The 72,089-nt window shown below is 45.4% G+C and overlaps 1 protein-coding gene, 1 long non-coding RNA gene and 1 pseudogene across 3 annotated transcripts; all 3 read right to left on the reverse strand.

Annotated features, from left to right (window-relative positions):
• Positions 1–7,353: 7,353 nt before the first annotated feature.
• LOC124082468 (uncharacterized) lies at positions 7,354–31,625 on the reverse strand. Its single transcript, XR_006848409.2, has 3 exons — positions 31,396–31,625; positions 20,717–20,811; positions 7,354–7,820 (listed from the first exon to the last, which is right to left on the reverse strand). It is a non-coding gene; the product is annotated as an uncharacterized LOC124082468 (long non-coding RNA).
• Positions 31,626–33,675: 2,050 nt separating this feature from the next.
• On the reverse strand, positions 33,676–34,389 carry LOC124082474 (uracil-DNA glycosylase-like; annotated as a pseudogene).
• A 1,523-nt stretch (positions 34,390–35,912) lies between these two features.
• LOC124082596 (SLAM family member 9-like) lies at positions 35,913–50,116 on the reverse strand. 2 transcript variants are annotated; one of them, XM_046429062.2, is made up of 5 exons: positions 49,986–50,116; positions 43,417–43,800; positions 41,400–41,693; positions 40,043–40,175; positions 35,913–39,473 (listed from the first exon to the last, which is right to left on the reverse strand). In XM_046429062.2, the coding sequence occupies exons 1-5, from the start codon at positions 50,053–50,055 to the stop codon at positions 39,467–39,469; spliced, it is 888 nt and encodes a 295-aa protein (XP_046285018.1). In that variant the 5' UTR covers positions 50,056–50,116; the 3' UTR covers positions 35,913–39,466. The 2 variants fall into 2 exon arrangements, with proteins under 2 accessions (XP_046285018.1, XP_058430101.1); XM_058574118.1 differs by lacking the exon at positions 40,043–40,175.
• Between the last annotated feature and the right edge of the window lie 21,973 nt (positions 50,117–72,089).

A 72,089-nucleotide genomic window follows, 5' to 3' on the forward strand; every position in this document is an offset into this window, starting at 1 on the left:
AGTGGGAGAGCGGTTATCTAGCAAGTACACGGGCCTGGGTTCGATTCTCAGCACCACAAAAAATAAAGAAATAAAATAAAGGTATTGCAATCATCTACAACTAAAAAACAAATATTAAAAAATGCAACCCCATTGGGACTGAGGGTATGGGGAGGACAGTAGGGTGAGACAGACAGTATGACCCTATAGATACATGTATGATGATGTGACTCTATGTCATGTAGAGCCAGAGGAATGAGAAGTTGTGCTCCATTTGTGTGCAATGTGTCAACATGCATTCCACTGCCATCTATAACTAATTAGAACACATTTTAAAAAATAGAAAGGAGACCAGCAGAATAGAAGGGGATCAGGGGGAGGGGGGAGGGAAAGGGGAATAAAATTGATTCAATTATGCTGTTTTATTGTGTGCCCATATGAGTATATCAAAGCAAGTCTCACTGTCATAAAAATATAATATGCCATTTAAAAAGGAAAAAAAAATGCAACCCTAGTCTGGGGAGTCCAGGGTCATTCTCAGGAAAAGGGAAAGTTGAGAAGGACCTGAAATAATATGGATCCCTCTTCCCAGTCCACAGGATGATGGGTTTGCAGGAGTTTGAGGCGTAAGTCCAGGTTAGCACAGGAATCCAGGAAGGCCACTCTGGCCCTGGTGTGTAATGTGCACAAGAAACTCCCCCAACACACACACACACACACACACACACACACACACACACTTAGCTCCAGAGAAACCCTGCACAAGGAAAGGAAGGAAAACCTAGAAAGGAAGTTGGGCTCCCACTCGCCACGCTGCCTCCATCAGCCCCAATTCAGCGGCAGGACCCATCTTCACCCCCTCTGCTGGGGCAAGTCAGCACCTCTTCACGGTGCCCACATCTGGACCTGGGGTCTCAGAATGGCAAGAGTGACGCAGCAGAGGTGGCGAGGCTGTGCCAGCTGCAGAGTCGGGCAAGGTTCTCTTCGGGAAGGCTTCTGAAAGGGAGGGGTCAGAAGCCACAGCAGTGACAGAGGAAGAACCCTGGCTGGATGGCACGAGAGCCCTGAGTGTGAGGGCAGCTTGGAAGGTGGCAGGAGAAGTGACAGGGCCACATGAGCCCACAGAGGTAGAGATGACCACCAGGTCAGGCTCATGCAGACCAGTGGCATCTCGAGCTGGACTGAAGTCAGAGGAAGCAGGTATCCGCAGGTGTCAGGTGCAGAGTGCAGGTGTCTCCCTAGTGCTGGGTTCTCCTCCCTCCTCCTAATAAGTCATCTTCAAGGCCTGGCATGGCCTGGTCTCTGGGCCAGGCTGTAAACACTGGTGCAGGGCCCCTTTCCTTCCAGATGTTTGTCATCAATATCCTGAGAATACAAGAAAGAGGGTTCTCAGAGTAATTGAAGGACAGAGTGGCCCCAGAGAGACCAGAAGACAATCGACGCCCATTAACATGAATAGCTTAAGCCAGGGATGGGGGAGCACAAGTGTGGTCCCAAGACTTGGGAAGCTGAGGCAGGAGGATTGCAGGTTCTAGGCCATCCTTAGCAAATTAGTGAGACTATGTCTTGAAATTAAAATAAAATTTAAACCCCTGGGGGATGGGAGGTACTAGGGGTGAACCCAGAAGTGCTTTACCACTGAGTCACATCCCCAGCTTTTTATTTATTTTTTTGAGACAGGATCTCACTATGTTGTTTAGGGCCTCACTAAATTTCTAAGGCTAGCCTCCAACTTGTGATCATCCTGCCTCAGCCTCCCAAGTCACTGGGATTACAGGCTTGTGCCACCAACAAAGAAAATACAAATTATTTTATTTTTTTGCATACTGGGTATTGAACTCAGGGCCTTGTACATACTCAGCAAAAACTCAGCCACTGAGTTACACCCCAACTGTATTAGTCAGGGTTTTCTAGAGGAACACAATCAGCAGGAAGTATAATTATAAAAAGGGACCTATTAGGTGGTCTCTTACAACCAGGAGCTGGATAGTCCACAATGGCCGTGTGCAGGCTGGAGAGCTGGGAGAACCAGTAGCTGCAGTCTAAGAGGCTGAAGCCCCAGAACCAGAGGGATCCATGGTGCTACCCTGGTCTGAGATCTAAGCCTTCTGGAGAATCTCTGTCAGAGTCCACTTGGGAAGAATGAAGAAGCAAGAATCCGATATCCTACCGCAGTAGCCATCAAGAACCCATTCAAGAAGGAGTGAGCTTCATCTGCTGCTGCTGCTTTGTTCTTCCAACTTTTATTCCATCCAAGCCATCATCCTATTGGTTGCTGCTGCCCACACTTAGGGAGGGTCTTCATTTCAGTTGGCTATCCCACATGCCAATCACTCCTAGACACACCCTCATTGACACACTCATAATCCTCTTATTCGCATCTCTCTTTTTTTCCTAAATATTTATCTTTTAGTTGTAGTTGGACACAATACCTTTATTTATTTTATGTGGTGCTGAGGATGGAACTCAGTGCCTTGCACTTGCTAAGTGAGTGCCCTACCGCTGAGCCACAACCCCAGCCCTTCCTTGTCATCTCTTAATCCAATCAAGTCAACAATTCAAATTAACCATGACACCAACCCATAAATTTTCTTAATACTCTCAACACAAAAAGAGGTAAAAAGGAAAGGAAAAAATACAGTGGAGATAGCACAGCAGATACCTGGCTTTGTGCAGGCAGCCCAGGGCTGGGTGCCATGAGACCTGGCTGGTCACCACTCACAGCTCTCTCCTTCCGCTTGTCCTTCCTAGAATCCTGTTTTGTCAGCTGTGCATAGACTGCATCATCCTTGGCCCTGGGGTCCTCTGGCAATCCCGCACCTGAGTCATAACAGACTGGAGGTTGATTCTGTGCCAGGGAAACCTCCAACCCTACACACACACACACACACACACACACACACACACACTTCCACTCACACTCACACACTCCAATACACTCTAACACTCACACACTCTCACACACTCACACTCTAACACATACATGCATTCACACTCACACACACTCTTACACTCACACACTCACGTCCACACACGCACTTACACTCATACACAGTCTCACAGTCTCACACATGCACTTACACTCACACAACTTTTACAAACACACTGTCACACACTCACATTCTCACACTCACACTCAGACACTTACACTCACACTCACACACTAACACTCACACACAATCATACTTACACTCTCACACTCACACACACTGTCACACACTCACACGTACTCTCACACAGACTACAATCACACATAAACTCTCACACTCTCACACTTACACTCACACACGCACTTACATACACACTCACACTCAAATACGCACTTACACTCATAAACACACACACTCTCACACATGCACTTGCACTCACACAACTGTTACACACACACTGTCACATACTCACATTCTCACACTCACACTCAGACACTTACACTCACACTCACAATCATACTTACACTCACACACTCACACACACTCACACACTCACACATACTCTCACACTACAATCAAACAAAACTCTCACACTCTCACACAAACTCTCACTTACACTCACACACGCACTTACATACACACTCACACTCAAACATGCACTTACACTCATAAACACACACTCTCACACATGCACTTACAGTCACACACTCTTACATTCCCACTAACACACTAAAACACACTCACACACACTCATACTTGCACTCTCACACTCACACACACTCACAATCACACATTCACTCTCACACTCACACACTCACAACACTGTAATACAGAAACACTTACACACACTCATTCTAACATGCATCCACAATCTAACACACACACGCACTCACACAGTCACACTCATACATGTACTTATACTCAGACACACACTCTCACATGCACTTACACTCACACACTTTCACACACACACTAACAACACACATTGTCACACACACATTATCACACACTCACAAACACACACACTAACACACACTCACACACTAACACACACTGATACTTACACTCTCACACTCACACACTCACTCTCACACACACTCAATCACACACTCTCACACACACTCATACTTTAACACACATGCACTCACAGTCACACACATGCACTTAAACTCACACATGCACTTAAACTCACACACACCCTTACAAACACAGTCACTTTCTCACACACTCTAACACACTCACACACACTCAGAGTTACACTCTCACACACACTCACTCTCACACACTTACACTCAACAGACATGCAATCAAACGCACTTACACTCACACACACGTGCACTTACACTCATACACACTCACACACTCACACACACACTAACACATACACACACACACACTCACAGAGCCAGAAACCCAAGGCCATCGAGGCTACACCCCTCATCCCCTCTACAAGGCCACTTCCTGCCATTAAAATGCAGGAGGAAGGAAGTCCAGGATCCAAGGGGAGAGGGGGAGACATCTGGACCAGAAAGGTAAGTGCAACCTGCCTCTCTCCATCTCCATCTCCATCTTCTTCTTCTTCTTCTTCTTCTCTCGTAAGTGCCAAAGGAACAGGAAACCTCCAACTCCCAGGATGAAAAATCCAGCCAGGAAGGCCCCTATGACACCTCTCCAGTGGCCAGCTGTGGGTGCTCATTTACAGAGTTAAGAAAACAAGAGAGTTAAGACAGGATATGGTAATAAGAGGAGCTGACACATCCATTGCCAGGGGAGGTGGAGAAGGCGCAGGTGTCAGGGCTCCTGGTTCAGAAGCCGCAGAGGGAGGGCGTGGCAGGTCCACTCATTCAAGCAGTGGCCCAGGTCCTTTGTGGAGCAGGGGAGACGGGGATGAGCAAGGTGGGGTCTGTGAACAAGTCATCACTAGGAAGAGACAGAAGCTCTCAATCACCAGGTGAAGGATCTCACTGCCATAGAGGTTGACCCATGTCCAAGGTCTCCAGTGAGATCCCCAAGGACATGCGCAGTCACCTGTGTGTGGGGAGTGGCAGGAGTTTCACAGATACTCAGTGTGGCGGGGGCGTCCCACAGGGGAGGGACAGCACAGGAGGCAGGGCTAGGTGGGGAAGCCCAGGAGGCAGCTGTGAGGCCAGGAGGTTTGGTGGGCCATGTTAAACTTCCTCTGAGACTCCAGTGTGGAGATGGGGGGGGCACAGGACCAGGGGTGGTGACTGGCACTGACCAGTCAGGCTCCTCCAGCAGCCCCTGGAGGAAGACTGAGAGAGGATGGGTGCACACGGGTCCCAGGCATTCCGGTTCAGTGAGACACCTACTGGGCGCAAACTGCCCAGAACTGAGCTGGACACCTGGGCTAAGAGGAGAGAAGGATGTGTCCCCTGCCCTCATAGTGTCCCACTCAGGGTGGACTCAGACACAGAAAGGAATCTTTCCACTCAGGGGGGATGGCCGTGGCCAGCTCCTTAAAGAGACTGCGCCTTCAGAGCTGGCAGTGGCTTCACACATTAGGGAAGTCAGCAAGCAGCTGTGTCCCTGTGTGGATGAGGCCACCATCGGGGGCACAGGACCTTCTAAGCCCTACATCCTATGGGAACTAGGTGGAGGTCGACCCCAGAGATGACACAGACAAAGGCCACAATCCGATCTGTTTTTCCAAAGATGATTCTGGACACAGGGCAAGGGGACGGGGTGGGACAGGTCCTGGAAGGTGGCCCCTGGCCCAGGGGGAAGGGCATGGAGTTGAGGGATATTTAAAGACAGTCGTGAGCTGGATGCGACCCCACACTTCTGGATTGGAGTGACCAAGGGAAGGCAGTGCTGTTCATAAACACAGCAGCAAAAAAGCCAGGGACCTTCAGGCTCCAGAGCCACCTGAGCCCTTCCTGTACCCCTCCCTCCTGCAGGTGCACTCACCTGGGCTACAGAGGTCAAGGAGCTGTAAGGTGGCATTTTTCTGGTCCACTGGGTTGCTGAGGACACAGGTGAAGCTGACATTGGGCTGCCTCAGTGGCAGGCTCAGGGCCAGTGTCCAGGGGTTGGGGGGTCCTGTTGCCCCTCTCTGCTCCAGCTCACTGGGGGGACCCTGTACCACCCAGGTTACATTGAGGACGTCTACAGCCTCTCGGACCCCACACTCCAGAGTGACATTGCACCAGCTGGGTGTGATGGATGCTGATGTGATCTGGATCTGGGCAAGGGGCACAGGATCTGAGGAGGGAGGGGACAAAGGAGAGAGCCTCACACATGCCACACATTGTCCTCCAGTGTCTCACTGACCAGAGGCAGCAGCCCTAGGAGGAAGCTGGGAGCACGTTACAAATAAAGCACAATTTCCCCAGAGCTACATGTTGACAAGTGACAGCAGCCACTTTATTAAGCTCATGTGATCTCACTAGATGAAGCAAGTCTAAACTTTTTTTCCCATGAGAAAATGATGCTGAATCCCAGTTTTTAGGGCCAATTATTTCTAGAAGATAGGGGTCTTCTGGAAGGGAAGGAAGAGTGGGACAGAAGAGCTTGTCTGGGGCCAGGGTCCTGTGTCCTGGGTCTTCAGCTGAGACAGTGCCTGGGACTGCACAGCCTGACTGGGGCAGGACACCAGGCCAGCTCTGGGAGGACCCAGAAAGCTCAATGTCAAAACAGGAGACATTGAGGGAGATACCATGGCTGCAACAGAGAGCACAGCTCTGCAGGCAATTAGAATGTCCCCCTGACTGGGGGAGAAGGGTCTGATCTACAGGCCAGTCTGGAAATCACACAGGACCTGCACCTGCAGTCCACTCTCTGCAGAGGGACTGCCCTAGGCAGAGATGTACTATGGGGACCCTAGAGTTCGCAAAATAGATCTCCTGGGACATGCAGCAGCATCACTTCTCCTACCCTATCAAGGCTTGCAGAGCAGGATTTGTGGGGTCTGTGGAAGTGAAGCTGGCCTCTCACTGGCCACTCTCTTCAAGCACTGGGGACAGTGAACTAGATACATGTGGATTCCAAACATGGTAGAACAATTGTGTCCCCACTCATGTCCACATCTTTATCTTCTGAATCTGTGAATATGCTAAGTTATGAAAAAAAGAGCTGACCTTTAAATAGGATTATCTGGATAGTCCCAGAGTCATCACAGGGACCCTTTAAAGTGGAAGAAATTGTCGGGCATGGTGGTGCACACCCGCAATCCCAGCAGCTCAGGAGGCTGAGACAGGAAGATACGAAGATCAAAGCCAGCCTCAGCAACCTGGCATGGTCCTAAGCAACTTTGCAGGACCCTATCTCAAAAATATAGTTTAGTCTTACAAAGAGGAGGAAATGTTATTGCAAAAATGGCCAAATTTCCGTTTTTTTCTCCCAAAACACGATGTGATCTTTCTCCCTGGTATAAATCCTCAGCTCTACTGTTTGTGATGAATATCTGACATGTTGGTGCCTGAGGAGAATCCTGAAGCATGTGGTCTCAGAGATTCCTAGACTCAAAGAAGGAGGCTGGCCCTGGGACTAGGTGAGGCTGTCACTTACCATAAACAGTGAGGTGGAAAACTCGTTTAATTTCTCTTCCCGTCTGAAGTATGATCTGGGCCCAGTACTGCCCACTGTCCTGTGATATCAAATTGTTAATCCTCAGGGATGACATACTGGGCACCTGGACCCTCTGCTTGTACTTGTCCTGAAGACCAAACCACTTTGGATCTTCCGTCCCATTCTGGAGTCTCAGCATGTAAATGGCATTTGAATCAGAGGTGACACCCCAGGAGATCTCCTCTATCTTGGGATCTTCTGGCTCCTGGATCACTTGGAACAAGACCGAACCTCCCTGGATTGCTGTCAGATTAGTGTGGGTTCTAAAACCTTTAATCCCAGAACCATGAGCTCCAGAACTCTTGGCTAAAGTGCTGCAGACACCTAGGGCATTGGGAAAGAGAACATGGATATTTCCTCAAGGAGAACAAGTGAAACAGACATTTGCTCCTTAACCAGTTCACCCAGCACCTTCCTTGACCCAGGGAGGCAGCCTTGTCCAGTGAATTGGAACTAATTCTGGGATCAAGTCCTGGTTCTGCTGAAGTTATTTCTGGGTGGGTTACTTCACTGGACTAACCTTCATTTCCTTATCCGTCTTGACATGGTGACATGAACTAAATGAGACTGTGAATTGAAAGCATCTAGCTCAGTAAATGAATTCAGCAAAGTGGCAGGATATAAAATCAACATGCATAAATCAAAGGCATTCCTGTATCAGTGACAAATCCACTGAAATTGAAATGAGGACGACCATTCCATTCACAGTATCCTCAAAAAAATAAATAAATAAAATACTTGGGAATCAACCTAACAAAAGAGGTGAAGGACCTATACAATGAAAACTACAGAACCCTAAAGAGAGAAATAGAAGAAGACCTTAGAAGATGGAAAGATATACCTTGTTCATGGATAGGCAGAACTAACATCATTAAAATGGCCATATTACCAAAAGTACTCTGTAGGTTTCATGCAATGCCAATCAAAATCCCAATGCTATTTCTCACAGAAATATAAAAAGCAATCATGAAATTCATCTGGAAAAATAAAAGACCCAGAATAGCAAAAGTCATTCTAAGCAGGAAGAGTGAAACAGGCAGTATAGCGATACCAGACTTCAAACTATACTACAGAGCAATAGTAACAAAAACAGCACGGTACTGGTACCAAAACAGGTGGGTAGACCAATGGTACAGAATAGAGGACACAGAGACCAATCCACAAAATTACAACTACCTCATATTAGACAAAGGTGATTAAAAACATGCAATGGAGAAAGGATAGCATCTTCAACAAATGGTGCTGGGAAAACTGGAAAGCCATATGCAACAAAATGAAATTGAATCCCTGTCTCTCACCATGCACAAAACTTAACTCAAAATGGATCAAGGAGCTAGGAATCAAACCAGAAACTTTGCATCTAATAAAAGAAAAAGTTGGCCCTAATCTCCATCTCGTGGGGTCGGGCTCCAAATTCCTTATTAGGACACCTATAGCACAAGAGTTAAAATCAAGAGTACACTTGCACATTGCTGGTGGGACTGCAAATTGGTGCAACCAATTTGGAAATCAGTGTGGAGATTCCTCAGAAAGCTGGGAATGGAACCACCATTCAACCCAGCTATTCCCCTTCTAGGACTATTCCCAAAAGACCTAAAAAGAGCATACTACAAGGATACAGCTTCATCAATGTTCATAGCAGCACAATTCACAATAGCTAGACTGTGGAACAAAACTAGATGCCCTTCAATAGATGAATGGATAAAAAAATGTAGCATATATACACAATGGAATATTACTCAGCACTAAAAAAATAACAAAATCATGGCATTTGCAGGGAAATGGATGGCATTAGAGCAGATTATGCTAAGTGAAGTCAGCCAATCCCGAAAAAAAAAATGCCGAATGTCTTCTTTGATATAAGGGGGGCAACTCAAAACAGAGCAGGGAGGAAGAGCATGAGAAGAAGATTACCATCAAACTGGGATGAGAGGTGGGAGGGAATGGAAGAGAGAAGGGGAATTGCACAGAAGATGGAAGGAGACCCGCATTGTTATACAAAAATTCATATAAGAGGATGTGAAGTGAAGTGGAGAAAAAAAAGAGAGAGAGAGAAAGAGAAATGAGTTATGGTATGGGGTAGAGGGAAGGGAGGGGAGGGGAGGGGGATAGGAAAGACAGCAGAATACAACAGACACTGGTATGGCAGTATTATAAACGTGGCGGTATAACCAATGTGATCCTGCAATCTGTACACGTGGGAATAATAAGAATTCATAACCCATTTGAAACACATGTATGAAATATTATATGTCAAAATCAATGTAATGTTTTGAGCAACTAATACATTTCTGATGTTAAAAAAAAAAAAAAAGAAAGCGCCTAGCTCACTGTAGGGCACATGCTGAATGTATAAGTGTAGGAGGCAGCTCCTAAAATGTCACCCAAGGATCCCTCTCTGGTGTTCACACCTATGTATCATCCTCTCCCGCAAAGAGTGTGCACCTCGCAAAAATGATGGGCTGTCACTTAATACAACCATTTTCCACCAGAGCACGGGTTCCTCCTGGCTCACTCCTGCTCCCTGTCCTCGGCCTCTCTCCTGCTCACTCTGATGAGGCCAGCTGCCATACTGACAGCGGCCCCGTGGAGACGCCCACGTGGCAAGGTCCTGAGGGCAGCCCCTGGCCAATAGCTATTGAGGAACTGAGCTTCCAGGCAGCCGCCACAGGGAACTGCATCCTGTCCACAGTCCCACTGTGATGAACTCCAAGCAGAAGCTTCCCAGTGGAACCTCGAGATGATGGCACCCCAGAAAACACCTTGATCTGTTTCTGCAAGACCCTGGGCCAGAAGACCCCGCTGTAGAGCAGTGCTGACCCCAGACCCCATGAGGGAGAACTCATGTTGTTGCTTTTGGGCAACCAGTCATGGGGCAGCAGGTTGCTCAACAGATTAAAACATTCCTGAAGGTGCTTCCCCTTCCCCTTCTTCTAGAAAGTGAGTTACTCAAGATAGTATTGGTCATGCTGTGGAATCAGTTATAAATCTCTGGGACTTAGGACAGGGAAATTCACGTCTCATTCGTCTCATTCGTAGGACATTAAGAGACAATGAGGGCGGGGTTACGCATGAGTGTGGGTCCACCACCTTAAAGCTGAGCCTGAGGAGTCCACCGCATCCTCTCAGCCTCCTAAGGTCCCACACAGGGAAGGGGGTCAGAGAGTCACACCTGTTTTTTCCCTGCAGAAGTTCAAGGGTGACCAATGTATTTCATGTTTTGAGACCAGGTGATGATAGACTGAAAATGTGGAGGAGCAAGTGGAACAGTTGGTGAATACACGTTCGAGTCACCAAGAAAGAACTTTCTTGAACTGCCCCTGGAGTCCCCATCAGTATTCCTTAGTGGCTGTCCCCCTGCACAGCCCTGGACAGTAGGCCTCCTTGAGCCCTTTCTCTCCCATCAGGCATAGCCCCAGGGAACCTGGGGACCCTCTCTTCTTCCTGGAGACCAGGTAGGATTTAACCACCAGGGGAAATCGCAACCCAACCATCTTGTCCTTGAGGATGGACAATTCCTCCTTTCAGAAGCCCAGGCTCCACTGGGGTATGCCACACCCAGTACACAACCCAAATTTGCAGATTTCTCCTTGTGTCACGTCTCTCACTTGTGAGTATCTATAACATGCCCCAGTGTACAAACGCCACATTTCCTTTTTCCAAGGAAACATCCATTCACGGGCACTTGGGCTGCTTCTACATCTTAGCTGTTGGGAACAGCGTCTCAGTGAACACGCCAGCTTCAATGTTTGGCCCAGAAGTGGGGAGCTGGATAATATAAGAGTTTTGGTTTTAGTTTTGGAGGACCTTCCATTTCTTCAAAATAGCGACACTAATTTACATTCCCACCAACAGAGTCTGAGGGTTCATTTTCTGCCTATCTTTGCCAGTGCTTATTAACATCCATCATTGTAATAACAGCCAAGCTAAAGATGTGACTGATATCTCCCTGTTTAAAATTCTCATTTCCCTGATGATCAAAAATGTTGGCTATTCGTTTTTATAGATCCATTGGCTATTCATTTCTCTTCTTTGAGAAGTATCTGTTCAAAACTTTAAATCAAGTTACCTGTTTCCTTCTATCGAGTTACTTAGTTCTTTATACATTAGGGCCATTGGCCCCATATCAGATGTGTGCTTTGCAAATATTCTCTCCCAAGACATGGGCTGTCTCTTCACTCTGTGGTTTCCCTTGCTGTGCAGAAAGTTTTTAATTTGATGCAATTCGGTCAATTTTTGCTTTTGGTGTCTGTGCTTTGGGAATTCTATTCAAGACATTACCACCCAAGCTCATGGAAGTTTTCCTTTATGCTTTCTTCTAGAGGTGTTAGAGTTGAAAACCTTATGATTAAGTCTTTTATCCATTTTGAGTTGTTTTTTCTCTTTTTAAAATTTTTATTCTAATATGTTATGTATATGACAGCAGAATGCAATTCAATTTATATTACACATATAGAGCACAATTTTTCATGTCTCTGGTTGTACACAAAGTAGAGTCACACCATTCGCATCTTCATCCATGTTCTTAGGGTAATGATGTCCATCTCATTCCACCATCTTTCCTACCCCCAAGTCCCCTCCCTTCCCCTCCCTCCCCTTTGTCCTGTCTAAAGTTCCTCTATTCCTCCCATCTTCCCATATGCATTTACTGAAGACACTGTCCTTTCCCCATTGTATATTCTTAGCACATTTGTCAAACATCACATCAACTGACTGTAAACACTGGGTTTATTTATGGAATTTCTTCTTTTTCCATTGGTTAATGGGTCTTTTTGTGTGCCAGAACCCTGCTGTTTCGATTATAGTAATATTGTATTTTCAAATCAGGGAATGAGATTCAGTTTTATTCTTTTTGCTTTTGGTATTTGGGGTCTTTTCTGATTCCATACAAATTTTTTGGAGAATTTTTTTTTTCTGTGAAAAATCTCACTGGAATTTTGTAAGAATTCCATTAAATCTATTACAGTTTAATTTTACCCAGGGGCCAAAATGTTATTTCATGAAGTGAAAGGTATCAAAATATTTTTTTAGTATTTATTAGTTTCATATCTTGCTTAAAAGGATAGACCTCCCTTCAAAAGTATGTTTCTCATTTTTACTAGTTTTCTCCAAGTTCTTTTTGTGGTGTCAACATTTATGGTTAGGTTTCAATCAACCAAAATTAAGTTGGTTTCAGCTAGGTCCCACGGCTGGATGGTATAAAGAGTGGTTACAAGGTTGGACTTCACCTCAGTGAAGTCAGAGTTAATCTAGGTCCCCCATCTTCTGGCTGTGTGAACTTGAACAGTTACTTAACCTCTCTGTCTGCAGTTTTCTCATCTGTGAAATGGGAGTGATGGTGCTTACTTCATTGAATTCTTCTTTAGATTTAAGCAGAAAGAGCTTTGGGCACAGTATTCAATAACTGTGCTGTTCCCATTCGCTGCTGTTGTTATCATGATGAGCATTACTGGCCCAGCACCCTAGGGTCAGAAGCACACATTCCCAGTTCCAGGCTGGTGTCCCTTTCTCCCATCTAGCTGCCCCTCTTGGGGGTCTCCTCCTGAGTACAGGGATGGGATGCAGGAGTCAGACATCCTGTGGCTTCAATCTCCTTGGTGCCTGTAGGTGTCAAGGTCCAGCCAGGACGTTCCTGTTTATAAAAGTCGAGTTTAAAAGGAAATTCACTGTGATGCAGGCACCATCACCAAGCCCCACAGGACCCCTGTGCATCCAGGAGTCAGGTGGGAAGGTGGAGGGGAGGACTTGTTATACCAGGCTTGAATGAAGTTTTTAAATTTTATATTATTAATGCTGGTTGCCCATCTTCCCCTTCTTGAGTTATTCTATAATACAAAAGTATCATATGTTACATTGAAAACAATTATCCAAGTTGTGGAGTTTTCAAATGAAAGCAAATTGTGCCCCATCCCAAGGTAAGCACTGGAAATGACATGTGCCCAGAGACACTCCAGCCCTGTGAGCCTGGGCATCTATTCATAAATGCCTCTCAACCTTCCCACTTGCCTGAGGTGCCCTTCATTCTTCTTTTGAAGGGGTTGTAACATCCCATGGTCCCCTCTTTAATTAATGAGCAAAATAGAAATATTCTTTAGCACTGTGGTCATCCAGCCTAATCAGAGTTTAACATATTGAAATATGTAATTCTGGGTGTGAAAATGGGCCATACACCACAACCTCCTTGTTTCTAAAAACTGTTTGCAAGTTGCTTTTTCAGGATGCAGCTGCAGACCTAGAGAGCTGAGAGGAACCAAAAGTCTCCAAGGACAAGAAGCTGAGGAACCAGAACAGGGACTTGTGGACCTGGGTTAGAAGCCAGGGTGCACTTCTGTTCAACATAGTTCTCGAAACGCTGGCCAGAGCAATTAGACAGACGAAAGAAATTAAAGGCATAAAAATAGGAAAAGAAGAACTTAAATTATCACTATTTGCAGATGATATGATTCTATACCTAGCAGACCCAAAAGGCTCTACAAAGAAACTATTAGAGCTAATAAATGAATTCAGCAAAGTGGCAGGATATAAAATCAACATGCATAAATCAAAGGCATTCCTGTATATCAGTGACAAATCCTCTGAAATGGAAATGAAGACAACCACTCCATTCACAATATCTTCAAAAAAAATAAAATACTTGGGAATCAACCTAACAAAAGAGGTGAAAGACTTATACAATGAAAACTACAGAACCCTAAAGAGAGAAATAGAAGAAGATCTTAGAAGATGGAAAAATATACCCTGTTCATGGATAGGCAGAACTAATATCATCAAAATGGCGATATTACCAAAAGTTCTCTATAGGTTTAATGCAATGCCAATCAAAATCCCAACGGCATTTCTTGTAGAAATAGAGAAAGCAATCATGAAATTCATATGGAAAAATAAAAGATCCAGAATAGCAAAAACAATGCTAAGCAAGAAGTGTGAATCAGGCGGTATAGCGATACCAGACTTCAAACTATACTACAGAGCAATAGTAACAAAAACAGCATGGTACTGGTACCAAAACAGGAGGGTGGACCAATGGTACAGAATAGAGGACACAGAAACCAATCCACAAAACTACAACTATCTTATATTTGATAAAGGGGCTAAAAGCATGCAATGGAGGAAGGATAGCATCTTCAACAAATGGTGCTGGGAAAACTGGAAATCCATATGCAACAAAATGAAACTGAATCCCTTTCTCTCACCATGCACAAAAGTGAATTCAAAATGGATCAAGGAGCTTGATATCAAATCAGAGACACGCCGTCTGATAGAAGAAAAAGTTGGCTACGATCTACATTCGGTGGGGTCGGGCTCCAAATTCCTCAATAGGACACCCATAGCACAAAAGTTAATAACTAGAATCAACAAATGGGACTTACTCAAACTAAAAAGTTTTTTCTCAGCTAAAGAAACAATAAGAGAGGTAAATAGAGAGCCTACATCCTGGGAACAAATCTTTACTCCTCACACTTCAGATAGAGCCCTAATATCCAGAGTATACAAAGAACTCCAAAATTAGACAATAAGATAACAAACAACCCAGTCAACAAATGGGCCAAGGACCTGAACAGACACTTCTCAGAGGAGGACATACAGTCAATCAACAAGTACATGAAAAAATGCTCACCATCTCTAGCTGTCAGAGAAATGCAAATCAAAACCACCCTAAGATACCATCTCACTCCAGTAAGATTGGCAGCCATTATGAAGTCAAACAATAACAAGTGCTGGCGAGGATGTGGGGAAAAGGGTACACTTGTACATTGCTGGTGGGACTGCAAATTGGTGCAGCCAATTTGGAAAACAGTATGGAGATTTCTTGGAAAGCTGGGAATGGAGCCACCATTTGACCCAGCTATTCCCCTTCTTGGTCTATTCCCTAAAGACCTAAAAAGAGCATGGTACAGGGACACTGCTACATCGATGTTCATAGCAGCTCAATTCACAATAGCAAGACTGTGGAACCAACCCAGATGCCCTTCAATAGACGAATGGATTAAAAAAACATGTGGCATTTATACACAATGAAGTATTACTCTGCATTAAAAAATGACAAAATCATAGAATTTGCAGGGAAATGGATGGCACTAGAGCAGATTATGCTAAGTGAAGCTAGCCAATCCCTAAAAAACAAATGCCAAATGTCTTCTTTGATATAAGGAGAGTAACTAAGAACAGAGTAGGGTCGAAGAGCATGAGAAGAAGATTAACATTAAACAGAGATGAGAGGTGGGCGGGAAAGGGAGAGAGAAGGGAAATTGCATGGAAATGGAAGGAGACCCTCAGGGTTATACAAAAGAACATACAAGAGGAAATGAGGGGAAAGGGAAAAATAATACAAGGGGGAGAAATGAATGACAGTAGAGGGGGTAGAGAGAGAAGAGGGGAGGGGAGGGGAGGGGAGGGGGGATAGTAGAGGATAGGAAAGGCAGCAGAACACAACAGACACTAGTATGGCAATATGTAAATCAATGGATGTGTAACTGATGTGATTCTGCAATCTGTATATGGGTAAAAATGGGAGTTCATAACCCACTTGAATCAAAGTGTGAAAGATGATATATCAAGAACTATGTAATGTCTTGAACAACCAACAATAAAAAATAAAAAAAAGAAGCCAGGGTGCAGCCACAGCTGCAGGAGGGAGCATGGGATCAGAGAGACCAGTGCACTTATAAAGTACCCAGAGGTTGCACCAGGCCCAGGGCACCTGGTGTGGACCATGCCACCAAGATTCCGGATTCTGGCCACCTGGCCTTCTGTTTCTCATCCCTGCCTTAAGTCTCTTCCTGCTCCCTGGGGAGACAGAGTATACCTCCTCTCTCCTTGTCAGGGGAGCGACTGTGAAGTTCTTTCTTCTTGCAAAACCTGGTGCCCTGTTGGTTTCTCTGTGCATGGACAGCAGGCACTTGCTGGGTGTCAGTACAGTGGTGGTCAGTACATTTAAGTGCTCTGTTTAATGCAGTACCCAGAGAAACAGCCTGCTATCCCATGGGGAAACAGTGCAATTGGGTGCTCTGACAGCCTGTATTTTAGAGCATCCTCAGGGATTTGATGAGGTCATTGTGGTCACCACAGTGTTTGTGTCCCCCTTCCAGCATTGTAAGAGGGTCCTTAAGGGAAGCTAGTGTTTTGTGCTGAACAGGAACTTCAAGGTCTGGCAGAGGCTTTCATCAGCTGGTCTAAAGGGCACAGCTGCAACAAGGCCTCCTGGGCAATGTTTGCAGACCACATCTGCACAGCAGTGCCTTTAACCCTTAAACAACCTGGTCTGGGTGCCAAACGCAGACTGCCTTAAGATCTGATGATAACACTGGCATCTGCCATTAAAACTCACTTCTAAAGTGGCATGTGCTACAAGGGAAAATACTAAAGATAGGAGACTAAATCTGATGATTCAAAGACACTGCTGATTCTTGCATATAACTTTTGTTTGTTGGATTGTTGTGAGATTTGAGAGAATATTTTGTTAGGACTGATGTTCTCCAAATTAAGGTTGTACATGGGTTTTAAACAATGGAAGTTGCAAAACTTGTTGGAAATTCATTGGTATTATATAAATTATCTGACTGGACTTATTATCCACTAAAAATATGGTGAGATTTATATACTACTCCCCACAGTGGGAAGTAACCTTAATCATATTTTCTAAAAGGACAATTGGGACAGCTATTTAAAGGATAATATTCTGAGATATTATGACCTCTCAAGAAGAGATTGAGGGCTCCTTATAATTTAAACTAATTATATTATGATTTATACCAATCTTTCAAATAAAGAAAATGGGGAAAACAAGACCCTACAGACACATATTAGATCTTACCAAATATTTTAAAATTTTTTCTTAATTGTAATATTGAGAGCTTTACTGTTACTGAACATGATTCAGTACATTAAATCAGATTTCCAAAGATAGAGTTGAAACTTGTCATCATGAAAATGACTGAAAAACCTGACACAGGAAGTAAATCTCCCAACTGCAGAGTTTACAACCATGCAGCTCCACCAGAGTGTCAGGTAAGTAAAAGCCATGAACAAACTTCTATGGACCCATTTCTCAGGTCCAATTTTAACGTGCATTTCAGGGGACTGGAAAGTCCATCAATGAAACTAGATTAACTGTACTGACTATAATGGTCAGTTAGACCTATATGTTGATCCTATGATAAACAGGCTGTCTGGGAGTATCTTTTGAGAAAAAGACCACATATAAGAAACTTAAACCAGCCAATCATGCTGGTCCTTAGAGATGAAGACTATATTGACCTATCTGGAAAATTGTCAGAAAGATTATTAAAATAGATTTTTCTTATACAGGTCAGTTATTTATTAAACTATCTACCAATATATTGTTGCCCTAATCATTCTACAGTAGAAATTGACACCTTTGCTAAGAGGATAGATTATGCAAATGTCTTGGCACTGCAACATAAGGTGTCTAGAGATATTGGGTATATTTTAGACTGGCTCCCAGAGTTGACAACCATGATTGTGCAAGGATGCCATAATCTCTGGAGGTTTATTGGTAATAATACCCTCACCCTCAGAGAGATGGCACCCAAAAGGATGTTTTGATGTTTGACTTCTACCTTCAAAATATTTATATTACTGACAGACCTAATAGACTCCTTAAATGTGAGAATTAAGAAAAAGGAAGATGAATATCCTGTAGCCTATAAGAATACAACTTATCTTACTCTATCACAGGTTATTGCCAGCTAATATTTCAGAGCTATAATATGCTGTAGTTAATGTTCAGGCTTTGAAACAAGTGCATGTCAATTAACCAGACCTAGGCAAGCTTAAATTACTTCCAAGATCCTTCATACTCAGATAAGTGATAATGAAAGAATTGAAACTAAATTAAAATGCTCTACAAGTGACTGTCATCAATGTTGTGAATGAGCTCTCTGCTCTATGGTTTGTAAAGGCTTAAATGCCATGCTAAATAAAAATATTTATGTTACAATGGCCAAACACAATGTTTCTCATGCAATTTGGAAAAGATAAAGAATCTCCTGATGAGTGTTTGGCAGAATAATAATAATAACCTGGAACTTCCAGGTTGATTATGTTATTAAGATAATATGTTTTCTATTAATCCTTTTTGCGTTTCAATAGTAGATCATGATGACTTCGGATCGAGATTCCAGTGTCTGGAAGATATAATTCCCCAATTGCCCTTTTTAAAAATATTAAGAAAGGGGAACTATATCGGGAGCTGCCACATAGGAACCGAGTGCCCCTTAGCCTTGAGTGATGAAAGTGTGGAGATGTGGCCAGCCAGCCATGGGCTGTATGTGTGTGTGAACTGTGGGCACTAAGTGCACAAAGTGGACTGAACCGACATTGCCCCTCTGTTTTGGTGGGCCTTGCTCTGATCTTTTTGCTCTCTCTGCCATGATCCCTACACAGGTCATGAGATGAGCATGGCCTCCATGGATGTTGGTCAACCTACTGACAGCAGACATCATGAAGCTAGACTCCACCCCCTGAAACCTGACCTCTTGCCTCATTTGAATGGCTTCTTCCCAATAAAAGTGTTCAGCATTTTCTCTCTCCCTCTCTCTCTCTCTCTCTCTCTCCCAGGACCCCTAAGGTCAGAGAAGCCAAAGAAAAAGGTATTTCTCTGTCTCTGTGTGGTGATTTCGTGTAGCCCAGTTCAACAGGAGTGATCCTGAGTGTTTGGTCAAGGAACACAACAGAATAGTACAAGAAAAATGAACTAAACTATGCCATATGCATGTATGAATGAATATACCACAATGAACCCCACTTTTATGTATGATTATAATACATTCATACATTGAAATAGGAGACCAGAACAGTAGAGAAAGTTGGAAGAGGGGGAGGGAGAAGAAAAAGAGGAAGTACTAGGGAATTATCTGGAACAAATCATGTTATGTACATGATTTTACAATGAATCCCACTAATAAGTACAATTAGAAAAAGCTAATATCAACATTTTTAAAGCTGTCACCAAAATTCAATTCAGTAGGTCATGTTATGTTTGTTAGCTGTTGATTTCCTTCTACATACAAACATTCTATTATGTCATAAATGTGATATGTGGCCCATAGTTACCATCAGTGTATTTTTTTTTAAGTTTCTGTTTTTCAGAATATACTTTTCAGCCCTCTGTTGAACCTCCCATCCTCTCTCACCTGGCATATTTTCCTGAACAATTTTACCTACTCCTGAAACCTGTGTTACCCTCCATTGTTTCCTTCCACATGTTCAGTGTAACCATAGCCATGTGGTACATAGACACCCTCAGTTTAACAGGCAGCTTGTCCTTTTGGGTGTTGAATAAATATTTGGTTTTTGCTTTTTTTTTTTTTTTAGTTGTAGGTGGACACAATAACCTCTATTTTATTTTTATGTGGTGCTGAGGATCAAACCCGGTGCCTCACACATGCTAGGCAAGTGGTTTACTGCTGAGCTCCAGCCCCAGCCCCAGCCCCACCCTGCTGTTTGTACTTTTATAAAATAAGGACTTCATGATGCTCGGTTCCCTGGATCTTGCTGAGGAGGATCCAGGCATCTTCCTCATGGAAACTGGACATTCTTCCCAGAACACTGGTGCACTGTTTCCTTAGCCTCCATGACACCCCATGCATGGGAGCCCCAGATACTGCTCAGTTTGCTCAATCTTTCCTCAAATGATGGTGCCTCCTGTTTTTCCAGGGTTTTTCCAGGAACAGTGATGAGATAAGCAAGGTTCCATCTGAGGTTGCTGGCATCAAGGTACATTTCAGCAAAGGAGCGCAGACCAGAGGAGCTTCCTCCGGCTCAGACACCAGGGTTCTGGTTGGGGCCCTCACAGAAGAGCTGCAGAGGCCCTGAGGACCCTGGGGGCCCAGGCTGGGGTGCTGCATCCTCACCCTGTGCCCCAGGAACAGGCTCTTGGTCTGTCTCCTTCCCTGTCCCCAGGCAGCTCCAGCCTCTCCCTGCTGCTGCAGTCCAGGTGGCCTCAGCTCCCTGGCTATGGTCCCTCATGCAGCCAGGGCTGCCCAAGCCCAGGGTCCCAGGTCCTCACCACCAAAAGGCCATTTTGCTTTTTCCGTTCATCCTGGGCTCTACCAACACTGCACTGGTGAATTATAACAGTGCGGATTTCTCTTTTTGTTTCCCAAAGGTATCAGAGCCCAACAGCCCCCCAGGACTGAAGGGTCCCAGCTGTCCCACATCCCCAATTTCCCTCCCTTCCAGGAAATCCAGCTACTCACAGAGAAGGCTAATGACTCCCAGGAGCCTGGTGGTCCAGCAGAGGTGGGGGACTTGTGAGCACTGTCCCATCCTGGCTTCCTGCCGGCCACTTCAGCTGCAGAGGAAACAAAAGAAAGGGGAATCCATCAAGAGGAGGAGCTTCCCTACTCTGAGGGCAGAGTTACAGGCCAGTGTTAGGAAGCCGACCAGAGTTCACAGAGGCAACCTCACTCACTCTAGGAAATTTCAGAATAAATGTACTTATGACGGGAGACTGGATGGACATCTGGTTTTTGACATCTGTTGGCAAGCCCCCTCCTGCAGGCAGAGCCAGCTTGTCTCAGGTAACTACACCTGCCCACACCCACTGAGTGAACACCTCTGCCCAGGCAGCCCTGATCCCAATGCCAGCCTGTGGCCAGCACAGAATCTCCCTCTTACAAGCAAGCCTGAGCTAAGCCCTCCTGAGTTTCATGGTTTTCCTTTGCACTTATCCCATTCTATAATGCATTTATTGTCTGATAGTCCAAGAACTTCAACTGTCAGTTGCCTACAGGAGTAACTGTGGTCAAAAAAACACCAAACTGTAATGGAGAGTGGTAACCACCAATATTTGCACTCAGCTTTGACGGAGAGGCCTCGTGGCTTCTGAGCTCTTGTTGGTGCTCAGGAAAACACAAGCTGTTTCTTCTGTTCTGCAGGCCTCTGGAACTGTTTAGATTGTGGGGTTGGGGCAGGGTTAGGGGATTGGATCCTACAGAGGGCAGCAGGATAATGGCTGGAAACTAAGGGCACAATGGTCAGTCAATAGATATTCCATCTGACAGGTGCCAGGGACTTTTCTGAACACCACATCTCACATTTTCAACGTGCCAGCCATCCTACCCTAAGGTATGATGTAGTATCCAAAGACACAGAGAGCCCCTGGTTCAATCCCCAGTACCACAAGACAAAAAGCAACAACAAAGGAGCCTGCACAACAGTGTGTTTGCCACCAAGAGCCAAATAGAAGAAAAACAAAGATCAGGCACAAGGAGTGCTGATGAACCCAGCCTAATTCCATGTTAAGATTGGGAGCCATCTCGTCACAAAGTCATGAAAGTTTATTTCTGTTTCACTGTAAGATACCAAGACTTCTATTTGGCTTTAAAAAGGAAACAATACAGTAAAGTCGCGGCATTGATTCTACAATTCTGGTTCCCCTTTTGTGAGAGCATCTGGTCCCCTCATGGGGACATCTTGGGGCCACTGGTGTAGGTGTCATGGTTGGGGAGTTAGGAACTTGGGGAGACTTTCCCCCTATCTGGTCTCTGTGTTTAAAAATTTTCTCTCTGTCAGGCATACTTTGGAGATCCTCTCTGTCATTGTGTTTTTGCTTTGTATCTCTTTCTGGCCCTTTAAGACATGGGCAATATGTGTTGGTCTTATAGGTTGTTTTTTTGGGAATGATCTTGGCTGAATGGATCACCAATAGTTGTAAATGTGTCTAAAAAAGATGGTGTTTTACTGTAACAGTTTGTTTTTTCAAATGGTTTTCTGAAGTATTGTACAATCTTGCAGTTGGAAGTTGATCTGTCAGAGATAACATAATTAATAAGGAGTCTTAACAGTCAAAAACTAAGTTGGATGCACAATATGCTGCCTCTAATGTGTGAGCTCAGCAGGACTCTCAGGAGGATTCCCTCTTACCCCCAACATCCAATCCCCCCTGAGTGCTCCCCTTCCTTTGTCCAACCAGAAACTCTAGCAATTCCCATTGTAGGACTAAAAGACATGAGGTATTTAGTAAGAAAAACATCCAGGTTCTCTCTGTTCACATAGTTAACCTTCACAAGCCAGTTTAAAATCTCCCATTACTTTTCCTGTGCTCAGATGTACTCAGTGTATTTTTATATTGAGATATTTCAGAACTTATAGCCTCAAATGCCCCTGGTATGCTTCTCCTCCTTCTCTGTAGGGAACCAAGAGGTCAGTTTCCCCTTGAATACAAGCACCAGCTTTTCTGTTCTCACCTCTTACTTTAGACCTCTTAGAAATATCTGAACAGTGTGTTACCAAAAGGCTTATTCCCCTTGAATAATGAACAGGTTTTGGAGCAAAATTTAACCAGTTTGTCACTTGAGAGAGAAGGAAAAACCCTAGGTATGGTCACACAAGGAAATGGACCAGCTCAACAGTCAGTGGCTTATCTCATTAAGAAACTTAACATCGCTTTGTTCTTAAACACAATAAGAACTACGGTGTGATAATTTTCATCTAAACCTATCTGATTACCAACTAAAATGGTTAAAACAAGTGTCTTAGGCATGAGGTTTTTGCTCAAACCAGCAGTTTCTCCCAGCTCCTTGTAGACCTCAGGCGGGACTTACACTGAAATGCAAATGGCAGAAGCCTGCAAGCTCAGTTGGAGACTGAGACCTGCCCACCCCACAAAAAAGATAAAAGCTTCTTTTGCCTGAACTCATATTAGACTAAACCCAAAAGTAAATTGTATGGTACTTGACTAAAATGGTTACCAGCCATGTCGTTTTTTCTAGAACCCTTGTTTTTTCTTAAATTTCACATTTTTTGAGCTCATCATTTTGGTCCTATGCACCTAGTTTAATTTTTCCCTGATCAATCCTATTTTTATTCAATTATGAAGTTTTTAAACATCTGCCACATTGCAATGGAGATTCATCTGTGAAAAGCTACAAGGCCTTTACTTTTATATGTGTGCACATTGTGTGTTGTGTTGTCTGTCCATATGTGTGTGGATCCATATGTCATGTACTCTCAAGTTGCCCCAAGAGTGACTCCATGGAAGCTCAGCTTAGTCTTAACAATATACAGAAACAACAGTTTGACCTGCTTCATTTTCAACATCTAGCAAAAATAGTTAAAACCAAAACACAGCCATTCCTGGGCATTTAAAAGATAAATAGTAATAGTTAAGTGTAACTTACTTAAGATATACACTTATGTTAGTCCCCCCCCCCAAAAAAAAAAAGAAAAAATAAGTAGACTGGAACCTACAAAAAGAGATTCTTAGAAGGAATGCCTAATAACTCTCAAGTGAAATGGCCGAGTCAGAAGTTTTAGTCAGTTTAAAGGCCTACAGATCTTCCTAACCTCCTACACAGGTAGGATAAATATTTGCTAACATGATTATATAGCCCTAAATAACCGAAATAAAGGGATCTCTAGTAGACACAGAGGTCATACCAGTAGAAAGATTTTACAAGATCAGATGACATGAAGTAACTTAACTACAGTTCATGGACATGAACATCTATAACATTAAAAGATAAATGTTTTGTTTATATTCCTGATAACTCTGAAGATGTTAAAGATTTACATTCCCAAATAAAGTTCTGGTTCACTCTGGCCTTATTATGGGGAAAACTTCTCAGCCCTCACACCTCTGGGTGAGAAAATATTGACTTCTGTCATCCTTATGATATTCATTGACATGTTCCAGACACTGCAATGTTTGTTCAGTACTCATGATTTTTGTTTCTCTGTCTTAGAATCACCCTTACCCAGATGATTTTACAACCTATTCTTCACCAACCAGACTTCAATATGACCTGACTTCTAAAAGAAAACTCCAAAGCTGCTTGCGCCACCTCACATCATCCCCTCTCAGTTCTGAAGCCACCAGAGCAGTTATCAGCCCTCTTCTGTAAAGCTAGGGCTGATCATGGTGACCACCACATGTAATCCCAGCTACTCAGGCAGCTGAGGTAGGAGGTTAGTAAGTTCAAGGCCAACCATAAAAAAGTGGGTTGGGATGCACTTCAGCAGTAGAGTGCCCCTGGATTCAATCGCTAGTTTTATATATATACATACATATATATATATATATATATATATATACAAGAAAAACAAAAGCCTGGAGAACAAGATGTCCATAGAGGCCTTGACATTTTTTTCTTTTTCTTTTTTATTAGAGCTTTAGAGTTATACATTGTAGTTGAGTTGATCCCAACAAATTCACACATGCATGGAAATTGATTTCAGTTCATGACCCTCCCTTCTCCCCCATCCTCTCTCCCCTCTCCCACTCTCCTTCCTCTGCCCTACTCGACTTCCTTTTGCTCATCTATTAATTCATATTTGATTGGCTCTTTATGTTATCCTATTCTTCTCTCCCTCTTCCCTTGGTTTTAGTCTAGCTTCCTCATATGAGAGAATACATTTGACCTTTGAGTTTCTGAGCTGGCTTATTTCAGTTAGCATGCTATTCTCCATTTCCATCCATTTACCAGCAAAATGCCATCATTTCATTCTTTTTTACGGCTGATTAGAATTCCAGCATATGTATACACCACAATTTCTTAATCCACTCATCTAATGACAGGCATCTAGGTTGATTACAACATTTAGCTGTTGTGAACTGTGCTGATAGAAACACTGAGGTGGCTGTATCACTATAGTATGCTGAATTTAGATATCTTGGAAGATCTACCAAGGAGTGGGATAGCTGGGTCACATGATGGTTCCATTGCTAGTTTTTTGAGGAGCCTCCATACTGCTTTCCAGAGTGATTGTACTAGTTTGTAGTCCCACCAAAAATGTACAAGTGAACTTTTTCTCCAAATCCTCACCAGCATTTATTATTGTTCACATTCTTACAACATTGTGACTGGAGATAGAGGAAATCTTAGTGTAATTTTGATTTGCATTTTCCTGATTGCCAAAGATGTTGAGCATTTTTTTATATAATTTGCAAGCTGTTTGCATTTATTCGATTGAGAAGTTTCTGTTTGGTTCTTTTGCCCATTAGTTGATTGCATTGTACAAGTGTGTGTATGGGTATGTGTGTTTGTGTATGTGTGTGTGTGTGTGTGTGTTTGTGTGTGTATGTTTGTGTGTGTCAAGACTTTTTAGTTCTTTTTATATCCTGGGTACTAGTCCCCTATCAGGAACAGCTGGCCCAAATTTTCTCCCATTCTGTAGTCTGTCTTTATTCTCTTGTTTCATTAGCTGTGCAGAAACTTTTTATTTGTATGGCCCCCCAGTTATTGACTCCTGGTTTTATATCTGGTGCCTTGGGGACTTGTTAGGGAAGCTGGAGCCAGTGATTTTATGATGGAATGTCGACTCCATGTTTCCTTCCAGCAGTCCTAAATGGCTCAAAGTCTCATTCCTAAGACTTTGAGCCATTTCAGTTTGAGTTTTGTGCAGGATAAGGACAGGAGTCTAGTTTCATTTTCTACATAAAGCTATCCAATTTTCCCAGCACTATCTGTTAAAAAGGCTGTCTTTTCTCCAAGATATACTTTTGGCACCTTGTCAAATGTCAGACAGCCCTAGGCAGATGATTTGACTCTGTGTCCTCTGTGGTGTTCCATTGGTCTTGGTGTCAGTGTTGATGCCAATGCCATGCTCTTTGTGTTGCTACAGCTCTGTAGCATAATTTCATATCTGGTATTGCCACAGGCCCCTGATCATCTCATTTCAGTCCTCACCTTAGGACCCTTGTGACCCTGGCTTCCACGATGATTGTTACCTGCCAGTGCCCAGCCCTGCATCTCCACCCACTGCCCCTGCTGGGCCTAAGCCCCTGTCCTCCACTCTACCAGAGTCTCCACTGGTGCCCACACCCACGTGCTAGGGCTGCACTTGTCACTAGGCTCTCACCGACTGCTGTTCCCAGTCTCTGTCAATAGTCCCATCCAGACCCTGGCTTTGCCCTGGGCTCCTTCCTCTGCTGACCCCAGGGCAGTTAATCAAGCACCTGATCAATCAGATCCATCACTCAGCACCTCAGATGCGGTGATTATTTTATTGTCCAAAAATCCTGGTGGAAAGGCAGAGTGAATCCAGCATCAGCTGTTCCTGGCACTTAGTGGTGAGGTCAAGGAAGCAGAGCTCCCTAAGCCATGGCTTGTTCTCAGCTCTCCCCCGTTTTGTGGAACTGACCCCACCTAACCCTCTCCCTGGCCCCAGCCCAGGATGTGCCCCTGGATGCTTTCATGCTGCCCACTGCCTCCTCCCCCTCTACTGCCTGTGCCGGGTTCCTTCCTGTGCACCATGGCACTTGGGGAGGAAGGTGAACTCTTCTCCCACCTGAAGGCACCATCCATTATTAGCAGTGGGATCTGGCACTGCTGTGCTGTGTGTGGGCGAGTTGCAGTGGGACCAGCTGGTTGACCTCAACCTTCACAAGTTTCCTCCAACCTTCCTGATCCCACTTTCCCTGGTCATTGTCTGCTCTGGGGTCAACTTCCTCTGATATGAGTCAGTCCTCCCTTTCTCCTGAGAATGACTGTAGGACACAGCTTTTTCTCTCCTCTATTAACTACTATTATCATCTTACAGTCAAACCAGATGGGGAACTATTGTGAGGACCTCCCATTAGCCCCTCATCCAGTTGCCCATTGCTCCCCCAGCTGAGATGCCTCTTGGCCACCTGCTGCCCTCTCCTTGTTCCTCTGTCCCTTCAGAAGCCATGTTAAAAGGGTTCTGACATTGGGTCACTCCACCGTGGATACATAGCCGCTGGTTTTCCTGTGAATTTTATGAGATCTCTCACCCAATTCTGTTTTCTTCTCAGCCTGTCTCCCATTCTTACTGTCTATGTCAGTATTATATGATTAACAGAGATACTGACTTACAATTTTCTGTTTTTGCTATGTCTTTGCCTGGCCTTGGTATTAGTGGAATCCTTGCCTTGGGAACTGAGTTGGGAAGTGTTCCCCCTTCTTCATTCTTTGAGAGTTTGAGATAGATGGTGTCATTTCTTCACTAATATTCATAGTCTTACCAGTGAAATCATCTGGTCCTGAGCTTTTTTAAAATTTTTGATGGGAGACATTTTTTATTGATTTATGCTCCTTATTCATTATTGATCTATTCAGATTTTTCTATCTGTTTGTGATTCAGCCTCAGTAGTTTGTATGTTACCAGAATTAATCCATTTCTTCTAGGTAATCAGATAATTGCTTCAAAACTTTTTTTATCATGCAGGCACACCCACAGAGCCCTCCAGTGTGGCCTCAAACAAGTTACTTCCTGTCACCCTGGTAAACAGAGTGAAACTCTGGCAGGCTGTCCTGGAAAGATAAGAGGGAAAGGCAGGAGATGAGGGTGGAGATCACCAGACCAGATGTTTCTGACCCCAGGGTAAATGATGTAACTGAGAAAACCAGTGGTAGCTGATAAGGATTTCAAGAGGGTCAAAAGCCCCAAAATTTTATAAATATATATTATAAATAATAGAGCTGATGAGCAGGGATTTAGCCAGTTGAAACAAGGATGCACTTGGACTGGAGAGCCTGATGAGGACCTGACATCCCATCACTTGTCATTGTTTCCTAATCCTCTGCATTATCCTCACTGCTCTCAAACTCTACCACCTTGTCTGGACCCTGGTGAGAGCCACAACTCCTCCCTATGACCCTCTCCTCAACAGGTCATCCATTCCAACCCAGGAAAAGCCTGTCTTGGTTCCAGACCTGGTTCACCGCAATCTGAGTGGATGTACATCTGCTGCATATAAAGCCTAAGGTCTTGAGACTTTTGAACTCAGCATGCAGAGGGAATGTCTGACATTAGCCTGTCATGATTAAGTGTTCTGCAGTGCATAGAATTAATCTAGAATTGTTTGCTGTGAATTAATTAATCTAGAATTGTTTGCTGTGAATGGATCATGCCTATTGCAGTACCTAGCATTAATGACTGTCATTTTCTTGATTAAGAACCTATAGAGTGAATTGTATTGAGTGATTTGAGTGAATAAAGCATTGAAAGGGGCAGAAGCTTGTGAACATTCTTTGTTTCTCCCTTGGACTGCATATGACACAATTTTGCCCCCTTGCGTCACATTGCCTGTCTGCTCTCTAGCTGAGGTCCCCCTGTGCCCTTCTCATTCTTGTTTCTCCCCACACAGGCCCTTACTGAAAGGCTCCACATAATTGTCCACTCAGGGCCTGTGGTTTCCTAACTACTGATTTTTCTGAGATCCTGTCTCTGAAAATATTTCTCCTCCTCTAAACAAAAGTGAGACAGAGGAAAGAAATAACAACTCAAACTGAAATAATCCTAATGAGGCCCCCAAATAAGTATGAGGTAAGAGTTATAAACCACAGGGCACCTAGGTCCATCCCTGCCCCCTCCTGTCTCTCAGGTGTGAGCTCCTGCTGCCCACTGGGTACTGATGTGCAGGTAACCATTTGGCAGCTGGCTTTTCTGGAGGGGAAAAAAAAAAACAAAAACAAAACCTGATTTCTGGTGTCTTCCAATTACTGTGGGACTCATACCCCAACGATGGCTGATTTCAAACTACCAACATCATGACCCTGAACACAGAATTGGGAAAAGATGCACAAAACCTGCTCACAAATCACACCAACTGTCTCCAGCACTCACAGCCAGGAAGGGAGGCTCATGTTTCAATACATAGGACACATTTTACACACAGCATGTCCCCTGGACACCAGCCAACTATCTCATGAGGGCAGGGGGTGGGGGAGAGACAGTGTGTTCCAAAGAGGGAGGAAAACTTGCTGAGAGATAGAATGTTGCTCTCCAGTATGGCAGCCCCCTAAGGTGTTCACGAGAATGATTTTCATTGCATTGGATTTCCACCTTAAAATCTAACTCTTCCCTGCAGTAACCATAGATGAGGTTTAGTTACTGCCTACTCACCCTCTGCCTTCACTAAGTAATAAACAGGCCAGACTCATGCGAGGTCCCCACCATCTACCTCCCCACAGGAAAGCACAGGTGACATTTCCTTTGGGACCTCAGCATGCCTGGGAGGCCTGACTTGGGATCCTGATAAACATTGATTCTATTCCTGCTCCTGTCACCAAGCTGGTAATGGCTTGCTGGTCCTCAGTGGCCTCCTCTGTGAGCTGAGGTTAGACCTCATTTTCGGGTCTGCTTAACCAGACTAAATAGATAGGGTGGAAAAGCATATAGCACAGTACAATACAGAACAGTGCTCCGCCTCCTCAAGACCCAGGCAAGACTCCTCACAGGACTGGGCCCAAAGACAAAGTGCAGTGTCTGTCACCTCAATTTCCAGAGTGGACTCGCCAGACATGTGGTTTACCTCAAAAATTCATTTCTTTGCCATTCACAACAAAAGATGAGACAGAGAAAAGAAATAACAACTCAAACTGTGAAATGATTCTACTACTTCCCCTCCTTCCAGGCCCCAGGGACAGATAGGGATTGAGCCAAAGTCAGGCAATTTCGCCACCTAGTGGCAACACTAGAATTGCCCAAAAGGAATAGCCAGGTGAGATCCTATTTAAAAAATAAAATAAAAAGAGTTGGGGGATGTTGCTTAGCAGTAAAGTGCTCCTGGGGTAAATCCCCAATACCCTAAAAAAGAAAAACATCAAGAAGTATCTACTGCCTTTCACATTGTTCTTGACCCTCCAGTCCCCCTTCCCAGATTCTGATAAATTAGACCTTTCTACACCAAAATACACGTGAAGAGCCACAGAGACAAAGCCACAAACCTATGGCCATCTGATAGTTGACAAAGGGACCAAAAATATATTTTGGAGAAAAGACAGCCTTTTTAACAGATAACACTGGGAGAACTGGATAGCTATATGTAGAAAAGTGAAATCACACCCCTGTCTTTCACCCCATTCATTCCACACACTTTCAAATTGAAATGGCTCAAAGTCTTAGGAATTAGACCAGAACCCTTACAACTGCTTGACGAAAACACAGTATCAGCTGGCGCGCTGAGAGGCGCAGGAGGCTGAGGCAGGAGGATCTGGAGTTCAAAGTCAGCCTCAGCAAAAGCACGGCCATAAGCAACTCAGTGAGACCCTGTCACTAAATAAAACACAAAATAGGGCTGGGAATGTGGCTCAGTGGTCGAGTGCCCCTGAGTTCAATCCCCAGCAACCCCCTCCCCACAAAAAAAGAAAAGAGATAAAACCTATATGTGCCGGCACCAACGTCCTCAACAACACTTAAGGCACAAGAAACAAAACCAACAATCAGTAAGTGGGATGCCATTAAACTAAAAAGGTTCTGCATAGACAAGGAAATAAGAGTATGAGGGGAGAGTCTACAGAATGGGAGGAAATTTTGGCCAGCTACTCCTCCAATAGGGGATATTAATATCCCCTATTTCCTTAATTTCCCCAAGATCCTTCATCCCTGAAAGGGAGATTCTCAAAATCTCCATACTTCAAGGCAAACCTCTAAATGTTTCCAATATTTAATGAGAGACTCACTGATGAAGTCAAGGATAACATTAAAAATAGAACCCCAAGGGCTGGGCTGTGGCTCAGCGGCAGAGCACTCAACTAACATGTGCGAGGCCCTGGGTTCAGTCCTCAGCACCACATAAAAATAAATAAATAAAATAAAGGTAGTGTGTCCAACTACAACTAAAAAATTAATATTTTTAAAAAAATAGAATCCCAAGCCTATGACAAAAGAATTACATTGAATTTTTAGATAGTCCATTTTATATAACTTTATATTTTTATAATTATAAAACTATTAATATATTATTGCATATCATATTTAACATCATATAATGAAAGACATTTCTAATAGATTGTCCTTGTCCGGGGACCCTGGCTGGACCTGCAAACCAAGATTTTTTCCTCCCATAATGAGCTCTCCTCCCAGCAGCAAGGAGAATAGTTGGGCACAGACCCTGGGATGTTGGGTGCTGGGACAATTCCTGCATGTTCAGGAACACCCCGAAACTTCCCGACCCAACTGAAAATACCTGTCTGCGGGGCGGCTTGTCACGACTCTGATCCTGGGGCTGGACTCTTCCTGACCAGCAGGGCTTCTGTGCTGTCCAGTGCCTTTTAGGCTAGAAGATGGATGAGCTGGTTCCACAGGCAGCTGTACTGGGAAAGACTGGGTCACACCCGAGGCATAACCATGTCTGCAAGTAAATTTCCAACAATTCTTTGAGTGACCCTGGACAGCGTACTGGTCAGCTTGCCTATGAGCTCATGTGCTTGTGGTTTAGTAACCAAGGCCCCACACACATGCTCCGTGAGGTCACTAGCGGATGCTCAACAAATATTCACACATATTCTTCTTTAAACTGGAATCCTTTACCTGGATTTGTAACTTCAGTTTCAAAATTGCTGGCTGCTGCAGGGCATGAGGGCACATACCTGTCATCCCCCATCCCTGGGGGTGGGGGGCCTGAGGCAGGAGGATTGCCAAATTCAAAGCCAGACTCAGCAACTTAGGGAGACCCTGTCTTAAAATGAAAAATAAAAAGGACTGTGGGGTGTGGAGACGTGGGGCTGTGGTTCTGTGGTTAAGTGCCCCTGGAACAAAAAAAAAAAAAAGAAAAGAAATGCCGGCTGCTTTGCTACTAGACCAGAGCCATGGGCACCCCCTGTAGAACTGCATTTTCCTAATTCTCCTTACCAAAAAATAAAATAAAATAAAACTAGGAACAGGAAACACCTGATAGACATCACTGTTCCTCCAGCTAGCTCCTGTCTACAGCCACTGTAACCCATTTACATTGAAAGAATCAAATACAAACGTGTACTTTAATGTACTTGCCTATTCACATTGTGAATTTTTTTTTTTTTTTTTTTTTTGGAAAACTTCCACAATGTTTTACTACCAAACTTATGCAAGTTAAGGTTAACTCTTTAACCCAGCTAACAGCAAAAACCAAATCTCCATGGAAATCCATACCTGCAGAGATTTTCCTTTAAAAAAAAATGTATCTGCATATTTTACAAATATGTGAAATTCTCCAATGTTGCAGGAAAAAAATTCCAAGTGATGCCAATCCATATTAGAAGAATCTGGCAATCCATCCCCATGTGAAAAGAAAAAATAGAACCATCTTCTCCCACAATCAGAAAACTGATCCTTAGCCTGGGGGCCACATTCCTTGAAACTTACAAAAGGTCCTAGAGCTTCCTCCAGGAAATGGCCTGAAGGCCCCACAGAGATGAAGTGGCCTTTTCTAAGCCAAACCACCAAAGGCCCTGTAATTTAAAGTCTAACCTATCAGCTAAAAATGCTCACAGAAAGCACCAAAAAGGTGCATCTCTTCCCTCCTGAACCACAGAGGTAAGAGATCGGAGAGAACCCAGTATTTTTTTTAATTTGTTCTAATTAGTTATTCTTGACAGTAGAATGCATTTTGACACCTCCTACATAAGTGGAGTACAACTTCTCATTCTCCATGTAATTCTACATGATGTAGAATTAAATCAACATAGGTGCATAGGGTGATAATGTGCAATTCATTCTGCTGCCCTTCCTACCCCATACTCCCTCCCCTCCCTTTACTCTCCTCTGTCTAATCCAAAGTACCTCTCTACTACACCCCCCCCCCATTGTGAATTAGCATCCACATATCAGAGAAAACATTCAGCCTTTGATTCTTTAGGATTGGCTAATTCCAATTAGCATGGTGGACTCCAGTTCCACCCACTTACCCGCAAATGCCATGATTTCATTCATCTTTAAGACTGAATAATATTCCATCGTGTATACAAACCACAGTTTCTTTATCCATTCATCTGTTGAAGGGCACCTAGGTTGGGAGAACCCAGTATTGGACCTCATCTGTCTTATGAGAAGTGTGCTTGCTTTAGGCTCTGCCACCTTTGCCACCTTGGGGCTTCATCTCACTGTGCCTGGAGTGTTCAAAGGAAGAAATGGTTGAAGTCTATCTCTGATGTCCCTGGCTGGGCTGCCTGGTTCTCTGCTGCTTTATGGAAGCCCTCTCCCCTTATACGTGCACTTAAGAATAAGGACATTTTCACCAGGTGTGGTGGCACTCACCTGTAATCCTAGCAGCTCAGGAGACTGAGGCAGGAGGATCCAGAGTTCAAAGCCAGACTCAGCAAAAGCAAGGCACTAAGCAACTCAGTGAGACCCTGTCTCCAAATAAAACACAGAATAGAGCTGGGGATGTGGCTCCATGGTCAAGTGCCCCTGAGTACGATCCCCAGTACCTGCCCCCCCCCAAAAAAAAAGAAGGAAATTTTCAGTGACTTCATACCTGACAAATACTTCAACAGCAGCTTCTCAAAACCACCCCTGTAGAAGAAGGGACACCCCTCCCCATCGGTGCAAGGTCACAGCTCCTTCTAGTCAAGGGCTTCTTAGCAGATTTCTGCAGCAGCTCATTAGCTTTAGAAAACCATCTACACACAAAGAACATGCTCTACACAGACAGCAGGGATGGATGGGCAGTCTGCTGTACAGGATGCCGCTTCCTGTCAATGGCACTTCTGAGCAGAAGATCCCCAGAGCAGGAAGACAGGCCTTCAAATTCTGATTCAGCCAAGGCCACACTGCATCAGGGAACTGCTCCAGCCCCCTCCTTATGCGACTTAGGGGCTTGATGGGCCCAGACAGTGAGCTCAGCATTGAGCAGAAGGACATCCTGATAAACCTCCATGACCTGGATGAACAAAACCTTCTAAGTCTGTAGACAGTTCTTTATAAATATTTTCCAAACTGCGTGGAGGTGGAACAGGTCTCTAGACACTAAAGCAGAGCCCATGAGCCTCACTGGGTCCATCACAAGGACCTTGACCCAGGATGACAACCTTCACATCTCTCGTGTCACATGTTTGGGTCCATGTGAAGACTTGGTGTGGGGTGGATAAACAGTATAATGTCTTCATTCTTCTGCAACAGATCCCATTAGCTCTATAAATCATGGTTTCCCAAACTGTCCGCTGAGGGTCTTCTTCCAACTCCCTCCAAGGCCCACCAGCATGAGGCATGGTTTATTTCACTTCTCTCTCTCTAGCACCCCAACCCTTCCGGGTTGTTTCTTGTTTGTATGTTTTTGTTTTTTTTTTTTCTTTTTTGGAACCAGGGGTTGAACTCAGGGGCACTCAACCACAGAGCCACATGCCCAGACCTATTTTGTATTCTATTTAGAGACAGGGTCTCACTGAGTTCTTTTCAGAGGCTGACTTTGACCTCGTGATCCTCCTGCCTCAGCCTCCAGAGCTGCTGGGATTACAGGCCAGTGCCACCACACCAGACCCCCAGCCCTTTAAAAATATTTTATTTAGAGACAAGATCTCACTAAGTTGCTTAGGGCCTCACTAAATTGCTTGAAGCTGGCTTTCAACTTGCAATCCTCCTGCCTCAGCCTCTCAACCTGCTGGAATTACCATTCACCACCATGCCCGGCCTCTGTCTGTTTAAAGACAGGATCTCACTAAGTTAGTGGTCTCAAACTCCTGGGCTCAGGAAATCCTCCCATCTCAGCCTCCTGAGTGGTGAGACTACAGGCATGTGCCACACACCTGGACCATTTAGTTTTTATAACACTTTGATGAGGCCTATGCCAGTAAGGTCCTCATTGGACACACAGAGACTGGGTGATTTGCCCAAGGTCACACAGGAGGGAGGGGACACCAGGCTCCACCCCCGGAGCCAGGCAGGTGCCCAGCTGTGAAGGCTGGAGATGAGGACCTAGAGGTGACCTCCATGTTCCAAAGCTTTGTGGTCCATCAGCTCAGGCTGTCTCCAATCTGAGCTGAGAGGCAGGGGTGAGCACCCCACCTACAGAAGAGTAGGCCAGCTCAGAAGGGGAAGGACGTGAAGGTGGAAAGGTGGGTGCCAACCCAGGGTTTGCTGAGACCCTTCTCAGTCCTTCAAAGCAGGCTCCACTTCCAGGGGCTGGAAATCCTCTCCAGGGCTGAGTGCTCCCCACCTGAACCAGCCTCCAGCCCCAGGAAAGCACCTGACTCCCCGTCCCCTCCCCTAGGCACCCACCTCCACTTCTCAGGGTCTGTCTCCAGGGGGCTGGGGAGGGAGCGCCCTGACTCTCCTCTCCTTGAGGCAGTTTCAGTTCAGAAATCTCTTCCCTGGATGATCAAGAGCCAAGGTCAGACACACTGGGTTCTCAAGGATCCCCAGTGGGAACCGACCCCATCCCACCCAAGCAATTCTCTCAGCCCCAGCAGAGACTGGAATTTAAGGAGCCAAGCCTTGACCCTCCCACTGCAGGACCCCCTGAGTTCTCACCTGGGCACATATCGCCCTGGGACCAGGCCCCCAATCACTGAGTCACACATTCGCACAGTGGAACTTCCGCCCCAGCTATGGATCTGCCACCCCCTCAGGGACATGGAAGGTTCCCCAATGTGTGTTAGCTGGTGGTATTTTCTGATTTGTGAATTATCTGTACATATTGGATATCTGCCGGGGTCCTGCCCTAGTGGGGTCCAGGGAATCCTGAAGGATGAGGGATGTCGGCGAAAAGATGAGATAGGAGCCGTTCCGTTGGAGCAATCTCCAGAGAGAGAGCTCTAATGCAGCTTTCTCTGGGTCATCTTTTATTGCAATTTTTCTCATCATTATACATTCAGAATGTCATTGATTATACAATTTAAAACTTTTGCCAAGACATGACATTTCCTTAACCATGATTAGAGGTACAAAAAATGTAACATTAATTTCCATTTTTCCAGGATATGACCCTTAGTTATTTAATTATTAAAAGTACAAAATCATTAATAAAATGCATCACTAATTTACATTTTTCAGATTTCCCCAAGATTTACTATTTTCCCCAAGATATGCTATTTTCTTATTAACTAATGCCAAACTATGTAACTAGACTCTCAGTCTCCTAACCTGTCATTAATCTTTAAGTTTAAAGTACACTTTTACTTTATTTCTAATCTAAAATTCCCATCTAAAAAAGTCCCCTTAAATCTTATAGTTAAAATATCCTAAAATTTATAAATAATTCTCAAAACATATCAGAAACCCATACAACTAAAAACTTAAGAATTTCTAAATCCCAAAATCTAAATAGGATAGTATTTCTAATATTATTCTAAAAATATATCTTATAAAGCTAATTTAATTAATTCCTAAATTTATTCTCATAAAACTGGTTGAGCTGCTTTCTCAAAGAGTTTCTTTGTTTCTCAGTCAAGGTGCACTAGTTCTCATATCTTTATAATCTTTCTCAATAGAAAGTAAGTTCTAAACATCAGTCCACTTTCCGCCAATATTAACTATGCTCATCATAAATTCCTATATAAAGTAAAAAAGGGTTTATAAAAAGAGAAGAATATATACTTATATGTTTTAACTTTCCTAAGTGTATAATATAACTTTCCTCAATCAAGAATGAGACTACATATGGTGGGCTTTGTAAAATAAACATAATGATTAGATTTTCTAAGAGGCTGGAAATATGAGCTTGGGTTCTAGTTGATAAAATCAATGTGGTGCCTAAAATTCTCGTGACCTTTCAGAGGATGATTGTTGTCCATTATCAGATTTGTCCTCAATGTACTGAGATAGAAGAACAGCCTTCTACTTTGTCCTTGATATGCTGAGGGGTAGTAAAACAGCCTTCAAGACATGAACTACCTGTTATGTTCTAGCCATCTGAAATTTGTTTGGCATTTAACATACTCATGACTCCTGTCAGGAACATGAGCATGAAAATGAAAAGTCCCAATTATATAAAAAAGGGTCTCATGGTTTCGGTTTCCCACCAACCAGTGCGGCTTTGCCAGCATTCATCCTCACTGTGACCCTGTCAAGAGAGTGGGAGAGTGGCTTTGCCAGGACTTATTTTCACTGTGACCCTGTCAAGACAGTGAGTGGGGGATCGCCTTCACCAGATATCCTCTGGGGATACCCCCGGGGCATCTCACCTGGCTCCACTTTCCAGATGTCATTCTCTTACCCCGGGTTTCTCTGCCTCTCACATCTACCTGCCCTGTGGATGCTCTGGGAGAGAAACCAAGAGACTCCACACTCCTCCAGAATCACCTGCAGCCTCTGTCCAAGTGTCACGCAAAGCCACCTGCAGCGCCACCTCGTGGCTGAGGGCCAAACTGCAGGTGGGGTTTCCTGACAGGCGTCCATCCACCCTCAGGTCACCTCCATGGAACACACCTGTAATGAGTGCCTACTGCGTGGGAGCACCTCTGGAGCACAAAGACAGAAGCAAACTCACTGTCCTCGAGTGGCCCAGGGGTGGTGGGAAAGAAGCAGAAATCCCGTCAGAGCAGGGTGTGAGGGCTGCTCTGAGGGAAGTATGTGCCTTCTTGAGGAGGAGGCAGCCATGGCTGGAGATGCCCCGTGAAGAGTCAGATTTGTCAACATGGAGCCCAGTGGAGACTCCCAGGCTGGAGACTCTGGAGGACCCAAAGTACTTGAAACCATAAAATGGAATGACATCTGTTCCTTCTGCCATAGTCAATCACCACATCCTCAGTGTCTTGACATGGCACCAGCTTATTGTCTCCCTGACCTGGAGGTCAAGATCTGATGTGGAATAAAGTCAGGGTGTCTCCAGGTTGTGTTCCCTTCTGGATACTCTAAGGAAGAATCCATTTCTCGCTCATTAGGTTTTCACCATAATTCTGTTCTTTGCTGTTATAAAACTGAGGTCCTCATTTCCTTGCTGGCTGTAGCTGAGGGCCCTTTATGAAGAACACCCTCATTCGATTTCGTGTGCTCAAGGCACAAGCAAATGGGGAGAAGGGTCAAGATCCTTCATGAGAAGAGGCATGGGTTCTCCTGGGCGTTGGCCTCCCCCAGTCCCTTTTGAGGGAGCCCTACCTTAATCCGGTGGATAAGAAATGACTCCCATCCAGGACAGACTGTGGCAGGGCCCTCAATGATTTTCAAATGTTGAAAGAGGCCAAATTCAAGAGAGCCTATGTCCAAAACTCTGGGGTCCAGACAGGCTCCTTAGAACAGGAGGCTGAGAAGTGAGATTTGGGAAGATGGAAGAATTTCAGCAGGTAGGGGTGGGTGTGGGCAGGAACAGGGAGAAGGCAGGCAGAGAGGTGTGTGTGAGCACAGAGGAGCTGACCTTGGGCTTGGGGCCAGAGGGATCAGGGGGTGAGGGTCAGGAGGAGGCCTGAGAGGGCTGGCTCAGAACTTCCCACAGCTTCTCACATCAGAGCCCACAGCAGCCTCACTAAGGGGCGTGTGGGGGGCACTGCACACCCACTCTCCTCAAGGGCCTTCATCCCAAGGCAGGGGGTGTTGGTGTAGATTTCCTAAGACAAACCCTATGATGGGGTCAGAGCCAGGAGAAGAGAAGCCTGAGGAGGGCCTGAGGAATGTGGATTCCTTTTTGCATTTGACATGGAGATGAGTTTGCAATAGGCAACAGCTAAGTTCAGGTGAGCTATGGTCCCATGTCTCCTGTGTATTAGACACTTCCCCAACACCCCCCACCCATCCCCCATGCACACAGACACACACAGACACACAGCCTGACACCCAAGGGGGTCCTACACCAGGTCTGTAAGGGACCCAGGGCTCCCATCATGCATGCTGCTTCCACCGACCCCCAGTTCAGCCTGCAGAACCCATCTTGACTCCCTCCTCTGGGCAAGGTCCATATCTCTTCACTGTCCCACCACCTGTGCCAATGTTCCCACTGGACAGACCAGTGACACAGCCGAGGTGGTGAGGATTTGCCACCTGCACAGTCAGGGGGATTTGCTTTGGGAAGGCTTCTCAAACTGAGGGACCAGGAGCCAGATCAAGCACAGAGGAAGAGCCCTTGCTTGGCTGGCATGAGGGTCCTGAGGGTGGAGGCAGCTTGGGGAGGTGTCACAAGAAGGAACAGGGCCATGTGTGCTCAGGAAGATGGGGACTCTCCAGGGCCATCTGGAGCTGGACTGAACCTGGAGCAGGTGGGCGTCTGTGTGTGTCAGGCTCAGAGCACAGTCTCTCCCAAGTGCCGGCTTCTGCAGCTTCCTTCAATGAAACCATCTTCATGGCCTGTCCTTGGTTAAGGACCTCACTGTAGACACCAAGGGCAAGGCCCCTTCTCTTCCAGATGTTGTTCATCAATTCCTGGGAAAGCAAGACACAGTGTTTCTTGGACAGCCAAGGGACAGAGGGCCCCGAGGTACTGGCCTGGATACAACACTCAGTACTATGGACTGCCTATGAAATCCCCTAAACAAACCAGCACAGGTTTGTCAATGATGGACTTTCTTTGTTAATCATGTTGGTGTTACATAAATAGGTCAAGATCAGTGGGAACAGAAAGAGTGTATGCCTGATTTGGGGAGCCTTGGGCTGGGCAGTGTGACCTAGGGTTGTCCAGGCTGGTCACCACTGCCAGCTCTCACTTTGTCCTTGTCCTGCCAAGACTCCTGCTGCACCAGCTGTGCCTAGTTGATGTCATTGTCCTCGACCTCATGGCCCTCCTGCAGTCCTGGACCTGAGTCATCCCAGGTTGCAGCCGGATTCTCCAGGGAAACCTCTACCTGTACCCAGTGCCAGGAATCCAAGGCTGTCCCCTTTACTGTCCTCATCTTCTCCACAAAGCCCTCCTACTGTCAGGAAAATGTAGGAGGAGGGGAGCCCAGGGCCCAAGGGGAGAGGGAGGTTTCTGGGCCCAGGAGGAGAAACACAACCTGCTTCTTCTCTTCTCCATCATCTTCTCATGCATCATCCAAAGGCGGATTCCAGATGCAAGGATCAGAATCACAGCCACATAACCCATTCGGATGCCTCCCATGAGGACAGCTGGGTGCTCTCCATGTGAGTCTGTTTCCCTCCCAAGGAGACAGTGAAACACGTTAAGGCAGAGACAAGATGAGGTTCACAGTGACAAGGGAGAGAGAGAGGATGGAGAAAGTTGGAAGGTGGTGCAGAAACCACAGAGGGAGGGCGTGGCAGGTCCACTCATTCAAGCAGTGGCCCAGGCACTTCATGGAATAGGGAGATGAGGATGAGCAAAGTGGAGTCTGTGAACAAGTCATCACCAGGAAGAGACAGAAGCTCTCAATCACCAGGTGAAGGATCTCACTGCAGAGAGGTTGACCCATGTCCAAGGTCTCCAGTGAGACCCCCAGGGACATGCGCAGTCACCTGTGTGTGGGGAGTGGCAGGAGTTTCACAGATACTCAGTGTGGTGGGAGTGTCCCGCAGGGGAGGGACAGCACAGGAGGCAGGGCTAGGTGGGGAGGACCGGGAGGCAGCCGTGAGGCCAGGAGGTTTGGGGGGCCATGTTGAACTTCCTCTGAGACTCCAGGGTGGAGGGGGTGGGCACATGACCAGGGGTGGTGACTGCACTGACCAGTCAGGCTCCTCCAGCAGCCCCTGGAGGAAGACTGAGAGAGGACGGGGTGCACACGGGTCCCAGGCATTCGGGTTCAGTGAGACACCTACTGGGCACAAAATGCCCAGAACTGAGCTGGACACCTGGGCTAAGAGGAGAGAAGGATGTGTCCCCTGCCCTCATGATGTCCCACTCAGGGTGGACTCAGACCCAGAAAGGGATCTTTCCACTCAGGGGGGATGGCCGTGGGCAGCTCCTTAAAGAGGCTGCGCCTTCAGAGCTGGCAGTGGCTTCACACGTTAGGGAAGGTCAGCAAGCAGCTGTGTCCCTGTGTGGATGAGGCCACCATCAGGGACACAGGACCCTTTAAGCCCTACATCCTATGGGGACTAGGTGGAGGTCGACCCCAGAGATGACACAGACAAAGGCCACAATCCGATCTGTTTCTCCAAAGACGACTCTGGACACAGGGCATGGTGACGGGGTGGGACAGGTCCTGGAAGGCTGCCCCTGGCCCAGGGGGAAGGGCATGGAGGTGAGAGATACTTAAAGACAGTCGTGAGCTGGATGCGACCCCACACTTCTGGATTGGAGTGACCAAGGGAAGGCAGTGCTGTTCATAAACACAGCAGCAAAAAAGCCAGGGACCCTGGGGCTCCAGAGCCACCTGAGCCCCTCCCTGTGCCCCTCCCTCCCGCAGGTGCACTCACCTGGGCTACAGAGGTCAAGGAGCTGTAAGGTGGCATTTTTCTGGTCCACTGGGTTGCTGAGGACACAGGTGAGGCTGACATTGGGCTGCCTCAGCGGCAGGCTCAGGGCCAGGGTCCAGGGGTTGGGGGGTCCTGGAGCCCCTCTCTGCTCTTGCTCACTGTGGGGGCCCTGGACCTCCCAGGTTACACTCAGGACCTCTACAGCCTCTCGGGCCCCACACTCCAGAGTGACATTGCACCAGCTGGGTGTGATGGACGCTGACGTGGTCCAGATCTGGGCAAGGGGCACAGGATCTGAGGAAGGAGGGGACAAAGGAGAGAGCCTCACACATGCCACACATTGTCCTCCAGTGTCTCACTGACCAGAGGCAGGAGCCCTAGGAGGAAGCTGGGAGCACGTTACAAATAAAGCACAATTTCCCCAGAGCTACATGTTGACAAGTGACAGCAGCCACTTTATTAAGCTCATGTGATCTCACTAGACGAAGCAAGTCTAAACTTTATTTCCCATGAGAACATGATGGCTGAATCCCAGTTTTTAGGGACCATTATTTCTAGAAGATAGGGGTCTTCTGGAAGGGAAGGAAGTGTGGGACAGAAGAGCTTGTCTGGGGCCAGGGTCCTGTGTCCTGGGTCTTCAGCTGAGACAGTGCCTGGGACTGCACAGCCCAACTGGGGCAGGACACCAGGCCAGCTCTGGGAGGACCCAGAAAGCTCAGGTCAAAACAGGAGACATTGTGGGAGATACTGTGGCTGCAACAGAGAGCACAGCTCTGCAGGCAGTTAGAATGTGACCCTGAATGTGTGCTCCCGACTGGGGGAGAAGGGTCAGATCCACAGGCCAGTCTGGAAATCACACAGGACCTGTACCTGCAGGCCACTCCCTGCAGAGGGACTGCCCTAGGCAGAGAGTGACTGTGGAGACCCTAGAGGTGGCAAAACGGATCTCCTGGGACATGCAGCAGCATCAATTCTCCTACCCTATCAAGGCTTGCAGAGCAGGATTTGTGGGGTCTGTGGAAGTGAGGCTGGCCTCTCACTGGCCACTCCCTGCAAGGATTGGAGATGGTGAACTAGATACCAGTGGCTTTCAAATGAGATAGAACAATCCTTTCCCACTGATGTCCACATCTTGATCCTCAGAATCTGTGAATATGCTAAGTTATGAAAAAAAGAACTGAGCTTTAAATAGGATTTTCTGATAGTCCCAGAGTCCTCACAGGGACCCTTAGTCATGGAAGAAAGTGTCTGGCATGGTGGTGCACACCCCTAATCCCAGCAGCTCAGGAGGCTGAGACAGGATGATCCTGATCCGAACGAAGATCAAAGCCAGCCTCAGCAACCTGGCATGGTTCGAAGCAAATTAGTTAGACCTTGTCTCAAAAATATGAAGCAATAAAAAAGGCTGGGAATGTTGCTCAGTGATTAAGCACCCCGGGATTCAATTCCCGGTACCAAAAGCACAGCACAAATCCAAAACAAGAGGAAGGGAAACAACAGGTAGGAGGGATGCAAGAGAGACTCCCCCTCCCTTTGTATTTTAGGCAGAGGAGGGGACCTCAAGTCCAGGGAGGCTGGCATCTCTGGAGAGTAGGAAAGGCAGGAAAGGATCCCCTCTAGATCCTGCAGAACAAAATGCAGCCCTGCCCACACTTGGGTTTTAGCCCAGTGACAACCATGTCTGACCTCGACCTGCAGCATATTGTGGATACACATTTGTGTTGTTTTAAACCACGAATATGCATTATTAAAAGAGCAAAGGAAAACTAATATACAAAAGCAGTAAATTTAGTCTTACAAAGAGGTGGAAATGTTACTGCAAAAATGGCCAAATTTCCATTTTGTGTCCCAAAACACAGATGTGATTTTTCTCCCTGGTATAAAACCTCAGCTCTACTATTTGTGATGAATATCTGACATTTAGGTGCCTGAGGAGAATCCTGCAGCATGTGGTCTCAGAGCCTCCTAGACTCAAGGAAGGAGGCCGGCCCTGGGACTAGGTGAGACTGTCACTTACCGTACACAGTGAGGTGGAAAACTGCTTTAATTTCTCTTCCCGTCTGAAACATGATCAGGGCCCAGTACTGCCCACTGTCCTGTGAGGTCAAATTGTTAATCCTCAGGGATGACATACTGGGCACCTGGACCCTCTGCTTGTACTTGCCCTGGAGACTGAACCACAGTGGATCTTCCTTTCCATTCTGGAGTCTCAGCATGTATGTGGAGTTTGAATCAGAGGTGACACCCCAGGTGATCTCCTCTATCTTGGGATCCTCTGGCTCCTGGATCACTTGCAACAAGACCGAACCACCCCGGATCGCCTTCAGATAAGTGCGGGTTCTAAAACCTTTAATCCCAGAACCATGAGCTTCAGAACTCTTGGCTAAAGTGCTGCAGGCACCTAGGGCATTGGGAAAGAGAACATGGATATTTCCTCAAGGAGAACAAGTGAAACAGACATTTTCTTCTTAACCAATCCATCCGGCCCCTTTCCTTGATCTAGAGAGGAAGCCTTGTACAGTGAATTGGATCCATTTCTCAGATCAAGTCCGGTTCTGCTGAAGTGTAACCTTGGGTTGGTGACTTAATTGGACTAGACTGCAGTTTCCTTACCTGACTTGAAGTCAGGGTATGAACTACAGGAGGCCAGGGATTGACAGCTCCCAGCACATCGTCTGGCACGTGCTAGATGCAAGCCATGCTAACAGATGGGAGGGGTACCTCATGTGTCTTCAATTCTCATTTCCCTGATGATTAGAGATGCTGAGGATTTTTTATAGCTCTGTTGGCTACTCATTTCTCTCTTTGAGCAATACTTGTTCAAATCTTTTGCCCATTTTTTAAATCAAGTTACCTGTTTCCTTGCTATTGAGTTACTTAGGTCTATTGGCCCCATATCAGACGTGTGCTTTGCAAATATTCTCTCCCAAGACAAGGGCTGTCTCTTCACTTTGTTGTTGTTTTTTTTTGTTTTTTGTTTTTTTTTTTTTGCTGTGCAGAAGGTTTTTAATTTGATGCAATTCTGTCAGTTTTTGCTTTTGGTGTCTGTGCTTTGGGAGTCCTTGTCAAGAAATTACCACCCAAGCTCATGGAACTTCTGTTTTCTTCTAGAGACTTTATAGTTCCAAATCATATGATTCAGTCTTTCTTCCATTTTAAGTTGATTTTTTCATATGAGGTGAGTTAGAATCAATTTCCTTCCTCTGCATATAGCTAGCCCATCTTCCCATATGCATTTACTGAAGACACTGTCCTTTCCCTGTTGTATATTCTTAGCCCATTTGTCAAACATCACATCAACTGACTGTAAACACTCGGTTTATTTATGGAATTTCTTCTTTTTCCATTGGTCAATGTGTCTGTTTTTGTACCAGTTCCCTGCTGTTTTAATCACAATAACATTGTATTTTGAAATCAGGGAGTGAGACACATCCAGTTTTGTTCTTTTTCATTTGTTATTTGGGGTCTTATCTGATTCCAAACAAATTTTAGGAGATTTTTTTTTCTATTTCTGTTAAAGATGTCATTTGAATTGTGATAAATTTCATTAAATCTATTAAGTTTATTTTACCCAGCAGCCAAAATGTCATTTCATGAATTCAAAGATATCAAAAGTTTTTTAGTATTTATTGGTTTCATGTCATGCTTAAAAGGATAGCCTTCCCTTCAAAAGTAAGCTTCTCATTTTTTTTCTAGTTTTGTTCAAGTTCTTCTTGTGGTTTCAACATTCATGTTTAAGTTTTGAGCAAATAAAATGTAGTTTGGTGTCAGCTAGGTCCCACAGCTGGATGGTACAAAAGAATGGTTACAAGGTTGGTTACCAAGTTAGTCTAGGTCCCCCATCTTCTGGCTGGGTGAACTTGAACAGTTACTGAACCTCTCTGGCTTCAGCTTTCTCACCTATGAAATGGGAGTGATGGTGCTTACTTCATTGAATTGTTATTGGATTTAAGCAGAAAGAGCTTTGGGCACAGTATTCAATAACTGTGCTGTTCCCATTCGCTGCTGTTGTTATCATGATGGGCATTACTGGCCCAGCACCCCCGGGTCAGAACCACACATTCCCAGTTCCAGGCTGGTGTCCCTTCCTCCCGTCCAGCTGCCCCTCTTGGGAGTCTCCTCCTGAGTACAGGGATGGGATGCAGGAGTCACACATCCTGTGGCTTCAATCTCCTTGGTGCCTGTAGGTGTCAAGGTCCAGCCATGGCTTTCCTCTGTATAAGGTCTGAGTTTAAAAGGAAATTCACTGTGATGCAGGCACCATTACCAAGCTCCACAAGACTCCTGTGCAGCCAAGAAGCAGGAGTAGGAACGTGGAGAGAAGGACTCCTTATCCCTACCTTGAATTAAGATTTTAAATTTTGTATTATTTTTTTTTTAAAAATTTTTAAACGTTAATGGATCTTTATTTTATTCCCTTATTTATATGTTGTGCTGAGAATCAAACCCAGTGCCTTGCCCAAGCTACACAAGTTCTCTACCACTGAGCCACAACCCCAGCCACAAATTTCATAATCCTAACTCTGGTTGCCCATCTCCCCACATCTTGAGCTGTTCTTTAATACAGAAGTATCACCCGTTACACTGAAAACAAGAATCCAAGTCATGGAGTTTTCAAGTGAAAACAAATTGTGCCCCATCCCAAGGTAAGCACTGGAAATGACGTGTGCCCAGAGACACTCCAGCCCTGTGAGCCCAGGCATCTATTCATAAATGCCTCTCAACCTTCCCAGTGGTGTGGAGAGGTGACATTCATTCTCCGTTTAAAGGGATTGTGACATCCTATGGTCCCCTATTTAATTAATAAGCAAAATAGAAGTATCCTTTAGCACTGTGGTCATCCAGCCTAATCAGAGTTACACACTTGTATAAATGTGTAATTTTCGGTTGAAATTGGGTCATAAAACGACAACTTCCCCTTTTCTAAAAACTGTTATGCAAGTTGCTTTTTAAGGACCTTGAGACCTAGAGAGCTGAGAGGAACCAAAAGTCTCCAAGGACGAGAAGCTGAGGAACCAGAAGAGGGTCTTGTGGACCTGGGTTAGAAGCCAGGGTGCAGCCACAGCTGCAGGAGGGAGCATGGGGTCAGAGAGACCAGTGCACTCACAAAGTACCCAGAGGTTCCACCAGGCCCAGGGCACCTGGTGTGGACCATGCCACCAAGACTCCCGACTCCATCCAGCCGGCCTTCTGTTTCTCATCCCTGCCTTAAGTCCCTTCCTGCTCCCTGGGGAGACAAAAGTGAGTGTGCCTCCTCTCTCCTTTTCAGGGAAGTGACTGTGAAGTTCTTTCTTCTTGCAAAACCTGGTGCCGTGTTGGTTTCTCTGTGCATGGACAGCAGGCGCTTGCTGGCTGTCAGTACAGTGGTGGTCAGTACATTTAAGTGCTCTGTTTAATGCAGTACCCAGAGAAACAGCCTGCTATCCCATGGGGAAACAGCGCAATGGGGTGCTCTGACAGCCTGTATTTCAGACCATCCTCAGGGATTTGATGAGGTCATTGTGGTCACCACAGTGTCTGTGTCCCCCTGCCAGCATTGTAGGAGGGTCCTGCAGGGAAGCCAGTGTTTTGTGCTGAACAGAAACCTCAAGGTCTGGCAGAGGCTTTCATCAGCTGGTCTAAAGGGCACAGCTGCAACATGGCCTCCTGGGCAAGGTGTGCAGACCACATCTGCAAGGGTGTGAGGAGGGAGAGTCCTTGGGCAGGAGATCTGAGGACACCAGCCCTGAGGTCCCCCTCAGGAGCAGAGGCAGAGAAGACCAGGTCAGGTGGAGGAGCTGAGGAGCAGGATTTCCTCCCTCCCTTGGGGGCTGAAGAAATGACCACAGGGACAGCTCAGGGTGTCCTCTCTTAAGGAGCCCTAAACAGGCTCCCCAGCTGTGACTCCCTGTCAGGTGACAGGATAGGACAGGTCAGGACGAGAAAGACAGAGCAGAGGCCTTGCAGTGGCCACAGAAAGCCCTGTGTGAGTGGAAGCCCTGGGTCACCCTGGAGGGGCTTCAGAGGTGAGCTGTCAAGCCCCTCCTGTTAGAGAGCAGGGGGTCCCTGGGGAGTGGACTTGTCCTGGTGACACAGGGCACAGCAAGGCCTGGAGCCCAGGATGCTGCCCACTAGGAACTCTGCCCCTCCCTGAGCTGTTACCTGGTCCCTCCAGGGCCTGAGCAGCTGCTGGAGTCTCATCCTCCAACTGTCCCCCCTGCAGGGACAGTGTCTCCTTGGAGTGGCTGAGCACAGCTGAGACTTCTGGCTCGCCCAGGGTTGGACAGCCAGCCTGCCCAGACTCCCACTTCCTAGAAGAGGGAACCACAAATACAGAGGAGGGTCAGCCTCAGCCTGTGGGAGGATCAGCCCCTGAGGCCCAATGGTGGGTGACATCAGCAAGACAGAGAAGGGAGGCAGAGAGGGGAGGCAGCAGGAGCTCTCTGACCTACAGAAGATGCTCATCCTAAACAAGGAAAGAGGAGCCATGGAGCACATGGGCTTTACCAGGTAGAGTGTGAACTTCATACTACAAAATTAAAAATGCAACCGTGGGCACAGAACATGGTTCCTCTTGTGTCGTATCCCTATCTCCACGTTCCCACACCAGGAGCAGTTCCCTGTCAACTCATGCACAAAACTGCCAAACTGATACCTTGCTGCCCTTTACACTGTTTCCGTGTCTCTCTTGGGCCAATAGTGACCTGGAAACTTCTCCATCTCCCCGCCAGCAGATGGGGGCAGCATTCATTAAATGCTGTTGCTATCAGTTTGGGGGAGCCACCACATATCCAGGATCACCCCGCTGCAGTGTGGAAATTCCAGGAAGCAAGCTGTGCTCAGTTTCCCTTTCTCTTCCACACTTGCCCTTCCAAACCATGTGCAGGAAAGGACTTGCTATTTGAACCATGATATGGGCAAGTTCTTCACCACCCTCACCATCACTCCTTCACCACCATCTCTCTCCCCCAAACAAGGGTGAGTGAACAGAGGACAATCCAGAAACCAAAGAAAAATGCAACTGTGGATCTTCAGGCTTCCAGAAAGGATGCAGAGCAATTTAGGGGTGAGGCTCCTTCCATGAAGAGCCTCTGACCAACTCCTTGCAAGGTGCTTTGCTTCATTCAGCTGCACAGAGGTCAGGACTGTGGGGGGACCAATTTCAACCTTCCCTGTTTCTGTTGACCTTGAGAGAACCACCCTCTTTGTCTGGGCTCAGGCTGCAAATCCAATAATTGGGAAAGTCAAGTCCTCCCTTTCCTTCCCCCTTCTTCCTCACCCTCCCCTCCTGTTCTTCTCCTTCCTTTTGAAATCTTCCACCCCCACTGCCTCTGGAGAGAGCTGCGCATTAACAGTTAAACAACGCAGTAGAAATGGGAAGAGTGTGCATTTTGCTGTTCCAAAATTGAGCTATTTAAAAGGGACCAGTCTTCTACCACTGGCAGCTTGTTGTTCAGTTAACAAGTCTCCTTTCACAAGTGCTCCCTAAACCACCAAGCTCCATGGAATTCCCTGCAAGTTCACTTAGTGGCTGGGATTGATAAAAAATCAGACAGAAAGTCTTCACCAAAAGTCACTTCACTAGATCTTCTTGTTTTCTCATTAGTTTTTATTTTATTTCTTCATAGGAGCAAACACAACAGTCCGTGATGTCATAGTGTAACATGATCTTGGCTCACATGACTCAATCATTAGGTCAGTACTTTTTTCACTTCCTTTTAGCTTCCCACCCTCTCCTTTTCCCTGCGTATTTTCTGCACAATTTCCCCTCCTGTAGCCTGTGGTAGCTACCACTATTGTTTCCCCACATGCTCAACAGCCCCATAAATGTGGATGTGTAGAGGCTGCTTGTCCTTTTATACAGTAAGGACTTCATGATGCTGGGTTCCCTGGATCTTGCTGAGGAGGATCCAGGCGTCTCCCTCATGGAAACTGGACATTCTTCCCAGAACACTGGGGCACTGTTTCCTTAGCCTCCATGACATCCCATGCATGGGGGCCCCAGATACTACACAGTTTGCTCAATCTTTCCTCAATTGACGGTGCCTCCTGTTTTTCCAGGGCTTTGCCAGGAACAGTGATGAGATAAGCAAGGTTCCAGCTGAGGTCTCCCAGCCAGGGGCATTTCAGGGTGGGGGGGAAGGAGCACAGACCAGAGGAGCTTTCTCCAGCTCAGACATCAGGGTTCCGGTTGAGGCCTCCACAGAAGAGCTGCAGAGGCCCTGAGGACCCTGGGGGCCCAGGCTGGGGTGCTGCCTCCTCACCCTGTGCCCCAGGAACAGGCTCTTGGTCTGTCTCCTTCCCTGTCCCCAGGCAGCTCCAGCCTCTCCCTGCTGCTGCAGCCCAGGTGGCCTCAGCTCCCTGGCTATGGTCCCTCATTCATCCAGGGTTGCCCATGCCCAGGGTCCCAGGTCCTCACCACAAAAAGGCCATTTTGCACTTTCCGTTCATCCTGGGCTCTACCAACACTGCATTGGTGAATAATAATAGTGCGGCTTTCACTTTTTGTTTCCAAAGGCATCAGAGCCTAACAGCCCCCAGGACTGAAGGGTCCCAGCTGACCCAGCACCCCAATTTCCCTCCCTTCCAGGAAATCCAGCTACTCACAGAGCAGGCTAATGACTCCCAGGAGCCTGGTGGTCCAGCAGAGGTAGGGATCTTGTGAGCTGTGTCCCATCCTGGCTGCCTGCCGGCCTCTTCAGCTGGGGAGGAAACATCCGAAAGGGGAACCAGCAAGAGGAAGACCTTCCCTACTCTGAGGGCAGAGCCACAGGCCAGTGTTAGGAAGCCCACCAGAGTTCACAGAGGCAACCTCACTCGCTCTAAGAAATTGCAGAATAACTGTACGAATGACCAGAGCCTGGATGGACATTGGTTTCTGACATCTGTTGGCAAGCCCCCTCCTGCAGGCAGAGCCAGCTTGTCTCAGGTAACTACACCTGCCCACACCCGCTGGGTGAACTGCTCTGTCCAGGCAGCCCTGATCTCAATGCCAGCCTGTGGCCAGCACAGAATCTCCCTCTTACAAGCAAGCCTGAGCTAAGCCGTCCTGAGTTCCATGGCTTCCCTCTATTCTGTAGAACCTTCACATACTCTTCCCCACCCCAAAGGCACAGCTACATGCTACTACTAGAGAATTCACAGGGTACAGAGAGGCAGGGCTTTGGGTGTGGTGGGCTAGGGCTCTACCATGCAGCCCCTGGGGTTCGTGTTTATACAAAGAAAAAGGGCAAGGGGGAGGTAACAGCAAAACACCTGCTCCAGTCACAGTGGACAAGACAAACACTCGCAGTTGATGTCTTTGCTCACTTCATGCTATATGTGCCAGGGCAGTATCGTGATCAGCAGGGACAAGTCTCTTCCAGGTTGTTCCTTCTCTGATGGAGTCCATGGTCTCATGCCTTCTGCTTGTGCTGGCTTAAAGAGATGCGCAGTCCATTCTTTTGCAAGTTTAACTCCATCTACAGCCTGCAACAGCAAATCAAGGAGCAGGTCTGAGCTCACAACCTCCAGGTCTAGGAATGATCCTGGAGTCACAGCCAGTCCCCAAGCCCCATGGCCTCAAGTGTGTCATCTGGAAAATAGTCTATGCCACGACCCTACTTCTCAGCATTGGCCCAGATAGAAAACATGGGGAGGTGACTTTCAAAGGCAGTCCGTAAGTCCCACAGCCAAAACCTTCTCATATGGAGACAGAATCTGGGCAGTTCATCCACTGGTCACATTCAGGGTAATAGGGATCAGTGACACTGTCACTCCCATGTCCCTAAAGCTCTGTTTCAAGGACTTCTTGGGACTGTTTGATTGTGAAAAGGATTTGTGATGTATGTGGGAAGACAACCCAGCCATGATGTGCCCCAGGAGGGGGAGTGAGTGAGAGTTCTGAGGAAGTCCAGTCAGGACTCTCAGACCCTAGGGGGGCCCAGGGTTGATGTTTCCTGGAGCAGGAGGAGGGCTAGGGGCCAGGCAGAGGCCAGGTTGCAGGAGAAGCTCTGCACTGTGGTCTTTCCCTGACCTTCCTGCCTGCAGATAAGAGAAGAGCCACAGCACAGCTCTGCAAGGGGTGCAGGGGAGCATCCAGCAGCCTGGGGCTGTGCTGGGAGGGCAGCAGACAGCAGGGTGCAGAGGACAGTCAGCTGGGCATCGCTGTCCTCCCTGTCCTCTTCCCTGTCCCTCTGTAACCCTATTCCTATTTAATGATGAAAACAATTGTGTGTGTGTGTGTGTGTTGGTAATTGAGCCCAGGGTCTGTACATACTTGGCAAGGCCTCTACCCCTGAGCTATACCCCCATCCTCTGATTTGTTGATCTTGGTAATGGTTAGCTTTGATTTCTTTCTCTTTCTATTTTGTGTACCTATTATAACTTTGCTTCTTTTTGTTTACCAGGAGATTTACATAAAACAATTATGATGACTGATTTTAAGGTGAACACAACTTACCTTCAGTCAAATACAGATCTCTATGTTGGTAAAGATGGCGCCCGGAGGGCTCTTCCAGGAGTTCAGGTCCATGATGCACTGAATGGCACAAACTACCACCTAAGTGGTGCAAACCATCATCTCCAATCCCTGAAATGGCACGAACTGTGACCTCCAACCCCTGGGAGACTCATACCCTGTCCTGCCCAGAGGTGGACTCTCAGCCAATAAAGAAGTAACAGCCCACTCCCCCCTGCTCCTTCTCACCCCGCGTTGAGCCCATAAATACCAACACTCTGCTCTCACACGTGCTCTTTCTATCTCTCCCCACCCCCTTCTCTTCTGTGATCAGCCATGGTGGTCCCGCTATGGTTGTTAGCCTTGTTGAGTTTTCGGAGCTTTTCCACGGTTCCTACATTGGCACCCAAACTGGGACAGGGATCCCCATTGCTCAAGGCGGTACCCCGTTACTGAGCTCCCAGCCTGACCATTCCTGTCACAATCCACTCCTCTGATCACCTGCCTGCCACCATCACCGGCCTGCAGGTTGGTGAGTCCCCCCTCCCATGAGCACCTGACCCAGCTCACCAGGACAAGGGAATTGGCCGTTGAGTGTCCGGCAATCCCTCCTGGTGTTTTGCGGGGAACACACCCCACTCAGACCCGTCAGGGTCGCGGTGGACCCCGGGCGCTCTGCTAGGACACCCCTGGGAGACGAACGCCTGGGACGTAGGATAGATTCTCCCTTCCTGACTCCTCCACCTCCCCTCAGGCTTGGCTCCCATGGATGGGCTAGTGCAGCTGTCACAGTTCGTTTCACCTGTGTTCAGACTGGAACCTCCGTTCCGACAGGAAAAAGTTCCCCTCTGCCTCTTTCATTCCAGTCAAAAAACTCTCCTGACATCGGGTTGCCCATGGCCTTGGCCCTTTTTGGGTCTCACAGATTGCACTCCCCTGGTGACGAACAGGCACTGCCCTCTATTTCCCTGGGGCGGTCAGCAATTTTGGGGACGCCCACTTGACCCTCTGTCTGCTCCGGAGCCTCCAGGAAGCTCCTTCCAGCCCAAGTTCTCTCTCTCTCTCTCTCTCTCTCTCTCTTTCTCTCTCTCACTCTGACTCCCATCTTGCCCTTCCAGCATGGGAAATTCCTCATCCCTCCTGGCCGATTCTCCCTTGAGGTGCCTCTTAGATAATTTAAAATCCCTGAGCCTGGCCCTGATATTAAACTGAAAAGGCTCATAAAGTTCTGTCCCCAGGACTGGCCTACACACCCCCTAGACAGCCAAAACGTTTGGCCCACATGTGGGTCTCTGGATCCCAATTTACTTCAGGATCTTTTTAATTACTGTGAGTGATCGAAGAAGTGGAACTAGATTCCCTATGTGAAGGCTTTTTCCTTGCTAAATCTCACCCAATCTGCACCCAATGCAAGCCTCAGCATTACTCCTTGCTCACAAACCTCCTTCCTCCTCCTCTTCTCCACCCTCTGCCTCCACGCCTTCTCCCCCTTCTTCCTCTTCTCTGCTCTCCACCTCCACTTTTGACCTGGTTGATGAGCCCCTCCATTCTGCTCTCCCCCGCCCTCAGCCTTGCTTTCCCCACTTTCACCCACTCCCACTTCCCCATCCTCTACATCTGTGGCTTCTTCTTCTGTGGACGCTCCTCCTCCCCCTCCTCCTCCTCCCAACACTCCCCCACAACCTCCTCCCACTTCCGTTCCTTCACCTCGGTCCCTCCACCTCAGTTTAGTCCACCCACCACCTATTTGCACACTATTGCAGCACCTAACCCACAAGTCACCACATCTCATCACCCAATGCAAACTTCACATGCTGTGGCCCCCCTTTGAGAGGTCGCTGGGCAGGATAAGACTTTAAGGGTTTATATTCCTTTTTCTATGCTTGACATTTCTCAAGTAGAAAAAAATTGGGATCTTACATTGCAAACTCTGTCTCTTATATTAAAGAGTTTCAATACTTACCCAAGCCTACAGCCTCACCTTTCACAATCTCTACATGATTCTGTCCAATACTCTCCTCCCTGAGGAAAGGAGAAGGGTCTGGGACCAGGCAAGGGCCTATGCAGACCAGGTTCATCAGAGTGATGCCCGCCATCCCCTAGGGGCCCAGGAAGTTCCAGACCAAGAACATGTTGGGATTATAGTGACCCCCAAGACCTGGGATGCAGAGACCACCATATTCCCTGTCTGATAGGTGGCCTAAAGGCGGTGGCACAAAAGACTATTAACTTTGATAAACTCCAGGAAGTCATCCAGGAGAAAAATAAAAACCCCTCAGCCTTTCTAGGCTGACTAACAAAGGCTCTCCTTCATACACTAATTTGGACCCTGAATCCCCAGATGGGAGGCAACTTCTTATGACCTATTTTTTCTTACAAAGCTACCCCAACATCCGGGCAAAGCAAAAAAATTAGAGAGGGGACCCTTGACTCCTCAGACTGAGGTGTTGGTATGGCCTTCAAGGTCTTCCACAACAGAGATGAAAGAGCAAAATGCCCAAAATGCCAGATGTTGGCCCAGGTGTTACAGGGCTCCTTCCAAACTATGAAAAAGGGGAGAAAACAACCCCCACAACAAGGACCCCCCCCCCGGGCCCTGCTTTAAGTGTGGTAATAAAGGGCATGGGGCTAAGGCTTTCCCTAACCCAGGGAACTGCCCAGACCATGCCCCAGATGCCAACGTCCTGGCCACTTGGGATAGGACTGCCCCAATTCCCGGAGGGGAGCTGAGGTCAGTCACCCTGCCAGTGACTTGCTGGGCCTAGAGGCTGAGGATTGACAGGACCCTGGGTCTTCTGTCCAGACCTATTCAATCACCAAGCAGGAACCCAGGGTGGTTTCTGAGTGGATGGGCATCCCATAAACATTTTGGTAGATACCGGGCCACATTCTTGGTTCTGAGAGAGTTTTGGGGAACTACCTATCCCTCCGAATCTCCTATTGTCGGGGTAGGAGGTCAAACCATCATCATGCACAGAACTCCTCCCCTCACTTGCTCCTTATCTGAGTTCTCCTTTTCACACCATTTTTTGGTTATGCCTCAGTGCCTGGTTCCCTTGCTGGGAAGGGATATATTATCCATCTTGAAGGCCACCATAACCTAAACATATTGTCCTACCCTACTCATATCTTCATCATGGCTTTACTCCCGGATGAAGAAGAGACTTTACCCCTTTTTGTCTTGTGTGGAGACCCCAAAGAACACATTTTTTGCCCTCCCCTGTAAAATAGTAGATCCAATTGTGTGGGACACTGAAACCCCATCCTCTGCAAATTTCTCCCCTGTGGAAGTGCATCTTAAAGACTCTAACCACTTCCCAAACCAGGCCCAATACCCACTGCCGATGGACAGTCTTAAGGGCCTAAAACCAATCATTCAGAGCTTATTGAGAAAGGGGTTCCTCCTTCCCACACACTCTCCATTCAATACCCCAATTTTAGCAGTAAAAGAGCCTCATGGAACATGCCATTTGGTGCAGGACTTAAGGTTAATAAATTCTTCAAACAGGCCCATACATCTCCTGGTTCCAAACCCTTATACTATCCTTTCCTCCATTTCTGCAAACTCCACCTGTTTTTCAGTTATTGATCTTAAAGATGCCTTCTTTTCAATTCCACTATCCGTCTCATCCCAAGACATATTTGCCTTCACATGAACTGATCCGGAAACTAGACATTCCTGACAATTAACCTGGACTTTCCTACCCCCAGGTGTTTTGAGACAACCCACATATTTTTGGACAAGTCCTCTTTAGCCCGCGGCCAGCATAGGCTTCATAAATGAAGGTTAGCTACGTGAGAAATCCAAACGGAGTTTGAATTAAAGATACAGACTCTAATTACCTTTAAACCAGCTCCAGGACATCTTCTCCTACCTACAGCCTCAAGCTACCTATTAGAGTAGCAAGGTTTTCTGAAGAGGCCAGCGAGAGAGAGAGAACATGCCAGGGAGTGGCCTTTATTGGGGAACAAAAAATTCTGGGGAAAATCCCATCCAATGAAGATTAAGGAGGGCAGTGTCCCAAGGTCAGGGGTGATGATTGGGTCTTTGGGGTAGTGGCCAGACTTGCCTCCACACGGACAAGCCCTCGGACCTGAGAAGGGTGGGGAAAGCTCTGGACAAAAAGTTGTGTCTAAGCGCCTCTCGCCCAGCCACGGAGGTAACTCAGATCACATGTGAGGATGGCCTCCCACAGTCCTTGCTGGAGATCTCAAGGATTTTTTTCCTCTATGCCCAGACTCAACCCTCCTACAATATATTGAAGACCTCCTCTCTGTAATCCCTCATCAGAAACCTCTAAGTCTGACAGAGCCACCCTCCTGAACATTCTTGATCACTAAAGATATAGGGTTTCTCTGCAAAAAGTGCAGCTGTGTCTCTCTGAGGTTGTTTACTTAGGGTTCCACATTTCCCAAGGAAAGAAAGATATCACAACCAATAGAAAAGGCCTTATTGAAAGCCTTCCAATACCAAAAACTAAAGAGGAAATTATCTCATTCCTGGGTCTGACAGGCTTTTTTAGGGCATGGGTTCCAAATTACTCATTACTTGGAAGACCATTATGTGACCTAGCAAAAGGAAACAAGCATGAGACCTTGTTACTTTCAGCTGCGCCACACTTCAGAACCCTCCAGAAGGCCCTCTTACAAGCACCAGCTCTCCACCTGCCAGATGTGAATAGGCCTAATCACATCTGGCAGGTGGAGAGCTGGTATCCAAGAAAACAAAGGGCAAGGCTTGGGGGTGCTCAGACAAAGGTATGGGCCCACCTTCCATCCAATGGCATACCTCTCAACACAGTTAGATCCAACAGTCAGGGGATGGGCTCCTTTTCTCCACACCATAGTGGCCTCCTATGTTTTATTAAAAGAATCACAAAAGCTTACCTTTGGAGCTCAAATCACTGTCACCTCTCTTCATCACCTCAAGGACTTGTTAATGTACAAAGGATTCAATCCCTCCCTCCCTGTCGAATTCTCTCTCTTGGTCTCTTTCCTCTAGGACTCCTCTGTGTCCTTCCAAACCTGTGTCCCTCTCAACCCGGCAACTCTGTTACCCACTCAGGCTCAAGGTCTAACACAGTCCCCAATAAATAAATGCAGGGAAATTCTAAAAAACTTCCTCCCATGCCCAACTAATATCACTGAGGGACCTCTAGACAAATCTGATTATGCCTGGTTCACTGATAGCAGCTCCTTTATGCATGAGGGGATAAGAAAAGCTGGATATGCCACAGTATCCCTATCACAAGTAAGAGAAGCCAATCCCCTGCCTGCAAATACCACCAACCAACAGGCTGGGCTGGTAGCTGAAATGTGGAGCCTGTGAATTGGCAGTGGAGAAATATTTTACCCTTTACACTGACTCCAAATATGTGTTCCACATTCTCTTATCTCATGCAGCAATTTGGAAGGAGAGAGGTCTCCTGAACTCACAGGGCACCTCTATAACCAACTCCACATACATCACCCAGCTACAAGCCTCCCAGCTCCCCCCAAAACTTGGAGTTGTTCATTGCAGGTTACACCAAAATGACTGCTCTCCCATCACACAGGGCAATTTGAAAGGAGACCAGGCATCCAGGTCAGCTGCCCTTTCAGACCCCTCTGGATCTCTCATCGCCATGTGCTCTCCAACATTACCCAATAATGGAGACCCACCAAACACGCCCTCTTTACTTACCTCCACTCCGTTTTCCACACCAGTCCACAAACTCTCAAAGCCTTTCTCCACTATGTCTTTACTCTGAGTCCCCAGGACAAAGAAGAGATACAGCAAATCACAGCCTCATGCCAGATATGCAAGAGTGAATCCCAATACATCTTTAAAACCTGGAACCTTCCCTTCTCATCAGGCTAGGGGCCATATTCCTGGGGCAGATTGACAAATCAAATTCACCAACATGCCCAGAGTAAAAAACTTCAAATACATACTAGTTTTAATAGACACATTCTCGGGTTGGGTAGAGGCCTTCTCCACCTCAAATAAGTGGGCTACCATGGTGGCCAACATCCTCCTGACAGAAGTAATCCCTTAGTTTGGGATGCCCACTTTGATCCAATCTGACAACGGGCCTGAGACATTCCAAGTAACCCAGAACATGGCAAAGACATTGTCCATCCCATGGCACTTTCATTGTCCTTATCACTCCCAAGCCACAGGTAAGGTTGAGCAAGCCAACCACACAATGAAAGACATCATAACAAAGCTGTCTTTAGAAACTCATTTAGATTGGCTTAGACTCCTCCCTCTTTCACGACTGTACCTGAGGGCTTTACCAAAAAAGCCATCCCTTGCCTCCCCCTTCAAGATAATGTATGGTCATCCCCTTCTCCCCCCTGGGAACCTCACCAGAGCCTTGGCCCCTCCCTGACCAATATGCTCTTCCCCTCCTCTTCCTTATGTGCTCTGAACTATGGAAGCAACAAGATTTGTTGCTTCTGGATCCAGAGAACTCAGCTGCCTCCTTTTCCCTCAAACCAGGTGAATGGGTCTACTTTTCTTTCCCAGGGGAAAGATCACCTCTAACCCCAAAATGAGAAACGCCAGTACCGGTAGTTCTGTGTACACCCAATGCTGCAAAACTCCAATAGGAAAGAAAGATTCATATTTCTAGGTTAAAACTGGCGGCACACCCTCCAGAAGACAATCCCACCACAGCTCCCAACCTTGCAGGACCCCCACAATCACCCAGATTTACCTTTGAGATATCCCCCAGATACCCTCTGAAGCTCTATTTTTCACAGTCATGCACAACCCTCCCTCCCATTCCAGAGAAGAACACACATTAAGAATGGGCCTCCTGATAGGATCTAGGAACCCACAGCAACACAGTACACCCACACCCTTTTTGGACCTATGTCTACTGGCTTTATACCTGCTAACTCTCTTTCAAAGCATAGTGCAGGGAAAGCCAAACCCTGTACCACCCTGTCCCATGAACAGTAGCCAAACTCCTCCTAGGAATTCTTCAACAAAATTCTTCAGTGAAAATTCTTTCTTCAATGAAAGAATTAAATTCTTCAACAAAACCCCTCCAAAGCAATGTTACCATGGTGATCCCCTGGCCTGTGAGCACAATAACAATAAATACTGAATGACCATTGGTTAAAAAGCCCTGCTCCCCCCACACTATGCCCAAGTGGCTAGACACTCAACAGGAAGAATTTCTGGAAGAGGTCGATTGATAAACCCAATTGGCTGCCTGATTTGGTTGAGGCAAAACCAGTAAAAGATCCTCTTCTCTCTCTTAAACTTGTCAATACCTCTCTCAATCTGTTAAAGGCTACTAATAATACAAACTATGTACAGGGATGTTGGTTGTGATTCAAGGCTAGAACTGAATCCCGAAAACTAATAGCAAACCCAATAAATAGTTCTTGGGCTATGCTCAAGGAGAACTCTTCAATTCAAGACACCACAGCCAAACTCTCAGGGGTCCCTCTCTACTGGCTGCTCCATTATGTTTTCAGTCATTGGAGAATGTACCAGTAGGAAAGTTATTTGAGAAGCAATGTCAACAAACAATCTATCAAAAAGTAAAAGGCCCACTGCTCTCCAGTCTCCAAGAGATAACTTTTATGTGGGACAACTGTATACCAGTGTCTGCCTCCTGACTGGACAGGCACATGTACTCTTGTCCTCTTGTTTCCCTATGTAGACATAATTCCAGGAGATACAGAAATACAAATCCCCCTCATGACACACATAAGACCCAAATGGGTGATCCAATTTATACCTCTCCTTGCTACTTTAGGAATTAGAGCAGGCTTGGCAATGTGTACAGCGGGTTTGACTACCTTCCTCACATACTATGATCAATTGTCCAAATCGTTCATAGATGACCTCCAACAGGTGGCTGAGTCCATACTTACCCTCCAAAATCAATTAGATTCCCTGGCGACAGTAGTCCTACAAAACTGCAGAGGCTTAGATCTACTCACAGTGGAAAAAGAAGGCCTCTGCCTGTTCTTACAGGAAGAATGTTGTTTTTATGTTAATGAGTCAGGGATAGTGAAAGATAAGATTAAACAACTATAGGAACAACTAGAAAAAAGAAAGCTGCAATTGGAACAACAATCCTTTTGGGACCTCTTCACAAACCCCCTCATCCCTGGATTCTCCCAATGCTGGGACCTCTAGTTGGGGTCTTTTTTATTCTGCGCCTTCCTTCCTTGTATTTTAAAATTCCTTCAAGGACGAATTAACAAAATCTCTAACCAAACACTCCAACAGTTCCCCCTCAGGGATTACCAGCTACTTGCCAATGAGCTGGATGAAACTCACTCACGTCCACTCATCCTGAGAAGCCTCCACCAAGTGCTGAAAGATGAAGATACCAAATGACAACTCCACCAAAGGGCCATCTCTACCACCATTCCAAAGAAATAAGCCCTTGGTTTTTAGCTTTATATGCTCTAACCTGCTTTCTCCTGGGCATAGGCCTTTTTTCTACCAGCCCTACAGACTGGACGACATGCCAGAAATTAATGCTGTCCCTTTTGTTCCTTTTCATAGCTGCAGGTTTGTGGCTTGTGCTGTACCTCTGACCCTCCTCCTAGCAAAGATGACACCTGTTACCCTCTGATGCATGTAGTTCTTACAATCCCTACAGGAGGACAGCCACCCCAATTAATGGCTCATTATACCCAAAAATTTGTGGTTCCAGGGCACGTTCATGGACTTCTCCCCGAGGAAATCCATGCCTTCAGCACATGAATGGGGCCTCATGGCCCTCCTTCTCCAACCAACTGACCTCCCTCCCTCTAAATGACACCCCTACTCAGCAGGAAGTAGCCAGAATTAGTAGGAGCCCCCAAACCAAAACAAAAAAGGGAGAAATGTTGATAAAGATGGTGCCCAGAGTGCTTCTCTTCCGGGGGTTCAGGTCCAGGATGCACTGAATGGCGCAAACTAGGACCTAAGTGGCATGAACCATCACCTCCAATCCCTGAAATGGCACAAACTGTGACCTTCAACCCCTAGGAGGAGAGTCATACCCTGTCTTGCCCAGAGACAGACTCTCAGCCAATAAAGAAGTAACAGCCCACTCCCCCCTTCTCCCCCTCACCCTGCATTGAGCCCATAAGTATCAACACCTGCTCTTCTCTCTCTCTCTCTCTCTCTCTCTCTCTCTCTCTCTCTCTCCACCCCCCCTTCTCTTCTATGACTGGCCACTGCAGTCGCAGTAATAAAATCTTGGACAGGTAAACAGTTGTTTGACTTGTGGAATTTACATAGCTTTTCCGCTGCTCCTTACACTCTATACTTTTACTTCTCTTCCTTCACAAATTTGACTTCATCAATGACACACTTTACATTGTTTTATGTTATACAATTACAAAAATTAACAATAGGGAGGACAGTAGCTTTCTGGTCCATCCAAAGAGTATATAAGCACAAAACCCACAACTCAGTGACTTGCTTGTCGTCATGTAAGCTAGCCAATCAAAGAAATTAAAACATTAGTAAGTAGGACCTGTGAGCTCTAGGCAGGACTGGAATTTTCCAGTCAGCAAGCAAACGATAAACAGAAGCTAAAATAGTGTTAGATTTACAGTTCAGTTGACCACAATCCTGGGTTCAAGCAGGTGCTAGACAGTTGATCCTAAACCTGGGCTGGGGTCAGCAGGGCAAGAATTTACTTCAAACTTACATAGACCCACAGGGCATTCAAATGCAGGATATAGCTCCCCACAACCACCACTGCATCCTGAGTAGGGTACAATTTGTGGGGTACAAGGTACAGAGAGACAATTTTTTAAAATAAGAAAACAGTTTCATTTTAATTTCTAAGAAACAGCTCTCATAACAGTGTTTTATAGAAGGCAACAAAATGGAGTCTTAGGCCTGTCTGTGACAGTTTTTGCTTTATAATTGTCTTATCTCACTTATCAAAATCTTATGTCTATAATCTATATTTTTTACTACTCTATAACCTATAGCTTACACTCTTATTGGTTGTATTCATCAAGTCACACCACAACAGTACTTAGCTTTAGCAATGAGACTTATACTTTCCTATGTTCTCATGTTGTTTGTGTCATTTTGTTTCAACTTAAGTGCCTTCCTTTATTGTCCCTTAGGGCACATACCCTGGAGGTAAGCTCCTCAGTGTTTGTGGATGCCTTTAGCTCTCCTTCATTACAGCATACACAGATGCAGCTGAGAGGGTTGGAACTGAGTTGGGCTGTTTCAGAATTTGACCCTGAGTGGCTTGGCAGGCCTACCTACAGGGGACAGACAGACATATTGCTAAACATGTTCCCATCGCGAGTGGCCAGTGCCTCGCCAGGGTAATTTTTTCTGTTCAGGAAGGGATCAGCCATCTGAGAAAATTAAAGTCTGAGATAATTAGTGGAGAAATAAAAGATAAAGTCAGAAAAATAGTTTTAAATGTAGATCCCCTGATAGGTCCAGCCCACACAGGAACTGGAGCTGAACAGATAGAAAATGGCTCCCATGGTTTATTTAAGGAGGTACTTCAAAAGCAGGGATAAGGTTTAAGTGGGAAGTCTTTCTTCATGGTGTCTTGTAGTCAGTGGGTTGATTGGCATCTTGGCAGGTCACACGTATCTCAGAGGGGCTGTGTGGCTACAGCAGGCCACCCCATCTCTGGTGCTGTGTGGAACCTGGCAGAGCTGAGTAGGACTCACATGTATCTGGGTGATCTGACCAGTGGGATTGCCACTGGAAGTTCCTAATACCAGAGTTTCCTAGTCAATGGGCTTCCATGATGATTTGGTCCACAGATAGTCCTTGACGGCTCTCCGCATGCTCCTGTCTGAGCAGGAGCACTCTCTTAACACAGCTGGGAGGGAATGCCCTGTGTTTCAGGGCCACATCTATTCCCACAGTGGGATTAGCTTTGGCTGAGGCTAATGCTATGTTATAGGACTACCTCAGGTTCACTGTCATGAGAGCCTCTTGGCAGATGGGTCTGGTGCCAAGGCCAAGGCCAACCAGGGCTCAGTCCAGGTCTACCTCCAACTCTGTAGGTGAGCTTGTGCCTGGTGTGAACCTTTCCTTTCAACATAGCCCTTCTTGTTCTTGGGCTACATTGGGGTGTCACAACCTCTGACCTAGATATCAGAGCTTTCACAAATGCACTGTGAGTGCCAAATTGTCACTCTAAATGTATATGAAGTGGGCACCCCTTGTCCCGAATAGTTGTTCTAAAAAATGTACACAATCAAGAAGTCAATGAACTCCACATGGTATAAACTACAAGAAATTTAAACCAAATCAAACTGTCATAAGAGAAAATCAAAAAGAGAATCTTCAAAACAGAAAGAGGTGACACAGTAGTACATACGGAGATCCCCTAATAACATTAAAATTAGACTTCACTGGTGTCAGAAGTTTCTGGAATGATAAATTCAAAGTATTGATAAAATAAATACTTTACAACAAATCATTTCCTATTGCTGCAGTCCGGCTGCAGCAAAATAACTGGGGGGTGAAGAGCAACTTGTGTAGATTGATACAGCAGGAGTAGGAGCCATTTATTGTAGGACAACAGAGGTATTTATACATTCCACACAGCTTATCTTAATTAACATAAACTAGATACAGCAGTCAATCAATAAGAAATCTCCACACTTAATGGCTTGCTGACGTTACTTCACAAACCACTCCCTCTCGCAAAATGCCAGGTGCCATCTTGACTTGTTTACAGACTCTAACATTTCCCCCTTTTGTTTAATTTAAATAATGACCATAGTGGTTTTTACACAAACACCATAAATAATCTGCTACAAGCAGAAGGGGAGGATACAAAATGCCACAATACCAAGCCAATTGATGGCTCCATGCAAGAAGCCCTTGGAAAAATTATACCAGCAATGACACCGTTAGCAAAGATACCAAGTTACAATTTGTTGTAGATTACAGTTTGTTGTCTCAGTCCAGGTAAAGCAGTGTCTCAATAGATTAACTCACAGTCCAGGTAAATCACAGTCCAGGTCCAAAGTCTTGTCCGTTTCTCAGCCGAAGTCTTGTCCGGTTTTCAGCAACACTGGAAATTCTTCCACCTTCATCTTCACCGGCACTGGGATGAAGGCAGGAACTCTGGATGACTAAAGAAAATCCTGTAGCATTCCACTAAGGAAACAACCTTCTGAACAATTTAGTACATTATCTCAAGGTTTTTTTACATTTGAAATAAGCCTTAATAGTGCTCATTACTCATTAGCTTCTAGGTGTGGGAGAACCATTGTAGTTACTGGCCTTGGAAAGGATCAAACTTCAGGGACGCGGGTAACGTCTTCTGCCAGCTGTAGTGTCCCGGGCAGCCCCAGATGGTCCTGGGGAGTGTCCCGGACTCAAACCTGCCACTGGGCACAGGGAGCAAGAGCCTGTGAGACCGTGCCTCCAAGTCAGGTTTGGATTTGGGCTCCCAGCAGTGGCGTTCCGTTCCCGGGCGGGACCAGGGAAGAGCCGGCTGCAGCCACTTGGAAAACCCTTGCTTCACCATGACCAGCTTGCGCATTGGCAGCCGCCTCACCAAGTATTCAGTAATAGCCTTTTGCTGCAACATTTTTCCTGATAATCCTTCTTCTTCTGAACTTTCTTCTTTCTGACCTGAGTTCCTGGGCTTCCATCAACACATGCCCTAACTATTCTTGGTTCCACTGGGGTGCCTTCTTCCCTTAGTAATTTACTTAGCACCCCTTTTGTATTTTCATCACAAAGACAATACAATAAATATTTCAAGACAAAACAAGACACAAACATACTGTATCAATCTTCTCCATTTTCTCGAAATGGCCATTTTTCCTCTCGCCCTATCTGCCTAGGGACGAGCATATTTGCTCCCATCCTATCTATGGACGGGCAGCTTTTTCTCATCAACTTACCCCCGAGGGTCCCGGGGCTCCCTGTACGGGCCACCAAATGCCGCAGTCTGGCTGGGCACAAATCACGAGCCACTGAAGCAGGAACAAACTTTATTTTTGAACTGCAAGAAAACACTTCACACATGCTCCGGGGGAATTCTCCCAAACGCCAAGCGGCTCGTCCAGGAACCCGCAGCCGGAAATATCTCTCCCAGAAATCCCTCCTCCTGCACTTCCCCAACCAATGGGAACTCTCGGGGAATCCCCGGGAATTCCCTTGAGAACTCCAAAGTAGCGAGAACTCAAAAGTAGTGGCTGAGGCGGATAGTAATGCCTCGCCTGTCAACCAATACTCTTGGCAAAATGCCAGGGGCTGTACAGACTCGGCTGTGGCTCTCAGCATCCTATCTTGCAAAAGTATCCTTTGAATAATGAATGAGAGACAGGTATAGTGATGAGTGCCTGTAATTTTCAGCTACTCTAGAGGCTGAGAGAGGAGAACTGCAAATCTGAGATTAACCCAGGCAACTCAGGGGCACCTTGTCTCAAAGCCAAAAAACAGGCTGGGGATTTAGCTTAGTGGTAGAAGAGATCCCCTGATGTCCATTTATGGAACTGGAAGAGAGATAGAGGGAGGGAGGGAGGGAGGGAGGGAGGGAGGGAGAGAGAGAGAGAGAGAGAGAAGAAAAGAGAAGAAAAGGGAGAAATTAACAGATGTCAGGTAAACAAAAAATGAGAATTTGTCTGTAAGTCCCTTGATTATAACAAATGCTAAAGAAGTCAGTCATGCAGACTGAAATGAAAGGTATTAGATAATCAATAATAACCATATAATTTGTATTTCTCTAATTGCTAGTGATGATGAACATTTTTTCATATATTTGTTGAGTGATTGTATATCATCTTCTGAGAAGTGTATCTTCAGGTCCTTGGCCCATTTATTGATTGTATTATCTGTTTTATTGTGTGTGTTACAATTTTTGAGTTCTTTATATATCCTAGAGATTAGTGCTCTATCTGATGTGCATGTGGTAAAAATTTGCTCCCAGTCCATAGACTCTCTGTTCACCTCACTGATTGTTTCTTTTGCTGAGAAGAAGCTTTTTAGTTTGTATCCATCCCATTTATTGATTTTTGATTTTATTTCTTACACTATAGGAGTCTTATTAAGGAAGTAGGGGCTTAATCTGACATGATGAAGATTTGGGCCTACTTTTTCTTCTATTAGGCAAAGAGTCTCTGGTTAATTTTGAGTTGAGTCTTGTGCATGGTGAGAGATAGGGGCTTAATTTCATTTTCCAGTTTTCTCAGCACCATTTGTTGAAGAGGCTATCCTTTCTTCAATATGTTTTTGGTGCCTTTGTCTAATATGAGATAACTGTATTTATGTGGGTTTGTCTCTGTGTTCCCTATTCTGAACCATTGGTCTACAAGTCTGTTTTGGTGCCAATACTATGCTGTTTTTGTTACTATTGCTCTGTAGTATAGATTAACATCTGGTATAGTGATGCCACCTGCTTCACTCTTCTTGCTAAGGATTGCTTTAGCTATTCTGGGTCTCTTATTTTTCCAGATGAATTTCATGACCACTTTTTATATTTCTATGAGGAGTGTCATTGGGATTTAAATGGAATTGCATTAAATATGTATAGTTCTTTTGGTAGTATGGTCACTTTGACAATATTAATTCTGCCTATCCAAGAACAAGGGAGATCTTTACATCTTCTAAGGTCTTCTTTAATTTCTTTTTTTTTGGCATTCTGTACTTTTCATTGTAGAGGTTTTCACCTCTTTCATTAAGTTGATTCTCAACTATTTTATACTTTTGAGGCTATTGTAAATGGAGTAGTTTTCCTAGTTTTTCTTTCAGAGGATTCATCATTGATGTATAGGAATGCCTTTGATTTATGGGTGTTGATTTTATATCCTGCTACTTTGCTGAATTCATTTATTAGTTCTAGAAGTTTTCTGGTGGAATTTTTTGGATCTTCTAGGTATAGAAGCATATCATTGGAAAATAGTTATGATTTGAGTGCTTCTTTTCCTATCTGTATCCCTTTAATTTCTTTTGTCTGTCTAATTGCTCTGGCTAGAGTTTCAAGAACTATGTTAAATTGGGCTGGGGTTGTGGCTCAGTGGTAGAGCACTCATCTAGCACATGTGAAGCCCTGGGTTTGATCTTCAGCACTACGTAAATAAAATAAAGGTATTATGTCCAACTACATCTAAAAAATAAATATTAAAAAAAGAACTATGTTAAATAGAAGTGGTGAAATAGGGCATCCCTGTCTTGTTCCAGATTTTAGAGGGAATGCTTTCAATTTTTCTCCGTTTTGAATGATGTTGGCCTGGGACTTAGCATAGATAACTCTTATGATGTTGAGATATGTTCCTGTTATTCCTAATTTTTCTAGGATTTGAACATGAAGAGGTGCTGTATTTTGTCTATTGCTTTTTCTACATATATTCAGATAATCATATGACTTTGATATTTAAGTTTATTGATGTGATGAATTACATTTATTGATTTCCATAAGTTGAACCAACCTTGCATCCCTGGGATGAACCCCACTTTAACATGGTGCACTATTTTTTAAATAGTATTGTATTGTATTTGATTTTCCAGAATTTTACTGAGAATTTTTGCATCTATGTTCACTAGAGATATTGATCTGAAGTTTTCTTTCTTTGATGTCTCTTGCCTGGTTTTGGAATCAGGCCTCATAGAATGAGTTTGGAAGTGCTCCTTCTTTTTTTACTTCATGAAATAATTTGAGGAGTATTGGTATTAGTTCTTCTTTGAAGGTCTTGTAGAACCCAGCTGTGTATCCATCTGGTCCTGGGCTCTTCTTGGTTGGTAGGCTTCTGATGGTGTCTTCTATTTAATTGCTTGAAATTGATCTGTTTAACTTGTGTACATAATCCTGATTCAGTTTTGGAAAATCATATGACTCTAGAAATTTGTCAATGGCTTTGATATTATATATTTTATTGGATTAAAAATTTTCAAAATAATTCCTAATTATCTTCTGTATTTCTGTAGTGTCATCATGATATTTCATTTTTCATCACGGATGTTAATTTGTTAGTCTATGTATTTTGATTGGTGAATTTAAGCCATTAACATTCAGGGTTATTATTGAGACATGGTTTTTATTCCTGGTCTTATTTGTTTATTTTTTGGTATTAAACTTGACTTGGTTTCTTCTTTGATTGGTATTTCCTTTAGTGTAATACCTCCCTTTGCTGATTGTGTTTTTCATTTCTTGAACAATATTTCATTGTTGTGTTTCATTTCTTCCTCATGAAATATTTTGCTGAGGATGTTCTATAGTGTAGGCTTTTTAGTTGTAAATTCTTTTAACTTTTATTTATCATGAAAGGTTTTTATTTCATCATCAAATCTAAAGCTTAATTTTGATGGATATAAGATTCTTGGTTGGCATCCATTTTCTTCAGAGCTTGGTATATGTTTTTCCAGGATCTTCTAGCTTTCAGGGTCTGGGTTGAAAAAACTGGAGAGACCCTAATTGGTTCCCCCTACATGTAATCTAATTCCTTTCTCACATGGCTTTTAAAATTCTCTCCTTATTCTGTATGTTAGGCATTTTCATTATAATGTGCCTTGGTGTGAATCTGTTGTGATTTTGTACATTTGGCATCATGTAAGACTCTTGTATTTGATTTTCCAACTCATTCTTCATCTTTGGAAAATTTTCTAATATTATTTTATTAAATAGATTGTTTATTCCTTTGGTTTATAACTCTATGCCTTCCTCTATGCCAATAATTCTTAAATTTGGCCTTTTTATATTATCCCATAATTCTTGAATGTTCTGCTCATGGTTTCTTACCATCTTCACTGTGTGGTCAACATTCTTTTCAAGATTATATATTTCATCTTCGTTGTCTGAAGTCCTGTCTTCCAAGTGATCTCATCTGTTGGTGATGCTTTCTATTGAGCTTTTAATATTGTTTATTGTTTCTTTCACTTCAAGAATTTCTGGGTTTTTTTTCAGACCCTTTATCTCCTTATTAAAGTCATCTTTTGCTTCCTGTATTTGCTTATGTAGCCCTTTATCAAAATGATCTTTTGCTGCCAGTATTTGGTCTCTTCTATTATCCTATAATTCACAGAAGATTTTAATTATGTACATCCTGAACTCTTTCTCTGTCATTTCTTCTGCTGTGCTGGCCATGGATTCTAATAATGTAGTATTGGTTTGTTGGGGGCATTTTCTTCCCTTGTTTTTTTCATGTTGTTTGTGTTTCTTCCCTTCTAGCTCTGTGGATCTAAGGCTTTACAGTTTTTACCCTATAGGCTTAGAGTGTCTTTGCAGGTTTCCAATACCTCTCCTTTAATGGGGAGAACAATGTGAACAGATCCCAATACAAACAATATACAACCTTAACCCAAATAGCTGCTCATAAGATGTTTATAATTTTGTCACAGTATGCAAATAATGGTGAGTTCAATTATTATCTACAACAGTAGGTTTGTGAAAGGGTGTACAGTTTCTGATTGTGGAAAGAGAACTGGGGTGAGGAGTAGGATGAGATGTTGAGGGGGTAGGAGGTAGGGATATAGAGTTATTAGATCTTGGAAAGCATGAAAGAAGAATTTAAAGAAGTTGGTTAGTAGGAGGAAAAGAGAGAGAAAGTGATTTTTGGAAGTAAGTGGGAAAACAGTAGAATGTAACAAACAAACAGAAATCTATATTAGGAGAAATAAAACTGTAATAATAGGAGATAAAAGAATACACAACACCACTGTAATATACTATTCAGAAATCCCAGTCCTCACTAGCCTAATTCATGAAAAAGTAGTTGGTTTCACTAAGGTTGGGGATGTGAGAGCAGGAAAAGAGAAAGAGAGGGAAAAAAAATTTCAAAGGAAGATACGAGGATGGTTTTTGTTGGAGATCAGTATCTTTCCTGCTTCCCTTCTCATCTGACAGGTGGGGCTCTCTATTGTTTGCTGGTATCTCCACCCTCGGGATGGCGAACGTTATTAGGGTGTGAGGGTTGGTCTTAGGGGTGTATCTCCTGGTGGTAGGTATAGCACCTGCTGGTCCCCAATGGGAGACTGCACCCCAAGGATCTCCTTTGGGGCCTGTCCCTGTGATGTGGGTGCCTGGTCTTATCTCCTTATATCTCCTGTAGGCCTCACAACTCCTGGTCTCTAATTTAGTCTCTAAACTGTATCACACTCACCCCCTCCCTTTCTCTCCGGAGGTCTTGTGGGCTGTGCGCTGGGTGCTGCACACCTCTCATGGAGAGCTGTTTTATATTGGGCTGTTCAGGACCCGTCTTTGTGACCTGGTTTTGTGAGCCATGGACTGGGCATAGCCACAGGCAATGTGCCAGGTTAGCAGCTGCCAGGGAGGGGGCAGTTGGGGACTTTCAGTACCTTGGTATGGTATTGCTTCTAAGCCTGAGCTGGTGTTCCAACTTGGGAGTTGCCCCCAAGTAAATATGATGATGAAAGTATCCCAAGATGGAGGTGGCTGCTTTCAGTGATGAGGTGTCCAGTCAGGTGGGGTTGGGTAGTGGCATTGATTGGCGGGTTCAGATATGCAGCTCTCTGGCCTCCAGTATTTTGGCTGGCGGCTATCTCCAGAGCCAGTGCAGTGTACCCAGGTGCAGGCTACCCTGTGTAGGGGACTGTGGCAGTGGTTGCAGTGCCCCAAGATGGAGGCAACTGGAGGAGCCCCATGTTGGTAGATAGGGGTCCACACAGGAGTGGTGGGCAGAGATCCTGCATGTGAGCTGTGCCTGGGTGTCCTGCATAAAAGCAGTGGCTGGGATTCCTGTGTGGGTGGGCGGCCAGGAGTCTTGTGCAGGTGCTAATGTTGATGGTCCTACTCAGTCACCCAGAGGACCTGTGTGGACCAATGGCTGGAAGTCCTGAGCTGACGCAGAGGCCTGGAGACTTGCGTAGCACAGCAGCCATGATTCCTGCACTGGAGCAGCTGTCGGGGGTCCTCTGATCACTGTCAGAGAAACAGTATTCCCACTACTTGAATCCCAGGTCCCAGAGCGACATGGAACGTAGCCTCCCTCTAGCCTGCCATCTTGGACCCTCTCAATTTCCTTCTTTAGTGTTCTGTAGTTTTCAGTGTAGAGATCTTTCACCTCTTTTGTTAAATTGAGTCCCAAGTGGGTTTTTTTTTTTTTTTTTTTTGAGGCTCTTGTGATGGGCTGGTTTTCCTAATTTCTCTTTCAACTGATTTGTCATTGGAGTGTGGGAACACCACTGATTTATTAACGTTACTTCTGTATCCTGCTACTTGTTGAATTCATTGATGAGGTCTAGAAGTTTTCTGGTAGAGTTTTGTTGTTGTTGTTGTTTTTGTTTGTTTGTTTTTGTTTTTGTTTTGGTGGGGAAGCTTCTAAATAAAGAATCATGTCTTGGAAAACAGAGATGGTTTTACCTTTTCTTTTCCTATTTGTATCCCTTTAATTTCTTTCTTTTGCCCAATTGCTCTGGCCAGAGATTTGAGGATTTTGTTGAATAGAAATGGTAAAAGTGGGTATAACTGTCTTGTTCCTGTTTTTTGAAGAAATGCTTTCAAGTTTTCTCCCTTAGAATGATGTGGCCTTGGGTTTGATGAATATAGCTTTTACAATGTTGAAATGTGATCCTTTTATTCTTATTTCTTCTAGTGTTTTAATTATGAATGGATGCTGTATTTTGTCAATGCTTTTTCTGCATCTATTGAGATAATCATGTGATTCATGTCTTTAAGTGTATTTATGTGGTGAATTACATTTATTGTTTTCTGCCTATTGAACCAAACTGCATTTCTGGGATGAAACCCACTTAGTCCTGGTGCACTATCTTTTGTATGTGAATTGCCAGTATTTTATTTAGAATTTTTGCATCTGTGTTCATCGGGGATGTTGGTTTGAAATTTTCTTTCCTTGATGTGTCTTTGTTTGGCTTTGGTATTGGGGTGATATTGACTTCATAGAATAAGTTTGAAAAGAGTTCCCTCCTTTTCTGTTTCATGGAATAATTTGAGGAAGATTGATATTAGTTCTTCTTTAAAGGTCTGGAAGACCTTGGCTGAGAACTCATTTATTCCTGGGCTTCTCTTTGTTGGTATGCTTTTAATGGCTTCTTCAATCACATTACTTAAAATTGATCTGTTTAAATTTTCTATGTCCTCCTGGTTCAATCTGGATAGGTCATATGACTCTAGGAATTTATCGATGTCTTCAAGATTTTCTAGCTTATTGGAGTATAGATTTTCCAAATAGTTTCTGATTATCCTCTGTACTTCAGTAGTGTCTATGGTAATATTTCCATTTTCATCATGGATTTTAATAATTTGAATTTCTCTTTCTCTTGGTTAGCTTGGCTAAGAGTTTATTTTTTCAAAAAAAACAAACAATTTTTGATTCATTGACTTTTTTGAATTGTTTTTTAAAAT

Source organism: Marmota monax, unplaced genomic scaffold, assembly GCF_021218885.2.
Source record: "Marmota monax isolate L192 unplaced genomic scaffold, Marmota_monax_Labrador192_F-V1.1 WCK01_AAM20220418_F8-fsc00145, whole genome shotgun sequence".
NCBI classification, from domain to species: Eukaryota; Metazoa; Chordata; class Mammalia; order Rodentia; family Sciuridae; genus Marmota; species Marmota monax.

Bases quoted from the DNA above. Each gene is read 5' to 3' on its own strand.
- LOC124082596 (XM_046429062.2), bottom strand. From the start codon at position 50,055: ATGGGACACAGCTCACAAGATCCCTACCTCTGCTGGACCACCAGGCTC. The intron at 43,801-49,985 runs GTGAGTAGCTGG...CCAATGCCCTAG, and splicing joins GGGAGTCATTAGCCTGCTCT to GTGCCTGCAGCACTTTAGCC. The intron at 41,694-43,416 runs GTAAGTGACAGT...CTCCTTCCTCAG, and splicing joins TTTCCACCTCACTGTGTACG to ATCCTGTGCCCCTTGCCCAG.